The sequence below is a fragment of the Corythoichthys intestinalis genome, chromosome 2, assembly GCF_030265065.1.
Source record: "Corythoichthys intestinalis isolate RoL2023-P3 chromosome 2, ASM3026506v1, whole genome shotgun sequence".
Classification (NCBI taxonomy): Eukaryota; Metazoa; Chordata; class Actinopteri; order Syngnathiformes; family Syngnathidae; genus Corythoichthys; species Corythoichthys intestinalis.
Genome location: NC_080396.1, coordinates 59579543 through 59651631, shown reverse-complemented (window position 1 = coordinate 59651631; position 72089 = coordinate 59579543). Strand labels below are relative to the sequence as shown.

The following is a 72089-nucleotide window of genomic DNA, read 5'->3' as shown; positions in this document are numbered from 1 at the left end:
TGTTCCACCACTGCTTCTGGCTCAAGTAGAAAATGTTGTAGCTGCCCAAAGGGAAGGGGGTTTTGTGCCCTCTATGTCGACAGATCATTATAGAGCCATTCAATTGAGACTATTGATTGGATGGTGCAAAGTAAATTATAGATCGACTGTAGGGAGAAAGAAATAGAGACCTCAATGGGAAATCAGGGGTGAAAATGGGCCAGAACGGTCCGATGTGACAGGAATGGGGCAGAACAGTGCTTTGATCCTGAAAATATGACGGCAACTGGCAAAATCCCATGTTAAAAAAAACCTGCCTGGCTGCCACACACGCATTTCCAAGGAGAAAACAATCTACTAATGTCAGATTTACATACGAGTAGTCTAATCCGTTTCACCCGATAATAATTATAATTAATTTATTCCACGGAGTTCTGCTTCATTGTATCGGACTCTGACGAGTCACGTCGATGTGCTAGGTTGTCTGTTCAATTGGCTGACAGACTGACATATGATCAGCATGGAGAGATAGCTCTGATTAGTTCAAATGCATATGTGTTTTCTGGAACAACAAAAAAGAAAAAAAGGACAAACCAGAGAGATTGTAGTGACAGGTACCGAACAACTTGTTGAATTAATGCGATAAAAAAAGGACAATGCAACGGAAAATCAGTCAGATCTTAAAGAGAGTTGAGGCTCATTTTATTTTATTTCATTTCATTGACTTTATTTGCTCTGATGGGGAGGTCGAGAAAATCTTCCATGTTAATGTGCACATTTGGACTTATTTTTGCTCATTTATGTTATCTTACTAATTCATTGCCTTATAATTTAAAAAAGTGGATGTTTGCATTACCTTTGAAATACATTCAATTTTAATGTGCGTTATGTAAGAGTCATTTGTACCTATCTTTGTAAAATTATAAAAATGTAGGTAATATACACACACACACAAAAGTACATTTTTACATTATTTTCAGTAAGTTATTGTCTAAAGTAGTAAAAATTGAGGTTTTGCATTTAGATCAGAGGAAAAATAAAACATTGTTGTCACAAGGGGGATGCATGGAGGACCCAAATGCAGGCAAACAAAAGACAGGGCAAGACAGCATGTGTGGGAACTCAAAAATACTTTAATAATCAAAGACTAAAAAACAAAGTACAAACAAAAGCAGTGGGAATCAGACAAAAAAACAGGAATCAAAAAGTTACTTTGGGAATAAACACATAAGGGCTCGGACACGGAATAGACACTCTGATAAAATACTTAAATACACTCTGATAAATACTTGAATACATACATGGAGAAACGAGATAATGAGACACAGGTGGTTGATACCAGAGGCAGCGGATTGGTGAAGACACGAGGAGCAGGCCACGACAGGTGAAATCAATGGGTAATCAGGGCAAAATCTGAACAAAACTCAACTCAAGGCATGACACTTTTGTTAAGTGGTATTTTACACCAGGGGTTTTCAACCCAGTCCTCAAGGCACACTGTGGGTCCTGGTTTTTGTTCCAGCCGATCCAGCAGAGACAGTTGAACCAATGAGGCTTCTGCTAAAACAAGCCACACCTGACTGCAATCAACTGATTGCACTTGTAAAACACCAGATTGGGGAAAAAGTGTTGTCATCTTGTTTGGTAAGAATGAAATCCTGCACCCACAGTGTGCCTTAGTGGAATAGGTTGGGAACCCCTGTTTTACACATCAGTGAAAAAATATAATTTTGAATGAAAATTAGTTTTTCATGTATGCCTTGTTACATGTAGTAGCCTAATGCATGTATAAAACTTGTTTTGTTTTATTGTGTGTTATAGATATAACTGTGCCAAAAGTAGTTTTCTTTGCATTTCGCTGGTTTTAGGAGGTTTTCAAAAAATAAAATAAAATAAAAAAGTAATAAAACCTTTTTTTTCTGTCGTATAACGTAACATATGTACTGAACATAAAAAAAGTCACTTTCACCCTTGCTTCCAATACATGTTTTTATAGGAGACCCCCTCCCTAATAACTCTTTTGACTTGATAACCTACATATACTCTATATAACAAATTAAAAAACAACATAGAAGGGACTAATTAAAAAAACCATCAAATAGGAGGAAGGCTTAAATTTTCTATTATTTCACCATTTCCACTCAGCAAAACTGAGGCTGGGCTGCAAATTGTAGTGAAACCTACTCCATATTCTTTAAAAAAGTATAATGGTCAGTATGTTGTAAAAATACAAAAAATCAAAGAGGACATAAATGTGATATGCACATTCTTTCGAAAAACTGATAATGTCAAGCCCTTTGTATCTTTTGTTTCACTCCTTTCTTCCACCATGTTAAAAAGGTATGGTAACAGTGCAATAATATTTATGTGTGAAATTACGTTTACCCCGGGTTCCGGCCATCCTGTGTGGAGTTTACATGTTCTCCGCGTGCCTGTGTAGGTTTTCTCCTGGGACTCCGGTTTCCTCCCACATCCCAAAAACATGCATGGTAGGCTGATTGAACACTCTAAATTGTCCGTAGGTATGAGTGTGTGCATGAATGGTTGTATGTCAACCATTCAGGGTGTACCCCGCCTACTTACCCATAGTTAGCTGGGATAGGCTGCAGCACCTCCGCGACCCTCGTGAGGATAAGCGGCATAGAAAATAAATGAATGAATGAATATTATGTTTACTAAAAGAAATGTTCCCACAGTTACAAGAGACAGAAATGATAATAAAATACCATAAGCTAGAGGAGCACTCTGAGAGAGCAGACCCCCGCCTCAGCAGCCATGTAGTATGAAATATTAGGTAATATTGAGATACTGTAGGTATTATGATTAATATTATTGTAAAAGGGTTAAGTGCACCACCATTAATGCATTTCAAGCTACATAACTAAACTGGTACTGGTGTGTCAAGAGTCACAAAAATCATAGTAATCCATCCCAAAATTGATGTGGTTTTCATGCAGACAACATAGTGTTTGCAATCCAGTTTAATACCTTTTCTCAAACCCATGTTCACCCACCTGAGATGTTGGGAGATTAATCATTACATTGCAGCAAAAGATAAGAGGGACTATGTGGGAAGATCTTCTTCTAACAGTTCTTGCTTTGGAATAAGCTATAGAAAAAAAGTGAAGGCAAAATTAGCTTGATGCTCACTGAACGATAATCTCATGACTCACATGACAAGTGTGCAACCTTTTGTTAATTGAATGATTTATTTTTCACATATTCATGTCAGAACTGAATCATAACTCTCAATTAATTTTGTAATTAAGTATAGCCTACAGAAACCAAAATAAACAATACTATTTTCTTCCGGAATAAAGTCATTACTGTACCTCTTTTTCTGAGAGAAAATAAAGGCCATATGGCTCAGTTCTAGTTTAAACAGCTATGCACACTCATGCAGAAGCTCCATACTGAACAAACAAAATGGCCTACTAAGAAAAATCCACTTCACTTCAATTCACCCTCCAGGCATTTGTAGACGGATATGAGCAAGAACAATTGCATAAACTCAAGAACTTTGACACCAACGTTGGTGGGGACCAGAGTAGTGTTACTGGTGGTGGGCGGCAGTTGCTGTTAGTGCTACATATTCATGTTTCTTCTGCTTAATGAGCTGCCGTCACCAGCGAATTGGACATAAGATTTTTTCATCAATGAGTTGTCTCAATGTTGCCTGTGTGAATAATTATTTGATACTAATTAACATGTAATTGACTCCTAAAGAGGAAATTGCAGAGTAATTTTCATTACAGTATTATCATAATACAGTGATTACATGATAATTGAGTATAAAGTTATCAAATTAAAGATAAACAGTTCTAGATGGCATGGTGATTCTCCACTCCATTCTCTCCACTCTTGGGAAAGGCAAATTGAGCCGATTGGCAGATCACACTGCTAACAAAAGAAACATCAGTAGACATAATAAGGTAATGAACCCTGGCTTGTCCACCACTATTGTAGGCTGGGATCACTATGGCAACAGTGGAGATGTAATGTAAAATATAGCCAAGATAGTGTAGCATTAACTTGGTACACGTTTTAGAATTAGAATCTAGTAATAGCTAGTTGTCAGCGTAGTGAAAGTTGTCATAATAAGGTGTTTTTTCATTTACTTATATATATATATTTTTTGCTTATGTCTGCGCTTCGTAGACTAATCACCAAAAAACAGGACAATTGCTTTTGTCAGAGTAGCCAAGATAGTGTAGCTTTAACTTGGTACATGTTTGTTAGAATTAAAATCTAGTAAGAGCTTGTTGTCAGCGTAGTGAAAATTGTCATGTAAGGTGTTTTTTATTAGACTTATTTTTTGCTAACATCTGCGCTTCGTAGACTAATCACCAAACAACAGGACACATGCTTTTGTCAAAGTCGTGTTTTGTTTTATGCATTAGGCTACCATTTCTTTTTTGAACCAGAAGAAACTACACTATTACTTCCATATTATTTCATCAGCAACATGCACGGTTGGATGTTTGGAAGCCATACAGACGTCACGTTTAATTGATGCATGAAAGCAAAGAGCTGCTGTCCAATGCTTTTGTTTTCAAGTGTGCTTCACCGACAGTTTTTATTATTATTTTTGTTTCATTTATAGCCCTGCTCAGTTACTGCAGTTTATGAAGCCCACTGTCTCCCTCTACTGTCAGACGTTAAACCAACACTGCTCTTTAAAGAGCATATGACACCAGAAAAAAAGTCTTAAATGGCATCATTATGTGAATTAGAATCATATTTTGAGACGATTCGACTATATACAACAATTTAGCAAAGCGCAGATGACGAGAAATTAGTCTTTTAATCTGCCGGTTAGCCACGCCTACCATTATAGGGCTTTAGCGTCCCCAACAGGTGGATGACGTCAGCGGTAGACTAGGCTCATCGGTTTTACTATTCAGCCCATTGAGGGGGAATTGTTCAGAACGAGGAAAACGCGACGAAGAGAGCTGCAAAATGTCATTGTTTCAGTCTCTCTACTCCCAATATTTTTACAGGATATTCTTTTTATCCAAGTATTTTTCCCCAATAGCTATATAAATGGCTTGAGAAGGACCAGTCAGCCCGTCGAGGGGGAACTATTCACAATGAGGAAAACGCGACGAAGAGAGCGGCAAAATGTCATTGTTTCTGTCTCTTTACTTCAATATTTTTACAGGATATTCTTTTTACCCAAGTACTTTCCCCAAATGCTAAATAAATGGCATGGTCATGACAAATAACAATCTTGTGCTAAATGGAATATAAAATAATAAAAATCCATTTATTCAAGACGAAATGGCAAAATTACTCCATAATGGTCAAAACAGTCGACTTCACCTTTACTGTCACACCTCCCGAACGATATTTTATGACACCTAAATCGGACATATGTAATTTCCCTTCCCCGGCTTCGGAGAATGTAAACAGACCAGAAGGAGTGACAGCTAGCCGACATGCTAACCCAAACCAAGGGATGTTTCAAAGTCTTCGAAGTGGAAAATCACACATAACTAGCCTGGATTATTTGACATGACGACCCGGTTGTCGAGTTTCTTTGCGGATCGGCAAACCGCCCGGCGGAGAGCAATTTACAGTTCGTTCCCTGGAGGAGGGTGGCTGGAGTTGTTGTGTAGCTAACGCGCTAACAGCTAACTGCTAATGAGCATGAGGATAGCTTTTTACATGCCTATCAATGATCAAACATAAGTAGTCCTTTATTTAAAGGAATTTTATAGTGTTTACTTTGTAATCACTGTATTCGTATTTGACATAATACAAAACAAGATGTTTACTCACTTCCTTGTAAGTCCAATGGTCCCACAGTAAATATCCACGGTGAATGGGAACCTTTTGAAACTCCAAAAAGGCGCATACGCCTCTCCCGCATACAGAATGATTTTTCTGCAGCCGTTTGGCTGGCGTGATGCAAAAAATAAAAGTATTAATCCGCAAAATCAGCTGAATCCTTCGTCCTCATACACAACAGTACACTGTATAGTGAAGAGAACGTCTTCTACCGTACACGTCACAGCGCCCTCCTCCTCAATGCAAGACCGAAGCCGGAAGTCACTCATTTTCATGGCGCGGGATTCAAAAAACTAAATAAATATAGCGATCGCTTCCACACACATCCAAGCGGTCCATATCATTCAGGGGCATAAAATACCGCGTGTATTATGAAATAAACATGCTTTTTCGTGTCACAGGCACTTTAACAGCTAGCCATCTACCTGTTTTCTTGGCACATTAGCGTTTACAGGTAAACTTAATTTGAACTTCATTGAGCTTTTACAAGCACACGTTCTACGAGTAAATGTTTCATTATGTTTTCAGTCCAGGCTGTAGTTTGCCTTTGGCATGAAGCCATTTTGAGCTCCACCTCACTGTAACCTTGAAGAAGATGACGGCCAGGTTCTATGATCTTTATGACTTTTAAAATAATGAAATGTATTGGTTGACTAATTCATTTAGTAGTCCTTACACATGTGTTTTCAATGGACCAAAACTTGCATTCTTGATGTCAGCAAATACGTCATGTAATTTCAATAGCTATGAGTTACATACAGTGGGGCAAATAAGTATTTAGTCAACCACCAGTTGTGCAAGTTCTCCTACTTGAAAAGATAAGAGAGGCCTGTAATTGTCAACGTGGGTAAACCTCAACCATGAGAGACAGAATGTGAAAAAAAAAAACTGAAAATCAAATTTTTTGATTTTTAAATAATTTATTTCCAAATTAGAGTGGAAAATAAGTATTTGGTCACCTACAAACAAGCAAGATTTCTGGCTGTCAAAGAGGTCTAACTTCTTCTAACAAGGTCTAACGAGGCTCCACTCGTTACCTGTATTAATGGCACCTGTTTTAACTCATTATCGGTATAAAAGACACCTGTCCACAAATTCAGTCAGTCACACTCCAAACTCCACTATGGCAAAGACCAAAGAGCTGTCGAAGGACACCAGAGACAAAATTGTAGACCTGCACCAGGCTGGGAAGACTGAATCTGCAATAGGTAAAACGCTTGGTGTAAAGAAAACAACTGTGGGAGCAATTATCAGAAAATGGAAGACATACGAGACCACTGATAATCTCCCTAGATCTGGGGCTCCATGCAAGATCTGACCACGTGGCATCAAAATGATAACAAGAACGGTGAGCAAAAATCCCAGAACCACACGGGGGGACCTAGTGAATGACCTACAGAGAGCTGGGACCACAGTAACAAAGGCTACAATTAGTAACACAATGCGCCGCCAGGGACTCAAATCCCGCACTGCCAGACGTGTCCCCCTGCTGAAGCCAGTACACGTCCAGGACCGTCTGCGGTTTGCTAGAGAGCATTTGGATGATCCAGAAGAGGACTGGGAGAATGTGTTATGGTCAGATGAAACAAAAATAGAACTTTTTGGTAGAAACACAGGTTCTCATGTTTGGAGGAGAAAGAATACTGAATTGCATCCGAAGAACACCATACCCCCTGTGAAGCGTGGGGGTTGAAACATCATGCTTTGGGGCTGTTTTTCTGCAAGGGGACCAGGACGACTGATCAGTGTATAGGAAAGAATGAATGGGGCCATGTATTGAGAGATTTTGAAAAATCTCCTTCCATCAGCAAGGGCATTGAAGATGAGACATGGCTGGGTCTTTCAGCATGACAATGATCCCAAACAAACAGCCAGGGCAACAAAGGAGTGGCTTCGTAAGAAGCATTTTGAGGTCCTGGAGTGGCCTAGCCAGTCTCCAGATCTCAACCCCATAGAAAATCTGTGGAGGGAGTTGAAAGTCCGTGTTGCCCAATGACAGCCCCAAAACATCACTGCTCCAGAGGAGATCTGCATGGAGGAATGGGCAAGAATACCAGCAACAGTGTGTGAAAAGCTTGTGAAGAGTTACAGAAAACGTTTGGCCTCCGTTATTGCCAACAAAGGGTACATAACAAATTATCGAGATGAACTTTTGGTATTGACCGAATACTAATTTTCCACCATGGTTTGCAAATAAATTCTTTAAAAATCAAACAATGTGATTTTCTGTTTCTTTTTTTTTTCCACATTCTGTCTCTCATGGTTGAGGTTTGCCCATGTTGACAATTACAGGTCTCTCTAATATTTTCAAGTGGGAGAACTTGCACAATTAGTGGTTGACTAAATACTTATTTGCCCCACTGTAAAGTTCAAACAGTACACTCAAAAAAGTGTACATGCACTATTTTAACTTTTAAATAGGTGTTTTCCATTGTATATACACATTAGTTTTGTATTTTTGCACAATAATGAATCCATTGTTGTTTTTAATATGTAAGAGAGTCAATTAAAACACTTATGAAAAAGCATTGCTTAATATATGGCGGAAAACACTCAGGTGACTGAATGTTCTGAGACCCCCAATTTGGCCAAATTTCAAAATTGTCCTATATGCAAGTGTGATACATCATTGGAAAGGGGAAGAAATTTTTTGAAGTGGATGGCACTTTAAAAAAAAAAAAAAAATACATTTTTAAACAGCGAAACCCTAACTGGAGGTGAGAGCATGAGAGAGCATAATTAAAGACGGCATGATTTTCACGAGATATTATCGCGCACTTATCTCTTTTCGATCCACCGCCACATTTTGGGGGATTTTATGAGTGAAACATGGTAATATAGCAAGGGTCACGAAGCAGAAATCGCAGACATAAAGGAATGGTCGAGATTTTCTTTTTCATATATTTTCCCTTTTATACTTTTTTTTCTTTCAAATTTTCTTTGTTTGGATCGATTATTTATCATCTAAAATATCGGGGAAAATGCGACAGCAACAAAAAAAGAATACAATTAAGCGATATTTATGAGGTAGATATCTGCGACCGATTTACAGAAACCATTTTTTTCATTGTTAGTTTAAAAGTTTAAAATATGCGAGGGAATAATTTTTTAAAATCTTTTTTTTTTTTTTTTTTTTTAAACAAAATATTAGTTATCAATTAATGATTGTAAACTAAAAAATTCAGACATTTCGAATAATAAATATAATTACTTACCTTTATGTCTGGGTTTAAACATAAGCGGCTGCACGGTGTCTGTAAACCGGGGTATCCAGGGTAAAACGGACAAATTAAAAATAGTTTGGGGGCTTAATGCGCCATGAAACTGCTATGCCAGCATATAGACATATTGTTCAATCAAACACAGCAGTTCTTTTGGCTTAAAATACAGCAGTTTATTTTAAAGAGGGGTGCAAGAGCAGAAATTGCTTTTTCAGCCTTGTCTGTGCTTTCTATACGGTATGTAATGTGACTGCACAAATTGTATGACTTTTGTCCATAGGCGGAGTTTGACTTTTGGGCCAGGGGGGTCACAACATGTTGTTGACCCTGAATCGCTGTGTCGGCAGTAAAATTAACTTACAAAAATATTTATAATAATAAGTTAAAAATTTGTATTTTTTTGTTTCCCATCATTCTTGAGGGGAATTCTGATTCAGGCTGCTTAGGACAGCTATACTTTTCGCCAAGATTGTCATTCATTGAATATGGTACACCCGCCGGTGTCGTGCCAATATAGTTACCCCCGTCAAACATTGTATCCCCTGGGTGGAGCACTGATTTGCTTGATTTCCATGTTTTGGTGATGTAGTTATCTACGAGGTTTTAAAACATGGCCCATCCATAAAAAAATTAACCCTTTTTTTTTTTTCTGTCGTATAACGTAACATATGTACTGAACGTAAAAAAAAAGGCCATGTTTTACATTTTTACTCGTAGGATGATTTCTAACTGTTATTACTGTAATTCAAATCGTGTATGGCGTTTCTCCCGTATGATAAACGTCGATGTCCAAAATATACAGGGTGACCCAAAAAAAAGTTTACACTCAGTTGACTGCTTGTTTAAAAGCCATTGAAACATATCTAAATAGGTTGGTTGTCATGCTTAAGTGATTCATTAAGGTCACTCAATGCAGCTGGTAATCTCTCGTCTCTACAATTCCTGTGCTTCTGCTGAAAATGAAAACTTTAGCTGTACCTGAATTGCTGCGTGCCGGTCTGACACCTACTGAGATTGCAGCAAATCTGAGAATATCCAGATGTGCAGTCTACAAAGTTAAAAAGAAGCTGAAAGATACTGGAACAGCCTCACGAAAACCTGGGTCTGGAAGTGCCGATCTGTGCGGACCAAAAAGTTGATTGACAAGGTGATATGTGGCCACCCCAGAGTCCAGATCTCAATCCCCTGGATTATAGCATATGGGCAACTGTGGAGGACAGTGCCTGTAAGAAGCCACAAACTTCTGTGGCAGCCTTGGAGAGGTCCATTGTTAGATCTTGGGAAAAGATGACAGCATCCTGCATAAAGAAGCGTTCCGCTGGCGCCTGGAGGCTGTTGTGACACTTAAGGGAGGACACATTGAAAAATAGAGTACTGTACATGTTCTTTACAATAATGTATAATTTGTGATTAAATTCTAATTCTAAGCTGAATAAACATGGCATTTAAGTTGTATTATGGCAGTGTAAACTTTTTTTTGGGTCACCCTGTATAACTGTGGTTATTTTCTGGCTTCAATAATTGTTTAAGTCGACAGAACTCATCGCTGTGTTTGTGTGCGCTCCCGCGGCCAGGGGCTACAATGTTAGATGGGGATAACTACATTGGCAATTGGTAAGACACCAGTGGTGGCTCTGTTGTCCAATTAGCATATTTAGTGGGGCCAATTGAAACTCCACTCACCATTTTGGCGGTGCTCTCTGGCGTTTCATGGTCCACATTTTCAATCCTTGGTTCTTGCTGAGTAGTCTTTGTCGTGTTTGAAAGCTTAGGTTTGAAAAAAATTAAGCATATCCATCTTGCCTCTTCGTACCTCGGGTGGTTTGGGCAAAGCAAATGACAGTCTAAGGTGTTAGTCACATGATCTGTTCGAAAAAAATAATTTTGACCCATTATAAAAATATATTTTTCTGTTCCTTTCATTCATCATTGCTGTTAGTTTTATTGCTTTACAACTTTTATAGACAATATTTTACCGGAAAAATCTTAATTTTAAAATCATATATAGGAAAGTCAATTACATACAATGACACTTTTCGGCCACCAGGGGCGTGCCTGGCCCCTCTTTACACTCCGCATATGCTTTTGTCCCTCTGAGGTTGCCATACACAGCAAAATCTGTGGAGTTGTTTTTTTGGTGTAAATTATTTTTGAGTTGATCGGTGTTGATTTGGGTGTTGTTTTAACACTAGCACTGGTAAGATCGTCCGGCGTGGTGTCAATTAAGTGTGTTGAACACAGACACCCCTGGCAGAGTTAATCAGCCACACCCAGTTAAAGTGCTCGTGTCAGAAGACAAAGCAGGCGCAAAACTTGTGGGTGAAGTGACACCATGACTGTAAGTAATGTTGTCTGTAAATAGCTGGAATGTGTTCGGATGAAAAAAACACAATAGTGAGTCTGACTTTTGTGCTTACTTAAGGGATGCAAAGTGTCTTTGTTACGCCTCGTGAGCGCAACAGTAGGGTACAATTGCCATTTAGACCCATGTTCTGACTAGGATATCCCACTCATTCAGAATATTAACAAAATCACAATGAATATTCAAAATCAACACTCCTGTTGTAAGAAAACACAAGGTGGTTACAAATTTTGCAAGTAAAAAGTTTGAATAGGAATTGCTTAACTTGTTCAAGTAGTTTATTAAGTCTTACTTAAATCATTTAGGCATTTTTCATTTAGCTCCATCACTTAACCCCTTCAGACCTATGCATTCTGTGAAGGACATGATGCGTTAGCGTCTCAAAACCAATAAATACACTGACTTTAGTTGCTATTGCCACTTCTAGGAGATGATTGGATAAAACTTTACCCATTGAAATCAAATCATGAGGTTTGGAACGCCCTTATTGCTATTTTTTGGCTATTTGAAAATGGCTGACCGAACGCAACTTAAAAAATGATTACGTAAAGTGCTGTATTGTCATTAAAAGCACACTAACATTAAAAATAACCAATAAAAGCATAAAATATACCTGAGCCAAAAATTGCACTATACAGTATTGTGGTGTTTGAGTAGAGTAAAAAACAGTACAGATTTTTTTCTTTTTGCCAGGGGAAAACTGTGGGTCTGAAGGGGTAAATAGTTACTTAAAGCAGCTGTCTGAAACCACTTGAAATAAGGTTCTTGCATAAATAGCATGTTTCGTTTTTTTGAGTGTAGAAGTGGTTTCAGAGCAGAGAATGTGCTCAAGATGCATGCCTTCAACGTAGGTAGCAGCTCTCTCTTACGGAAAACCTGCACATGACTACATCACAAGAAGTAAATTTAAATCGATGACAAATTTTATACCACTAGATGTGCAATCAGAAGAGTAAAACCAGGTTTATTACTGTTCAAACTGACGTTTCGTGTGAGTTGGGATTCTGTTTTTGACAACTTTTGAAAGACAGATGAATAAAATTCCAAGCTCGTTATGTATTTCAGTCATGTGTGTTTTTGTATGAGCCCCAGAGCCAGTGAAGCATTCAAAACTGAAAGGGCATATGAGTCATGCTGCTACGCATGTGTGTGCGTGCACGAGTAGACCAGAGACAGCTCATGTATGCAGTGAGACCAACGTGCCGTCTTTTTTGGGGGGCCGACGTCAAAAGCCCAAGTCTTCCAGAACAAAAAGGTTCATTCACAAAGAAAGCACCAAACAGCCTTCTCCATGGCAACCGTTGCCCCAGAATACCCATCTGACACTCCGCCTCACCCGCCTAAGCTGTCATATGACGCAGGTATAAAAAATGTTTTTGATTTAATTTAATGATATATTCCTTCTATAGCCAAGTTAATTTAAGTAGCCATAAATCTGTGGTGTCCAAACGATGGCCCGCGGCCCAACTGCAGTCCACTGCCCAGGTGTTATTGGCCTGCAGCAAATTATAAAAATACCATGAATATGGCCGCATCACCCCAAAGTCTTACAGAGTCTATCACATCTCTGCTCCAATCCGTTACGGACCGCCTGTGTTGCCCAGTGCCCACTGTATACGTCTCTCATCCGGTCCATACACCCGCGGAAAGGCACACATGAACAAAACAGAGGTGCGCAAGTTCTATTTCCTGTTTGGTGCAGGACTTGATCCCGCCGCAGGTTGACGAACCAGAAAATAGACCTCGTCCTCTCAGGCTGAGATAACGAGGTGGACTCAGCTGCAGAGTTCTCGAAACCAAGTTTATTCAAGTAAACAAAAGTTCTTCCGCTGGCATCCGGGGATGAGGAAAGGTACAAACATAAAGCGCTCCAAACGGAGGAATAAAATCTAGACAACTATGATTGCTATGAAACAAGGCTGACTTGACCAACATGGGTAGTAAGACACTTCTGCACAAGGCAAGGGAAACTAAGGCAATACATGGCGGAAAACACAGCCAAGGCTGGAAAATCACTTTCTGTTCTTGCACCCCTCTTTAAAATAAACTGCTGTATTTTAAGCCAAAAGAACTGGTGTGTTTGATAGAACAATATATCTATATAATGCCATAGCAGATTCATGGCTCAACCCCGAACTATTTTTAATTTGTCCGTTTTACCCTGGAAACCTCGGTTTACAGAGGTCGCGCAACCGCTTTTGTTTCTACCCAGCTATAAAAAAAAGATAAGTAATTATATTTATTATTCGAAATGTCTGTCGTTTTAGCTTAGTATCATTAATTGATGTCTAATATTTACTTAAAAAAAAAAAACACTTTAAAATATTATTCACTCACATATTTTAAACTTTTGAACAAATTACGTCACAATGAAAAAAAATGGCGTCTGTAAAAAAGTCACGGATATCTACCTCATAACTGTCGATTAATTGTATTTTTTTTATTACTGTCGCATTTTCCCCAATATGTTAGATGATAAATAATTGATACAAAGAAAATTTGGGGGAAAAAAATACATTTACAAGTAAATATATAAAAAAAGAACATCTCGACCACTCCTTGATGTCTGCGATTTCTGCATCACGATTCACGACGCTTGTTATATTACCATGTTTCACCCATTAAATCCCCCCAAAATCCAGCTGTGGCCATTCACATCTGTGTCTTGACACTCAATGATACATGCTACATTGAGTTTTTGGATCGAAACACGGTAAGTAGGCAATTATATCTCATTTAAATCAGGGCGTCTTTAATTCTGCTCTCGCCTGCTCTCGCCTCCAGTTAGGGTTTTGCTGTTTAAATATATATATATTATATATCCTGTTCAAAATGTTTCTTCCCTCAGAAAATAGAGATTTTAAGCTTTCCAATGATGTATCATACATGCATATAGGACCATTTTGAAATTTGGTCAAATTGGGGGTCTCACAGCGGAACACACGAGGTAATGGGGAACAGGTGGAAACAATTGGTCTTCAAAATGCCTCAAAAAGCCTTCAAAATGGGGATGGCGTGGCTCAGTGGTAGAGTAGTTGTCCCCAACTCAGAGGCTGTGGGTTTGATTCTCTGCCCTGATGAACTTGCCTAAGTATCCTTGAGCAAGATACTGAACCCCACATTGCTCCTGGTGCTGCGTCACCACTAGGTGGATGGCGATGTAGTGTAAAGCGCCTTGAAAAGATGGAAACGCGTTATACAAGTATACCACCAAAATAAAACAGGAAATGACATGACACGTCTGTATTTTTAGTTTGATGGATCAGAGAGGACGGACTCAAGCGGATCCGGATCGGAGCTGAGCGATGATGTGGTCCACCTCGTATTGATTAAAATAGAAACTTAATTGTTGTGTCGTTCAGAACGTAGCGACACTGAGCGGAACCGGACATGGAATTTAGGTGTAAGAAGCTTGAGCCCACATTCTTATGCACTTCCCAGCTTCAGCACTTGATAGATCTAGTCACTTAAACAGTGCCTCTCCATTTCATCATTAAGTTTAGATAAATAAAAATTATATATAAATATGTATATGTCAGACCTGGATGACGAGGCGGACTCAGCTGCGGAGGTTCAGGCAAAACTTTTATTTTGAAAAACAGGTTCTTCCGCTGACATGCGGGAATGAGAAAAATGCACAAACAAAAAACTCTCCAATGGAGGAATAAGTCAAAGCAATCACGATCAGGGTTCAAACAAAAAAGCACTCCATAAGGGAGGAAAGGGCAAAAACACAAAACGCTCCTAATGGAGGAAAAAGCCAAGATAGCGAAGATGAAAAAATTCAAACACAAAGCGCTCCAATGGAGGTTAACATTCAGTAGAACTGCACTCGACTATGACGATAGGCTATGACGAGAGGCTGACGTGACTGACCTTGGATGAAAGACACTTCTGCACCAGACAAGGGGAACTAGGGCATTAAATACACACAAGGTAATGGGGAACAGGTGGAAACAATAGGTGATTAGATGACAAGAGGAAGGGCAAGTACGAGACTATGAAGAGGGTGAAGCCTTCAAAATAAAACGGGAAGCGACGAGGCATGACAGAACCCCCCCCTCTAGGACCGGCTGCCAGACGGTCCAGGCAGGTCGGGGTGGTCCCTATGAAAGTCCTTGATCAAGGAGGGGTCCAGGATGAACCGTGAGGGAACCCATTGTCTCTCCTCCGGGCCGTAACCCTCCCAGTCTACCAGGTATTGGTGGCCACGACCTCGGGGTCGCACCGCCAGCAGCCTCTTGACCTGGTAGGCAGGGCCACCGTCGAGCTCCAGAGGAGGTGGAGGCGCTGGCGTAGGTACCATGGAGCTCTCAACAACAGGCTTGACTTGGCTAACGTGGAAGGTGGGGTGGACCCTCAGGGAGCGTGGAAGACGTAGACGCACTGCTGCCGGGCCTACGACCTTCGAGATGGGATACGGACCCACGAAGCGGGGGGCCAACTTCCGGCAGGTGGCCCGGAGGGGAAGGTTTCTGGCACTTAGCCACACTCGCTGTCCCTCCTGGTAGGTGGGTGCTGGGCGTCGGTGGCGGTCTGCGGCCTTCTTCACTCGATCCCCTTGGCGGACGAGGACTTGGCGAGCTGCTTCCCAGATGCGTCTGCTACGGCGGACCAAAGCATGTGCGGACGGGACAGAGACCTCCCGCTCCTGTGCGGCAAACAAAGGCGGATCGTAGCCATGGACGCATTTGAAGGGTGACATACCTGTGGCGGAGGTGGGAAGAGTGTTGTGAGCATATTCGACCCAGACCAGGTGGTTGCTCCATGTGGATGGGTTCTGGGATACCAAACACCGGAGGCCGGTCTCCAACTGTTGATTGAGGCGCTCGGTCTGGCCGTTGGACTCCGGATGGTATCCTGACGTGAGGCTGGCCTTGGCCCCGATGAGGTTGCAGAATTCCTTCCAGAAGCGTGACACGAACTGTGGCCCCCGATCCGAGACAATGTCCCGGGGGAAGCCGTGAATGCGGAATACCTCCCGCATCATGATCCCTGCAGTGTCTTTGGCCGAGGGCAAGGCAGGCAGGGCTATGAAGTGGGCCATCTTTGAGAATCGGTCGACCACAGTCAGGATTGTGGTGTTCCCCTGGGATACAGGGAGCCCCGTGACAAAGTCCAAGGAGATATCAGCCCATGGTCTGGAGGGAATCGGGAGAGGCTGAAGAAGGCCCATGCGTGGTCTGGTGGACGTCTTGTTTCGGGCGCAGACCGAGCAAGCCTCGACGTACTCCCGGACCTCCGGCTCCATGCCTGGCCACCAGAACCTCTGGGAGATGGCGTGCATGGTGCGCCTGACTCCCGGATGACAGGAAAGCGGCGTGGAGTGGGCCCATTGGATCACCCGGGGGCGTAGGTCAGCCGGGACGAATAGTCTGTTCTCAGGGCACCCCCGAGGTGTCCGGACCCCCCCTAATGCCTGCTTAACCTCCGTTTCTATTTGCCAAGTTACCGCCCCTACCACACAATTCAGTGGCAGGATGGGTTCAGGTTCCTTGGCTACAGGCTCGGGGTCGTAGAGGCGAGAGAGGGCGTCTGCTTTGATGTTCTGGGACCCCGGCCTGTAAGAGATAGAAAAGGAGAATCTGTCAAAAAAGAGTGCCCACCTCGCTTGGCGAGAATTGAGTCGCTTAGCAGTTTTGAGATACTCAAGATTGCGATGATCAGTCCAGACTATGAAGGGTTGCTCTGCCCCCTCGAGCCAATGCCGCCACTCCTCCAGAGCGGTTTTGATGGCGAGTAGTTCTCGGTCGCCCACGCTGTAGTTCCGCTCCGCTGGCGACAGGCGGCGGGAAAGGAAGGCACAGGGATGCATCTTCCCATCATGTTCAGCTCGTTGGGACAGTATTGCCCCAATGCCCTCACAGGATGCGTCGACCTCCACCACGAACTGACGACGGGGATCAGGCATGGTCAGTATGGGGGCTGTGGTGAAGCGGGTCTTCAAGGCCAGGAACGCTGCTTCAGCCGCAGGGGTCCATTGGAACTGCACCTTGGAGGAAGTAATAGCGTGGAGGGGGCCTGCAATTTTACTAAAACCGCGGATAAACCGCCTGTAAAAGTTGGCGAAACCAAGGAACTGCTGAAGCTTCTTTCGACTGCCAGGTGTGGGCCAGTTAACCACTGTTTCCACTTTTGCAGGGCCCATCTGGATACCCCCAGGAGTTATTATAAAGCCCAAAAAGGAAATAGTCTTGACATGAAATTCACTTTTCTCAGCTTTGACAAAAAGATCGTTGGCGAGAAGGCGCTTTAAAACCGACTCAACATGGTGCTTGTGGGTAGTTCTATCCGGGGAGTAAATAAGGATGTCATCTAAATAAACAAAAACAAAACGGTCAAGAAATTCTCGGAGAACGTCATTGATCAACGCTTGGAAGAACGCGGGGGCGTTAGTGAGGCCGAAGGGCATAACTAGATACTCGTAATGGCCGTCTGGGGTGTTAAAGGCCGTCTTCCACTCATCTCCCTCCCTAATGCGGACTAAGTGGTAGGCGTTGCGTAGATCTAATTTAGTGAAGACCTTGGCCTGCTGCAATTGGTCGAATACTGAGGACATAAGGGGGAGTGGATAGCGATTCTTAATGGTGATGTCATTGAGCTGGCGGTAGTCTATGGTGGGACGGAGTGATCCATCCTTCTTTCCTACAAAAAAGAAGCCCGCCCCAGCAGCGGACGAAGAAGGACGGATGAGCCCTGCTTTCAGGGAAGCTTGAATGTATTCACGCATGGCGACCTTTTCAGGACCGGAAATCGGATAAAGGCGCCCCCTGGGGATAGTGGAGCCTGGGATAAGGTCAATAGCACAGTCATAGGGACGGTGGGGTGGCAGAGACTGGGCTCGGGTCTTGTCGAAAACCTGGCGTAAATGGTGATAGCCCTCTGGGATGGTGCTCAAGTTGATTTCTGATTCTGGAGTGACAGAGACAGAAAACTTGTTAATTGCGGTCTCACCATTAACATGACCTTTGACCCCAGGGTTCTTTTCTCCTAGACAACGTTCCTTACAGTCCGCACCCCACCCCAGTACAGAGCCAGAGTTCCAATCAATATGAGGTTGGTGTTTGCGGAGCCACGAAAGACCTAACACCAGTGTCTGGGCTTGAGCAGAAAACAAATGAAAAGACATTGTCTCAGTGTGTCCTTGAACAGTGACTTCTAAGGGCTCGCATGAGTGGGTGATAGAAAACAGTTTTTCACCATTGAGAGATCTGGCCACCAGGGGCCGATCGAGAGGGATAGCCCGAAGGCCCATGAGATGGCAAACCCCCCAAGGCATCAGACAGTCGTCCGCGCCGGAGTCTATCAGGGCGGCGAGTGCATGTGACAAGGCTCTGTGCTTTACCTGGACTGTGGTCGTTGAGCGGTGGGTGGGGCTCGCTGGTTGACTGCTATGGCTGGGCCTGGGTCTGCGAGCGGTGCAGCCTGCCACAAGGTGTCCTGAGCTCCCGCAGTAGAAGCATAGCCCCTGTAGTTGTCGGCGCTTACGTTCCTCAGGGGAGGTGCATGTGGGACCAAGCTGCATGGGTATGGGGTCGTTAGGATCCCTAGGAGGTGAGGCCGGCAGGGTGTGGGTACGGCGAGGTCCTGTCTGCTCCAGCGACTGGGGAGGTGGTCTCACAGCTTGGATAGGTCGGGTCCTGCTCAACTCCTCAAGGCGATGGTCGGTGCGTATGGCGAGGGCGATGAGGTTGTCCAACCCCTCCGGGAGGTCGAGTGGCACAAGGTGATCCCGGATAGTGGAGGAGAGCCCCTTAAAAAAGGTATCATAGAGTGCAGTGTGGCACCAGCCGCAACCGGCGGCCAGAGTACGGAATCGTATGGCATAGTCATTGACCGAGGCTTTACCCTGACGCAGGCTGCTGAGCTCTCGTGCTCGGTCTCTTTCGGAACACACTGGGTCAAAAGTGGTCTTAAGGGTATCTGTGAATGAGGACAAGTTATGGCACGAATACGAATCACGCTCCCACTCAGCCATGGCCCAGGCTCGGGCCCGTCCCGACATATGGGACACCATGAAGGCAATGCGAGAGCGGTCAGTGGTGAACTCGTGGGGAGAACAGTCAAAATGCATACTGCATTCCGTGATGAAAGCTTGGCTAGTACCTGGGTCCCCGCAGAATCGCTCTGGCGGCGCCAACCTTGGTCCTCTTCCAGGAACCAGGGAGGAAGAAACAGGAGGGGGGCAGTCAGGCTTATTGGAAACGGAACCTGGTTGTGCTGGGAGTAGCCGGGCTGTGAGTTCCATCAGCTGATTGTTCATTTGGACCAGCTGTGCCGCCATCGTGGCTTGGAAGTCCTCTTGGCGGGTGAGACGAGCAGATTGCTCTCGGAGAGTGGCAAACAATTCGGGGGCCTCCGCTGGGTCCATTTCTGGCAGAAGTGTTCTGTCAGACCTGGATGACGAGGCGGACTCAGCTGCGGAGGTTCAGGAATAACTTTTATTTTGAAAAACAGGTTCTTCCGCTGACATGCGGGAATGAGAAAAATGCACAAACAAAAAACTCTCCAATGGAGGAATAAGTCAAAGCAATCACGATCAGGGTTCAAACAAAAAAGCACTCCATAAGGGAGGAAAGGGCAAAAACACAAAACGCTCCTAATGGAGGAAAAAGCCAAGATAGCGAAGATGAAAAAATTCAAACACAAAGCGCTCCAATGGAGGTTAACATTCAGTAGAACTGCACTCAACTATGACGATAGGCTATGACGAGAGGCTGACGTGACTGACCTTGGATGAAAGAAACTTCTGCACCAGACAAGGGGAACTAGGGCATTAAATACACACAAGGTAATGGGGAACAGGTGGAAACAATAGGTGATTAGATGACAAGAGGAAGGGCAAGTACGAGACTATGAAGAGGGTGAAGCCTTCAAAATAAAACGGGAAGCGACGAGGCATGACAGTATATAAACATCAGTGTGATAAATTGAGCTATCTTGGTGGTGATTTTTTTGGTCATTTTGCTGTCGCTGGATATTTTCTCTTTATTCTGAAAGGTTTGTCTTACTTGTGTAAATATATACAATACACAGTGCCATGCGAAAGTATTCGACCCCCTTAAACTTTTTAACATTTCGCCACATTTCAGGCTTCAAACATAAAGCTATAAAATCTTTTTTTTTTTTGGTCAAAAATCAACAACAATTGGGACACAATCGTGAAGTGGAATGAAATTTATTGGATATTTGATACTGTTTAACAAATAAAACCCTGAAAAGTGGGGCGTGCAATATCATTCAGCCCCCTTGCATGAATACTTTTTAGCGTCACCTTTTGTTGCAATAACAGCTGGAAGTCGCTTAGGGTATGTCTCTATCGATGTTGCACGTCGAGAGACTGAAATCCTTGCCCGTTCTTCCTTGCAAAACAGCTCGAGCTCCGTGAGGTTGGATGGAGAGCGTTAGTGCACAGCAATCTTCAGCTCTGCCTACAGATTTTCGATTGGATTCAGGTCTGGACTTTGACTTGGCCATTCTAACACCTGGATATGTTTATTTGTGAACCATTCAATTGTAGATTGAGCTTTGTGTTTTGTAACATTGTCCTGTTTGAAGATAAATATTCGTCCCGGTCTCAGGCCTTTTCCTGACTCAGAACAGGTTTTCTTCCAGAATGGTCCTCTATTTGGTTCCATTCATCTTCCCATCAATTTTAACCATCTTCCCTGTCGCTACTGAAGAAAGGCAGGCCCAAACCATGAGGCTGCCACCATGAGGCTATGTTCAGGGTGATGAGCTATGTTGCTTTTACGCCAAACATATCGTTTTGCATTGTGGTCAAAAAGTTAGATTTTTTTCTCATCTGACCAGAACACCTTCTTCCACATGTTTGGTGTGTCTCCCAGGTGGCTTGTGGCAAACCTTTTATGGATATCTTTGAGAAATGGCTTTCTTCTTGCCACTCTTCCACGAAGGCCAGATTTGTGCAGTGTACGACTGATTGTTGTCCTATGGACAGACTTTCCATCCTCAGCTGTAGATCTCTGCAGTTCATCCAGAGTGATCATAGGCCTCTTGGCTGCATCTCTGATCAGTCTTCTCCTTGTTCGAGGTTAAAGTTTAGAGGCACGGCCGGTTCCTGGTAGATTACCAGTGGTCTGATACTACTTCCATTTCAATATGATTGTTTGCACAGTGCTCCTTGAGATGTTTAAAGCTTGCCATTTTTTTTTTTTTGTCCAAATCCGGCTTTAAACTTCTCCACAACAGCATCTCGGACCTGCCTCGTGTGTTCCTTGGTCTGATGCTCTTTGCACTTTCAATGGAACCCTTGAAATATCACAGAGCAGGTGCATTTATTGACATTTATTTATTGACTTGATTACACACAGATCAATTCTGTATATCACCATCAGTCGTTTAGGACAACCTTGGATCATTCAGAGATCCTCTCTGGACTTCTGGAGTGAGTTTGCTGTACTGAAATTAACCCTTAGATGCATAAGTGGGTCAAAAATGACCCGGTGAGGTTGTTTTCTTGAAATATCTTGGGAATGAAAAATTGTTATCAATTCATATTCCAGGTATTCCTCAAAAAACATGTTTTTGATATAATGCCATTCAAACTTTTGATGAACTTTTTATACATTTGAAGAAATTGTCATTTTTGTATTACTACCCTAAGCTTCCACAAGTGGGTAAAAAATGACCCACATGCATTTTCTATGGAATCCAATGGGAATCTTTCATTCTTATCAACTTTGGCTGTCAGGAATAAATTTACTGTGGACCACACAGACCAGTTATGTAAAAAGTGACATCCCTTAAGAAGATTATTTTACACAGCGAGAGCTGATACGTGTACTGTAAGTATTATGTCCATATAGTATTTTGTGTGTGTGTGTCTTTCATGACTCTTTATTATTATTTATTAACAAATTAACCAACTTCATAACTAGCTAGCTAACTAAGGCTAGGTTCATATCGCAGGTCATAATGCACAATTCTGATTTTTTGTCATATCTGTTTTTTTGGCGTACCCGTTCATACTGCCTTTGTCCATCACACATGCGCTCTAATGCGCAGTCCGAGATGCGCTGAGCAAACTGGCCCGCATGCGCAGGAGCATTGGAGCAGAGAGAAAAACGAGCATTGTCAGGCTTATTCTCAACCCATTTTATTTTTTTCTGACTTTTGTCAAGCCCGCTCCTTCCTCAAAAGCCGCGTTCAAGCTAGGTGCTAACTCTAATGCACAGCTGCACCGCTACAATAGCACCCTGTCTCTCTCGCTCTTTGCTGATGTTAATTGCTGCTTGAATTCCAATTTGGGGGACTTGACAGTTCGGACCGCAGCCATTGTGGCCCGGATGGGATTTTAACCACCTACGAAAGTGACCTGGATCGAATTTGAAAATGGTCCACTATTATGTGACTTTTCCCGTTCAGTCTAGTCGGAAAAACACGATCGGATTTGTGCTAGATTTACAGCTGAAATGGTCCTACAGATGTTGGATGATGGAGAGACAGTGACAGGGTTGGACTCAAGTGTCTGAAATCTCTGATGATGAGGACCCAGACTATTGTCCAGGTGGCAGTGGCGGTTGTCCACCTGAAATCAACTGAACGGGATCAATCTTACTCATAAGATTCCACTTATGTGTCCTCTGAAGAAGTAAGTGTCCAAATCATGGCCAATAGAATGAGTTGGTAGGGCTCTTAATAGAGAGAATTACCTCCCACCCAGGGCAGAACACAGAGCCACAATATCCTCAGAAATCGGTCAGTGCCTCCACAAGGGCTTAGCACCACTGTCTTACCAAAAAGATGCATTGGAACTCTTCATCATTGATGATAAAATACATGGAAGGATGAAGTCTATTGTTGTTCTGTATTATAATTTTTTTATTTTTCAAAAAATGTTAATTGAATCATAAAGATATTTCAAGCATGAAATCATTCTTGTGTGGCCCTAAATATCATACTAATTAATGTACAAGTGAGTATTCTTCACCAAAATGGCATAAAAACTAGGGCTGTCAAACGATTAAAATTTTTATCGAGTTAATTACAGCTTAAAAATTAATTAATCGTAATTAATCGCAATTCAAACCATCTATAAAATATGCCATATTTTTCTGTAAATTATACTGTATTTTTTTTTTTTTTAATTATTAAATTTATTAGGATCATGGAAGCTTCCACTTGGGGAAAATATATACATACAGTATATCCTGTATATACATAATATAATAAAAATATACAGTACTGTGCAAAAGTTTTAGGCAGGTGTCCTGCCTAAAACTTTTGCACAGTACTGTATATATATATATATATATATATATATATATATATATATATATATATATATATATATATATATATATATATATATATATATATACATTCTGTAAAATAAATTGTTGGAATGGAAAGATAAGACACAAGATGGATATATACATTCAACATACGGTACATAAGGACTGTAGTGGGCATTTCATTCTACTGTCATTTAAATCTGTTTATGCTGTCCTCACTCCGAAGCGTCTACTTTTTCCAAAGCTAGACAACTAGTGAACGACGCCTTAATAATCAGACTTCTTCCTTTTTCATCTGATTTATTAATAAAATGGCCTCAAACCATTGTCCTCTTTAGACCGTCGTAAAACTAAATAAAAAAGTACACAAGCATTGCATTAGCAACAACGTTAGCTTAGCACGCTATACAGGTTCACTAAACATAAACAAAAAGCGTCTCATACAAAAAATATAACATTTCGCTTACTAACATAATATGTACATTCTTTACAACAACCATACTTACGGACAAATCTTGTCCAAGGATCATATAAGCACAACATTACAATGTAGGCGTCAGCCCGAGACGTTGTGCAGCCATATTGAACTGGCAAGAAAACAATAAACCATGTCGCAAAGCGACCACAAGAGTTCGCTGTTAGACAGCACAAAAAGCCTTGCTGTAAAACTTACCAAAAGGCAGAATACTGTCTGAGCGGGACATGTGCGTTAATTGCGTCAAATATTTTAACGTGATTAATTTAAAAAATTAATTACCGCCCGTTAACGCGATAATTTTGACAGCCCTAATAAAAACACATTGGTTCTAATATGGGTCATTTTTGACCCACTTATGGAAGAGTGTAGGGTCCAGTAACTTGTGCATGTAAGGGTTAAAGGGGCCGAATAATATTGCCAACCCCACTTTTCAGGTTTTTATTTGTTAAAAAAGTACAAAATATCCAATAAATTTCATTCCACTTCACAATTGTGTCCCAATTTTTGATTCTTGACAAAAATTTCAATATAAAAGCTTTATGTCTGAAGGCTGAAATGTGGCGAGAGGTTAAAAAGTTAATAGGGGGGCAAACACTTCCACAGGGCACTGTAAAAATTCACATACATACGCATCCACAAACACAGTATACATATTAGTGCTGCACAATATATGAAACTACATACAGTATCGTCGTATTTAACATATGAAAGTGGAACAATGTCTATTTGGCCCTAGCGTACCATTTTTTCTGAAAAAGGTCCTCGGGGAAAAAAAAGCCCTAAATCATCAATAAATTTTCAAGGACTACACAGACAATTAATTGATGTTTGAAAAATCAAAAAATAAATAAACGAAAGTATTACCAGTATGACAAAAGGACAACTAAAGAAGCAGGGCAGATTGTGTAAGGATATAGTTTATTGCTGCTTTAGAGAATACAAAAATATTATGACTTAAAGTTTAACATACATAATATAAACCTCACTGAAAGCAAACGAATAAAATTCCAGATATTAAATGAGTCCTAAATCCCTTCAGTTTTTCCTGGTTAAAAAAAAAAAAAAAAAAAGACTGATATGGTACACGATACAGTATTAACAAAAAAGACAAGGTAGCGAGCTACACATAGATAAAATAGCACTTTTTGGTTCATTACGCACAGAAAAAGGGGCAATTACATTCAGTATAAGGCAGCTGCAATTGTGCTGTTCTGGCTCAATGGGAAAAATCACTCATACCAATGTAATATTACAAAATGAAGTATTACTCCCTATACACGAAAAGGTCTGCCTCTGATTCAATCTTACGATAGATATACTTCTGTTTTGGCGCCATCTGTAGCATTTCAAATAAGAGCATTCAACTTATCAACATATAATGGAATTCCCTTACATTTAAGTCAGGACACATCAGAAACATAATTCTTCTTTTCCAATCACAACAAATTTTATAATGATTCATGACATGTCGTGTATCCTTACAAGTGTGTACAGTACAGTATGTTAATAATGTACTGTCGGTCCAGTACTCTGTTTAAGAATCTTGTGCATAGGCAAGACTGTGGCATAAAATATATGTTCTGTCATTTTATGTCCTCTGTTTAAGAATCTTGTGCATAGGCAAGACTTTGGCATTGAATATATTTACTGTCATTTTATATATACTGTAAATAAAACATCTGCTATGTACAGGAAAAGGTTCAGGAACTACAAATAAAATGTGTTCACTTGTAATTGCCAAAGGTCACTTCAAATGGTGTCAAAGTGCAGATTGTTTCTCAGTGTAGGATTCAGAATGAAAACTACAATCAGGAATGCAGCATCACAGGACTTGTGAAGACATTTCTCATGAAAAAACATTATAGATGTCCATGAGCCAACCACGTGATTGGAAATTGGGCCCGATCCCACAATTTTCAGTTCATGTTTGGAATTAAGAGAAAAAGATTGGAGCTTTAGAAATGTAGTTATTTATTTTATATTTTTAGAAGTGGACTTAAGCACTTCAGTTTTGCTTACCCTGTGTCAAATTGATTTATTCCTCTTTTAAGATCTATGTTCTTCCCAGCTTTAAAAAAAAAAAAAAAAAAAAAAAAAAAAAAAAAAAAAAAAAGGGGGGGGGGGGGGGAGACAGAATTTCCTTTATGTAAACTGGTAAACTGACAAAAAAGTATGCTGCTTCTGTGCAAATTTTCAGCTGTCTGCAGTAAAAATAAAGCATGGTTTCTAAGAACCTTTGAAAGGCAAACGTGTCTCAGTTTTGGCTAGTTTCTCAGATTTAGAATCTTGAATTTCCTCATATTAGAAGGAGAAAAAATACGGATGTGAAATTCCAATCGGATTTCAAGTATCGTTGCAGTTTGGGAAGGCTCATCAAAAACCCAAGGACAGTGGAGAGAAACTTTTTATTTTTAACCCAAGCCTAGTTTTCAGTGGAATGGCATGATGTAATAATTGTATTCACTGAAGGCACCAGTTAATTCTTAAATCTCATTCAATGGCATTGACACCTATGTAGGTCAAATATCCATTTAACTGGAAAAGTATGAATTAAAAACTACAGTCTTGAGATGATTGACCAGTTACCGTGAGGAAAGTAAGTATTTGAACACCCTGCAATTGCAGCAGCCTTTGTTTCCAATTACAGAGATCAAACGTTTCCCTTATCTTTTCATCAGGTTTGCACAGACTGTAGCAGGGATTTTGCATCACTGCTACACACAGATCTTGATCTTCTCTAGATCAATCAGGTTTCTGGACTGTCACTGAGAAACACGGAATTTGAACTTCCTTTTAGATTTTATTGAGTTTAGGTCCTGGAGAGTGGATAAGCCCCTCCAGAACCTTGATATACTTTTTACAAAGCCACTCCTTGGTTATTTTGGCTGTCTGCTTCGGGCATTGTCATGTTGGAAGACCTAGTCACGGCCCAATTTCAATGCTCTAACTGAGGGAAGGCGGTTATTGCCCAAAATTTCACAATACATGGCCCTGGTCATCCTCTCCTTAATACAGTGCAGGCGTCCAGTCCCACGTGTAGAAAAACACCCCCAAAGCATGATGCTACCACCCCAATGCTTCACAGTAAGGATGGTGTTCTTGGGATGGGACTCATCATTCTTCTTCCTCCAAACACTATTATAGGAACTAAGACCAAAAAGTTCCATTTTGATGTCATACGACCACATGACTTCCACCCATGACTCCTCTGGACCATCCAAATGGTCATTGGCAAGCGTAACAGGCCTGGACATGTGCTGGTTTAGGCAGGGGAACCTTCCATGCCACGCATGATTTTAAACCATGACGTCCTAGTGTATTACCAACAGTAATCTTGGAAATGAGGTCCCAGCTCCTTTCAGGTCATTGACCAGCTCCTCCGGTGTAGTTCTTGGCTGATTCCTCACCATTCTTAGGACCATTGAGGCCCTACGAGGTAGATCTTGCATGGAGCCCCAGTCCGAGGGAGATTGACAGTCATGTTCAGCTTCTTCCATTTTGTAATAATTGCTCCAAAGGTGGATCTTTTATCATCAAGCTGCTTGGCAATTGCCCTGTAACTGTTTCCAGCCTTGTAGAGGTCTACAATTCTGTCTTTAGTGTCTTTGGACAGTTTTATGGGGTATATGGGGTGGACAGGTGTTTATATGCAGCTAACCGCCTCAAACAGGTCAAAAAGTTGGACTCAAAAAGTCCACCTCCACTCTACTCATTTAGGAGAACAACTTTTTAAAGGTGACTAACAGGTTTTTTAGGCTCTCAATTCTCACTAATAGACAGGAGTTAAAATTCTTATTTGCAGCAGTATAATACAAATGAATGGTTAAAAAAATCATACACAGGGATTTCTAGATTTTTTTTTTAGATTGTCTCTCACAGTGGAGAAGCACCTACCATGAAAATTCCAAACCCGCCGATCATTTCTAAGTGGGAGAACTTGCAAAACCGCAGGGTGTTCAAATACTTATTTTCCTCACTGTAGGTTTTGAGATCCCTCATTCATTCAATCACTAGTAAACAAGCAAAGGTGCTTTTCTTTATCAGCAAAATAATAAGTTACCTTTAGTTTTGTGCCGCCTGCATAAGAGGCATTTACAGAACGTACGTTTTGGGGCAATGGCATTGGCGTTCAAAACCCAGAATGTCTGTTGTTGTTGGAATCGGAGATTTTCTGCTTCGGAGCTGTCCTCTAGGACGGCCCTTGAGTGGGGCCATCAGTCAGGTCCTTGCATATGATCTCATTCACTGCAAGAGAAACATTTGAAAATGTGAGTTTGAAAAAAAGGGAAAAAAAAACACAAAACAGTTTCGTTTGGATGTTTGATTTAACAACTCCATTTACAGAAACATTTCATTGAGCATGAAACTTCATTTGTAACCCCACATGATGTGTGTTATATATACATGCATTGCTCCTACAGTTCACCATTGTTCTAGTCGGATGCGGTTTTCAAGCTAACCTTTAGAAATATGTGATGAAAAAAATTCATCAGTTGTACATCGGTGAAAAGAGCGCGAGAGAACAACTGTTGGCAGGGGTTTACAACATCGCCTTTCAGGTCAACCATAACTACTTGGGAGTCACAGCACACCTCATCGACAGTGAGCGGAAACTTGCATTAAGTGTGAGCAAACCGGGGTCTATTAATTCAATGAACAGGCTCTCAATTCTATAGGTAAGAATGTTCTATGGCTGGAGCAAGGGTAGAATTTGAATTCCTTATTTGGGGACCTTAAGAAGATAGTAGATTAAAAAAAAAATCCTGACAGTACTAGTTCTTCTCAGCATACATGTACTTGACTTGCAACTAAGTGAGGGTATACCCCACATTTCCCCCAAAGTCAGCTGGACTCAAGTAAAGCCTCCATCCTAATGAGGACAAGGACCACATGCAAATTAATGAATGGCTTTAGTGCTTCAATAGGTTGGAGTGTATTACTCAACAGCAAACAGAAGAGGGAGCTATTGATTCTACAATTAGGATATGGTCTTAAAACAAGGCAAATGATTATGAGGTGAATTAAGGTGAATGTGTGCAGTCATTTTTATCAACTAATCAAAGTAGAATACAAAGTAAATACAAATACGAGACAAAACAACTCGTCCGAACTTCACCGTTGGTCTTTGTACAAGCAAGGTGTATAATGTTGAGCTAATTGTCCAGATCATACATATTCGCATCAAGAAATGTCATAATTTAAATCAAAATTGAAAACATTGGATTGTTACTGTGTGTTCCTTTTTTTTTTTTTTTTTTTTTTTTGCCTCCAAAATTTCCTTTGAAATTGTATTGTTATTATTACTATTGTTTGGGTTTAAATGTGTCACTTAGAAATGCCTTGCTGCCTAATTTTCTTGTTTATGAAGAAATGTACATAGATTTTTAAATGACTTAAAAAATGATTAAAAAAAGAGGAACTAATTATGTTATGTCCCATAATTCAACTACCTGAAGATATGGCAGCATTTATAAAACGTCAAAAGGTGTGTTCCTGTTGGTCTGTGCTCTATAATTACTTCCTACTGTTGACATTTACCCACAAGTATGGCTGTTAAAATGAAAATGTTTGAAACACAGTACTAAAAAGACAACCATAATTCAGGGCAAATAGGTTTTGACAGGGTGCTTAAAAAATAAAATATAAATACAAGGAATATTCCTTGCGCGGTCGGTCGCGTCCTCAGAAAGTCTTTGAACAACTTGCCTGCGGTACTGAAGCAAAGAGGAAGTTCAACTAGCTGTCAGCCTGCTTTTGAACAATGACTTGCAAGCAGAAAACTGAGATCGTAGAGATACTGCAAGTCACATAGCGAGAAAGATTTTCAACAAGAGTGCGGTTAAAATACCCGACGTCATGCACTGCACAAAAAAGAACATTTTTCTGGTTTGAAGCCGCATTTATTACAATGACTTGATCAAGTTACATAAAATTAGCCCAATGTTTCTTTCCAAATATAATCAAACCAAATCAATGTTATGCACCTTGATTTTATAAACATTTTTGTATGCCCAAACATTACGACTAAAATAATAAACATATTTAAAATACCAGCAGTAAATGTACACTGCAGCAAAAGCATAGACTATTATCTATTAGGAATTAACAACACATTGTTCTAGATCGATATATCGAGTGGTTCAGCAACAATCGAATAAAACCATAGAAATGCAAAACTTGGGACTTCCAATCCAATCCATTTTTGAAGCTGACTTATTATTATTTTTGTATTAAAGCAAAGGCTTACACGGCAGGTGAAGACTTCAACTCATGAGCGTTTTACTCGGTTAAATTGTATTGAATGCATCATTCACTGTCTCAAAACTCACATTACCCCACAACTTTTTTCATCGACGGCATAGTTTTTGAGTTGCTGCCATAGTAACACCTTAGCAACGAGGGACACGCCTCGCTGCCGGCTGCTACCTGATGACGTCATTTCCCGAAGACCTTGCCAGCAATCCAATACGAAAGTATAGCACCACACTATCCTCGCCATATATTGCAAATATTTTCTGAGTTTTACTCTCGAGATTCATCATGCCATCTCGATGTGTAGCGATGAATTGCTCACACGAAGGCTCGAGACTCTATGAAAGGCCCAAAAACTTTCTTCTGCAAAGATTTGGATCAAGTCTGCTGGCTCTTATAAATACCTCTCTCAGTTCCGGGGTTGTCCCAGCTGCCTTCAAAAAGGCTGTAGTAAGACCCCTTCTTAAAAAAACCTATCTCGACCCCGTTGTTATGTCCAATTTTAGACCCGTCTGCCACTTGACTTTCCTTTCTAAAGTTTAAGAAAAAAAATGTTTTTATTCATTTGCAAACATTCTTAGAGACAAACTCCACCCTTGACAAGTTTCAATCAGGCTTCAGATCCAGACACAGCACTAAGTCAGCACTGTTAAAAGGGCACAAAGTCATTGCTCTTTCTGTGGATAATGGAAACCCAGCTATCATTGTTTTATTAGACCTCACAGCAGCATTCGATACAGTCGACCATACAGTCTTTGTATCTCGCTTAGAGCACGTCACAGGTATCCGTGGTAAAACTGTACAATGGTTTGAATCATACCTGGAACCTTCTTGGTAATGATTGGGGAATTTCACCCTCACAAACTTTTCTGTGTTGTGGGGTGCCACAAGGCTCTATTTTAGGGCCTGTTCTATTTGCACTTTATCCTCTACCTTTAGGATCAATTATAAAAAACATAATATCTCTCCTCATTTTTATGCTGACGACCTGTAGCTGTATCTGCCCTTGAGACCCAACGAACAAACTGCTCTCACTAAATGGATGGAGTGCATATCCGATGTGAAGCAGTGGCTAGCACGAAACTTCTTACATATTAACGACAGCAAAACTGAATATATTACTTTAGGCACACCTTCCATGATGAATGCCCTTGAGCCCAACACTGGCGCTCTGGCTCCGTTTTTTAAGACACACGTTAAAAATCTCGGAGTGATATTCGATAACAGGCTCAACTTTGAAAAACAGATTAGATTTGTTGTAAGAGCACGTTTTTTTCCAGCTCTGTCCTTTGGCCAAAGTGAAGCCTTTTCTTAGTCGCAACGACCATGAAAAAGCAATTCACGCTTCTATAAGCTCAAGCCTGGACTACTGCAATGCACTCCATGTTGGTCTTCCCAAATCCTCTATTTCTCGTCTTCAACTTGTTCAAAATGCCGCAGCTTGATTTTTAACCAGTACACCTACACGTGAACATATTACCCCCGTGCTATCATCGCTCTACTGGCTTCCGGTCCATTTCAGATTTGGTTTCAAACTTTTACTGTTTGTTTTTAATTCTATTAATGGCCAGGCTCCTTCTGAAAATTTAACCCTCCGTAACTCTGAGAGGGCTCTTCGTTCTACCAGCCAGCTTCTTTTGCAAGTTCTGAGGTCAAGACTTAAACAGTAGGGGGGGCCGATCTTTCGCAGTTGCTGCCCCCAGGTTGTGGAATAGCCTACCCGCTAAAATCCGGTTAATCTCGGTTAAAGACACGCTTTTTCAGACTCGTTTTTCCCCTGACTAGGATGGCCTGGTTTTGTTTCTTAAGGGTTTTAATGTTTTCGGATTTCATCAGTTTTATTGTTCTATTTGCCGTTTTGACTTTTATCGTGATGCGTTGTTTTGTTTTTCATAATGTCATAGTACTTTCCTTTGTTTTATCTATCATGAACCATGTTTGTCTTTGTTTTGAAGCACTTTGGGGGCCTTTCGGGTTTTTGTAAAGGGCTATAAAAATAAATTTTATTGATTGATTGATTAATTGATGGATTGAAAACTTTGAAGCAAGTCTGTTGATTTGAAAGGGAAAACCAACTGCCTGTTCATTGAAGTGCAACCTGTTTTTTTTTTTTTTTTTATTAGATAATTGCCTGTCATAAGACAGGCAATTAACATGTCAACATGTCAATTTGATACATTTATTACTGGATCTATATAACTAATCATCTGTATTTACAATTATTGATCATTAAATCGAAAGGTTCAGAGAGAAATCATGATGCCAGACATAGGCCTACCACTCTTCCTTTCATTTAGTGTCGAGCAGCCAACTGGCAACATCAACCAATGTCTGCTGTGCCGAGTAAATCGTTGTCATCTGATGCCTTCAAACATGTAGGGATTAATTGTAGATCATCTTTTCCTGGGGGCCTTTGCCATCGCTAGCATGATGAAAAAGCGATCCTTAATGGTAACTATCGGTGGAAATATCACTGATATCGTTGCTGCTGCTATGCTCGCTGTGGATAGTCTTTTGTTGCATTCAGGAAATTACAGTGCCTTGCAAAAGTATTCGGCCCCTTGAACCTTGCAACCTTTCGCCACATTTCAGGCTTCAAACATAAAGATATAAAATTTTAATTTTTTGTCAAGAATCAACAACAAGTGGGACACAATCGTGAAGTGGAACAAAATTTATCGGATAATTTAAACTTTTTTAACAAATAAAAAACTGAAAAGTGGGGCGTGCAATATTATTCGGCCCCCTTGCGTTAATACTTTGTAGCGCCACCTTTTGCTCCAATTACAGCTTCAAGTCGCTTGGGGTATGTTTCTATCAGTTTTCCACATCGAGAGACTGACATTCTTGCCCATTCTTCCTTGCAAAACAGCTCGAGCTCAGTGAGGTTGGATGGACAGTGTTTGTGAACAGCAGTCTTCAGCTCTTTCCACAGATTCTCGATAGGATTCAGGTCTGGACTTTGACTTGGCCATTCTAACACCTGGATACGTTTATTTTTGAACCATTCCACTGTAGATTTGGCTTTATGTTTTGGATCATTGTCCTGTTGGAAGATAAATCTCCGTCCCAATCTCAGGTCTTGTGCAGATACCAACAGGTTTTCTTCCAGAATGTTCTTGTATTTGGCTGCATCCATCTTCCCGTCAATTTTAACCATCTTCCCTGTCCCTGCTGAAGAAAAGCAGGCCCAAACCATGATGCTCCCACCACCATGTTTGACAGTGGGGATGGTGTGTTCAGGGTGATGAGCTTTGTTGCTTTTACGCCAAACATATCGTTTTGCATTGTGGCCAAAAAGTTCAATTTTGGTTTCATCTGACCAGAGCACCTTCTTCCACATGTTTGGTGTGTCTCCCAGGTGGCTTGTGGCAAACTTTAAACGAGACTTTTTATGGATATCTTTGAGAAATGGCTTTCTTCTTGTCACTCTTCCATAAAGGCCAGATTTGTGCAGTGTACGACTGATTGTTGTCCTATGGACAGACTCTCCCACCTCAGCTGTAGATCTCTGCAGTTCATCCAGAGTGATCATGGGCCTCTTGGCTGCATCTCTGATCAGTTTTCTCCTTGTTTGAGAAGAAAGTTTGGAAGGACGGCCGGGTCTTGGTAGATTTGCAGTGGTCTGATGCTCCTTCCATTTCAATATGATGGCTTGCACAGTGCTCCTTGAGATGTTTAAAGCTTGGGAAATCTTTTTGTATCCAAATCCGGCTTTAAACTTCTCCACAACAGTATCTCGGACCTGCCTGGTGTGTTCCTTGGTTTTCATAATGCTCTCTGCACTTTAAACAGAACCCTGAGACTATCACAGAGCAGGTGCATTTATACGGAGACTTGATTACACACAGGTGGATTCTATTTATCATCGTCGGTCATTTAGGACAACATTGGATCATTCAGAGATCCTCACTGAACTTCTGGAGTGAGTTTGCTGCACTGAAAGTAAAGGGGCCGAATAATATTACACGCCCCACTTTGCAGGTTTCTATTTGTTAAAAAAGTTTAAATTATCCAATAAATGTTGTTCCACTTCACGATTGTGTCCCACTTGTTGTTGATTCTTGACAAAAAAATTGAATTTCATATCTTTATGTTTGAAGCCTGAAATGTGGCGAAAGGTTGCAAGATTCAAGGGGGCCGAATACTTTTGCAGGACACTGTACGTCACGCTTCCGGGTTTGGGAATACAGTATTGACGGACTGCTAAAAACTTAAAAAATGTTAATTATCTTCGCAGTTACATGTTAGAAATGACATGGTTGGTTCGACGAACTAACACCAAAATCCAAAAAGCTCTTCACCTGCCCTTTAATTCCAAGTGAGTTTCCATTCAATGCAGGTCGTCAGTTCAAGGTCATGTTAAAAATATTCTAGGGCTGTCAAACGATTAAAAACTTTAATCGAGTTAATTACAGCTTAAAAATTAATTAATCGTAATTAATCGCAATTAATCGCAATTCAAACCATCTCTAATCTCTAAGACACACGGCGGATATATACATACAACATACTGTACATAATTACTGTATTTGTTTATTGTAACAATAAATCCACAAATGCCATTATTAACATTCTTTCTGTTAAAGTGATCCACGGATAGAAAGACTTGTTCTTAAAAGATAATTGTTGTAGTTATAAGTTATAGTAATTTTATATTAAAACCCCTCTTCATGTTTTTGTTTTAATAAAATTTGTAAAATTTTCAATCAAAAGTAGAGTTAATATAATAATAAGAAGAATAAAAATAACAATAATAAAATAGAGTGACCAAAGTCTAAGTTTTACGTGTATTTTGCATAGCTATTTTGATATGGAATGCCAGTTCATTTTGCATTGTTGTTTAACTGTGTGTCAGAATAGGGCCTCATTACTATAGACTGAAGTGCTTTTCTTTTTGTGAACATTTTTTTTTTTTTGGAGAGATAGGAATATTATTTTTGTTGTGCTTTCACTAAACGATACTTATGTTTGTTGTGAAGGAGAAGTGGCGCAATAAACGGCGCGGTCCAAAGAACGCCTGTGTCCACTCGCCTTTACTGTGTAATATATATCTGTACATATCTTACCCACAATACAGCAAGAGACACATAATTGCCACTAAAAGAAAGAAAACTTACCGAAATATGTGTGGAGCACAAATAGCAATTTGCATTGCATTGTGAATACAGCATAAACGTCTCACAACTACTAATTCTCCCATGTTTAGAAGAAATAACATGAGTATGGAACGGCGCTGCCCCCAAGCGGCCGGTGGCATTCTCTTCACTCTTAATGTCCATAAACAGCCTCATTGTAATCTGTTTAAGGCATTGTGCGAGTGGGTCATTTAGTGCATGCGTTAATTGCGTCAAATGTTTTAACGTGATTAATTTTAAAAAATTAATTAACGCCCGTTAACGCGATAATTTTGACAGCCCTAAAATATTCTCAATTCCCGTGTGGCTTAATGGTTCAATGTGCAAGAAATTTAGACACTTATACAGTCTATTTTTGCTCCGCGCATCATTTTAATTGTTTCGAGAACCTACCCTCGCCCACCTGTGTCCCCTTTACTGGCCCCCTTGAGGCTCAGGCCTAGGGGTGGCCACACCGTCAGTCCCCTCCTAAGTTCCGCTCCCGGTCGGAAATGAAGGAGACTACCAGCCAAACTTGCCGTCAAAATAAATAGACAAAGTAATCACTGGTCTAGCATGTGTGTGCGTGCATGTGTGTGTACATTGGCGCTTAGCGATGTTCCGGACCGCCACTGCTTCCACTGTGTCACTGGCGACTCATTAGGTCCAATGACTAATGCGAGCATTTCAAAATGGGCCAAAAACGCTCTTTGCTTGCTACTAGGACCATTACGTTGCATGTTGTGTCTGTGCCTTTTGTAGCCATGGCAACCCACAGCCCCGCTGTTATCAAAAATAACTGAAGTACGTTGCACGTACTTCTGGTACTCTTGAGCAGTGTTTCCCTACTTTCATTGAGCCAAATAATCACACACCAACAAACACGTCAGTATAAATATTGAAAAAATAGGATGACTCTATAATGACAAATTCCAGCTTTAAAATTAATAAATGAATATTAGCATTAAATGTGGGAGTATTTAACAAACATGTTGTCAAGGACATTGGAAAAAGATGTTGCATAATATGAAGGGGAATGGAATATTATTGATAAGATGAAGTCCCACTGCAAGAAAACTGCCTTTTTGAACAAAGCACTGTCATTCAACTCTGTGCTCCACTCCAAGCCTTCAGCAACACGGTGGTGAGTCAAAGGGTGTAACTAAAAAAAAAACAAACAAACACCTCCATAACAGCTCTTTATATAAATAGCAATCGTTTCATAAAGAAAATAAGCAAGAGCTTGGACCTTTTTTAGAAATTTGACTTTTTAACGGCACGCATACAAATTGCCGGGCCTTCTACAGTACCTGCCCACCCATCAAGTGCAACATTAAACAACCAAGTGAACTTTCTGTCGGATGCTTATTTCTGAAAGTGTGTCTGTGGGCGAGCTGTTCTGAGCTTCCCTTGTCTACAGTTTTGTTACAATGGGGCTCATACAGCATAGAATAACCTCCCCCCCACACAGAGGTTTTCCACTCTCCTTGACATGACCAGATAGGTGGGAGCAAGACACAACACAACTTAAAAGCGACAGTTATACACAATTCTTGTCACAAAAATGAATGTAGTCTGTTGCTTTACAAAAGGCCGACTAAGGAAAATCTAAGCACATTTTCTAACATCGCTAGTAAACAAACTTGATTCTGTGCTGTAATCACCACGTCTGTTTAACTCTAATGTGGAATTTGCTTGAACACCGAATGTCTCCAGGCCACTTTAATCTTCCCACCATAACCACAAGACCTCTCCTCCTCTACTCCGCCCCCTGAATGTGAAAAATGTTTGAAGACAGCGCAACACAGAGTAGCGTTCAACTTGATCTAATGAAGGCTTGGCACTCTTCAATAGGAGAGTGTCTGGCACCTGACACCGGTGCCAGTGGGCAGAGAGTCGGAGACAGCTCTGACCTGCACAGTCGCCGAGTCAAGTCGAAGCAGACGCCTGCTGAGAGATGGAATTAACTTGCTTGTGTACTTTCATGCTTGCACGGCAGAGGTGTAAAGCACATTGGAAGAGGTGTATGTGAGTGAAGAATGAATGACAGCATATTGGATGTGTGTCATAAATTCCACCAATTTTCTTTACTGCTTGCTCTGACTAGGGTTGTGGCTAAGCAAAAATCAACCACAGCTGATTTTGGACAGCAGGCGGGGTACATGCCAGACCGGTCGCATGTAGATAACTTTTTACTAAGGTACATGTAAAAAAATGGGACTATACTATATTGTAACGATACTATAGTATGCTGTCAACAAGAGGTGGGTAGTCAAGCGTTACATTTACTCCATTAAAGACCAAATGTGAAGTAAGGTTGGCCAACCATGTTTTTGAATAATTAAACAATTATAACTATATTTATATTTTATAATTATAACTAAACAATTATAAGCATATTTTCGTTTTTTTTTTTTTTTTAACGCAACCCTTCCAGATTCAGATTGTTTAACCCATAGCAACGCCCTTGACAGCGAAAATGCTTTTCTTCGACAATCTTCGGAAATTACGTCACACAGAGAACTGTGAGGGAAGTCTGCCATAGAACAGTATTGTTGCATTGCTTCTCGGTAAGATGCCACGGCAGTGTGTGGCGATGTATTGTTCTCAATCTAAAGAAAAGTTGTATGAGTGTCCAAAGGACAGCAGGGCACGTAAATGGACATCTTTCGTTCGAATAAAGCGAATTAATTTCACGCCATCATCGAGTAGTGTTCTCTGCTACAAACACTTCGAAGATGCCTGCTTCCTCAACCGGTCTGCTTATGATCAAGGATTTGCAAAAAAGTAAGTGTGATTTTTGGATAGATGATGGATGACTTTGTCAAAGCAGAGCTGCCACCTGTTGTGGAATGAACAGTAGAAGGTAGCGACGTTAGCCGAAAGGTAACTCGAGGCAAAACCCCGATCGTGTTGTTGAATGAACAGCAAAAGCTAGCGACGTTAGCCGAAAGCTAACTCGTGGCAATCCCCTATCATAGTTGTATTGAGTTCATTTTGCCTACACTTATAAATTCGTCAAAACTTTCAGCATGTTTCAGCAAACACTTCCGCCTTCGTCAGAGGGTCCAAAGGCGGAGGTGCTCGCCGAAACACGTCAGGTAAATAAAAGCTAACGTCGCTAGCTTCAACTGTTCATTTCACAACATGATCGGGGATTCGTCAAAACTTTTCTTTTATCCCAGGCACTAGTAGGTGGTTTATTTACCTGACATGCTTCAAATCATAAAAATAATAACAGCCTATAGCTTACCAATCTTGTAATCTCGATGAATCTTGTCTACATTCCATGTCAGGTAGTCTGGGCACATTCTTTGCATCCTGATTAGCGTCTGGCTAATACATGTACGGTCCAACATAAAATTCCAACCTCCTCCTCTTCCTCCAACTCTTCAAAAACTTGGATCTCCTCACTTGCGCTTGATCTATCACTTATATCGCTGTTTGAATTATTGTTGCAAGGGCTTTGTATGGCAGCCGTATGGAGCGCTGCCATCGCTGTTCTCGGTGTGACGTATCACTTCCGGGTTCGTCCCCTTTCAGGCTCGAACTTCGGAAACGCGATTATTTTGTCAAATATACAACATATAAATTATTTTTTCATGCTTTATTTGTTGGACAATGTTTAATTACATTAATTGTGACCCTATTTGGCATTTTATGAAATTACTTCACATTTGGTCTTTAAATTTACTTGAGTAACTTTTTGAGGAAAAACGTACTTCTAAGAGTTGTTTTACTAAGCCATACTTTTTACTTTTACGTCAGCAGATAGTGAAGAAGAAACGCTACTCTTACTCCGCTACTTTAGGCTGCACTAGTTGTTACATTTTTCCCGATTTTTTCTACATATTTGATTTTACTAATTTTTTTTTTTACCAGACACGCCAACAGTGGCTCAACCTGTTTCACCAATGAGAAGCTGCAACAATAATTACATGACTCCATTATACCAATCAGACTCAAGCTTGCTGTTCTATGATCATTCTGGCCTGTTCAATCATGTGGAGTCTTTAAAGCACCGTAAAAAATTAAAGTATCTGACATTGCCGTCAACACAACTCGAAAGCGTGGATTCAAATCCGCGCTTTTGAGTCATGTTGACGGCAATCTCTTTCTCAGTTTTTATTTGCCAGCAATTAACCATGGAAAAGCAGAGATATGATCCTTTTAGTTCAGGGGTGGGCAAACTATTCCACAAAGGGCCGCAGTGGGTGCGGGTTTTTGTTCAAACCCATTAAGAGGACACCTTTTCACCAATCTGGTGCTTTACAAGTCCAATCAGTTGATTGCAGTCAGGTGCTTCTTGTTTCTGCTGAAACCTCATTGTTTAAACTGCCTGTGCTGAGTTGGTTTTAACAAAGACCAGGACCCACTGCGGCCCTCGAGGACCAGTTTGCCCACCCCTGTTTTAGTTTCATAAAAGGAAACGTTTTCTCCTCTAGAGGGAACTCATGGTCTTTGGATAAATAATGCTTAATTTCTGTACAAGTTTTTTCTCTTGCCGGAATTCACTGTTGTTGTTTTTTTTGGAGGGGGGCTTAATGTGGTTTTGCAATATGTTAAGGTACAGTATAATAATAACAGTTTATACAGATAACTCAAACATCGTAAACACTTACAATGTTACTCATTACTTGAGTATTCTGTTCACCAAATACTTTTTTACGTGAACTTGAGTACATTTTTTGGAATACTACATTTACTTTAACTTAAGTAATATTATTTTGATGTAAAGCAACTCTTACTTGAGGAAACCTTTTGGCTACTCTACCCACCTCTGCTGTCAATCAACATATGCTACATTGAAGTCTAAGCCTGTCTTGGGTTAAACAACAGACACAATATATGTATGTTAACTGTGTACCAAACTGAAGCTTTTTACAGTATTCTAATTTTCTGAGTTCGTGGGTTTGTGGTTTTAATAAGCTGAAAAATCTTCAGCTTTAGCAAAGTTACAACAAGGAACTGCTTAAGATATGTAAATTTGTGTGTATAAAAGCTCAGCACCCTTTTGAATTACCCATGTGTTAACTATGTACCAAACTGAAGCTTTTTACAGTATTCTAAATTTCTGAGTTTGTGGGTTTGTGGTTTTGATAAGCTGAAAAATCTTCACCTTTAGCAAAGTTACAACAAGGAAATGCTTAAGATATGTAAATTTGTGTGTAATAACTCATTAAAATTGGTTGTTGGTTTTTTTGTTTGTTGTTAAATTGCCAAAACTTTTACTTGCTATTCTAATTTTTCAGGTGGTACTAAATAAAAAATACTGTATATGCAAGCTACAGTAAGGCCATTTCTACACCCAGCAGGGTTTATTAAAATCCTGCCCCAATGCGTCAGAAAAAATTATTACGTCCACGGCAGCACGTTTGTAGAAAAAAAAAAAAGCTTCCACGGCCAACCGCATTCATTCATTTTTAAGTACATTCATAACAAAGCGCGAAAAATAACTGTCCATAATACCACAATCCTTCGCATGTGTTCTTCAAAACGAAGCATTGCAAGATTGTGTAAATCAATGTGAGCAAAAAAGCACCTGTCTAATTTACTACAAATGTAAACATTGGTCTCATGTGAGACGTAGGGACAAAGTTTGTCGCAGTCAGTGACATTTCCACAGTTAAATCTTCAGTTATCTGTGTCCACATGATGGAGCCACAAAAACAGAATTCGCACATCTTTTTTTGGAAGGCGTTTTTAAGAACCCTTGTTTAAATGTGCGTGTGGATGAGAGGCCAAATCGTAGAAAAAGTTATTTTTGCCATACACCCTGCTACATGGAGACATGGCCTAAGTTACATAGGCAGTGGTGATAACAATGGATGAAAAACAGATGGTGCACTGCAATTGCTGTGAATAGCAAACATATTATATTAAACCTATTTATTGTGGGCTACCTACAATATCGCAAAGGAAAAATTATATCGGGCTAAATTCAAGTCTATATAATCCTTCCCAAGAACATGGCTTGAACACAAACATTCTTATTTGTGAACATGTAAAACCACGTTGAATGTGATGTCAAGAATTTGAGCTTCACTACTGTGCTGGTGCACACAAGAAAATGAGTAGACGCATGATCTCAAAAAATATAATCTGGAGCCCACCATTGAAGGGACAGGAAGAGATCTGAGAGGACCACATTAAGGAATACTTTAACTCACCATCATTGACAGAAGTAAAAATGTAAACAATCCCTTAAAGACCCTACACGTGCAGTGTGGCCTTACAACACTCTTGCATGTGCTGAGATTAATGTGCATCCAAGCCGTCACTGTGTGCTTTATCTCCCACGACCGCTCCAATCTTCACCTGATTGAAGCATTTCATCTGCTTCACTGCCTCTGACCATTTTGTTCCATAGCCCCACTTTCCTGCTTCTTTTCAACTAACACACATGAAGAAACTCAAACTAGACAACAATTTGTCTAGTTTGAACAAGCGCATGCAGCATGCGAACACGTGTGTGGGCTGGAAACAGTAGGAGTGAGAGACATACCAGGTTTACGTACTGCACCAAAGAGGAAAAACCTGACTTTCATCTAACACTGACAGTTGTGATACCTCAGACAAATGACAGTTGACACTACGCAAATTGAATAAACACCAGAATGTGGATTCCCACATGTAAAAAAAAAAATGACAGAAAGCCCCCAAATGTTTCATAGTTTGTCAAAAGCTAAATACGAAAAGAGCAAAATGGTAGATTCAAACAATATTTATGCTACTATCACACGTCACATCGCCCTAACGATTTTTAAGTGTGGTCCATATATACATACACACGCACATGGATTATGTATATAGATAGTCTCTTTTGATAGGATTCTGCGTTGAGGAGTGGGGAAAACTTTCTTCAGACCGATGTCAAAGACTTGTAGATGGCTACAAAAACGTCTCACTGAAGTTATATCAGTGAAAGGGGGTAACACAAGCTATTAGGTGGTAGCTTATCCTAACTTTTTCCTCAGTTAGAATATGCATTTTTGTTGATAAATTTGGTTTAATTATGAGTAAACAATGTTAATTTTTTGGGTTATCTGCAATTAATTCATTTTCTTTTCCAGAAGATCAAGCTCAGACATTGATATGTGAACATTTCTTGATAAAGAACTGAATATTTAATGGAGTGTCCTAATTTTTTGACATGACTCTATAGGTATATACATCGATTCGACTTGTCTAAGTATCCTTGAGAAAGATACTAAACCCCACGTTGCTCCTGGTGCTGTGGCACCACTTGATAGATGAGGATATAGTGTGAAGCGCTTTGAGGGCCTTAAAAAGGTGGAAAGGCGCAATACAAGTGTAACTCAATTTACCATTACCATTTAACCAATCAGAGGATGGGATGAATACTAGTGCAAGAGACAGCAGGCAGAAGAGAAAAGAGGCTGCATCTGAGCTGAAAAAAAAAAACAGTCTTAAATGGATTTTCCCATATCGGCCTGTACCAATACACGTCAAATTTCCAAATATTGGCGTCGATAATCGGTCCAGCCGATAATCGGTCTATCTCTAGTATTGACACAAAGAAAAAAATTGACAAGCACTGCCAATTATATTAAAATGTGTATTGCAATACGTCTTTGCCATATTGGTTCATATCAAAATACATTTTAAGCCGCAATATCTAGCCCTATTGATATAAACTAGGAGTGGGAACAATACGATTTGCAATACAAAGCTAACGATAACGATGATCTGACGATATGGCGATACAACGATAATCGATACATTGGTCAGGAAATCATTCTAGGATATTCTGCAAGCAACTAATAAACAGAAAAACACAATTTTCCTCCTTTGGCTGTGTGTTGGCAGCGAACGGCCTCCCACTACAAACAGATTGAACGTCTATGGCCGTCAGTGACAGCCCACGCCAGGCAATGAGGAAATTTTGAGCCATTTAAGGTCATCTTCCTGTCGATTTTCAGTTACTTCCTGTTGATTTTGGGGTACTTTATGGGTCACTTCCTGTTCTGTAACTCAAAATAAACAGGAATCACTCAAATAAATAGGCAGTGACAAAAACTCAACAGGAAATGACCTGTAAATGCCCTAAAATGAACAGCAAGTGACCTGTAAATGCCCCGAAAATCGGACCGAATGACTGTGAATGCTCTGGTTTTGAATGAACCAACGTTCGCAGTCTAAATGGATTGGGCGTCGAGTGCCATCACTTGCATTTTTTTTTTTTTTAACATTGACACCTTCATAAAACGGTATCTCGATTCTTGACAGGAGCATATCGATAACGTTTTGGGATACAAAATATCACGATATATCACTATTTCCATGCTTTGTCACACCAGTAATATAAACTGTACGGTTCGTTTATCATTGATGGTGTTAATATTACCAATCATGATCATTTTATTCGAGATAACCGTTATGCAAAAATTAAGTCCGATTTATATATAATTTTGGGTTTGTTAAAATCATGAAATAATCACTGAGTATAAATATAAAATGTCCAAGTAGTTCGGACACATGGGATGAACATGAAATATTGCAGAAACTTGTCACACACAGCACTGCCATAAGCATACAGCTTCCCTCATTTTGGAGGCAAATTGAAATTAGCTATGATACTCTTTTCAACGCAAAAACTACTGCCACAACAGTAACACCAGAAAATATGTAAAAACTAAAGCTGAACAAACACCCGTAGACACACTTGGCTTTTACCCACTTGAAGGCAGGAATCAAACAGAGTAAGTGTTCTCTCAAGTGTTAATTTAACAAGTCACAAGCCTGTTGCTGTTTACTGTGGAGGGATACCCAGAAATCACCATCCAAAAAACACAAATTCCATTGCTAGCTTAATATTTTCCACTGACTACACACATAAACTCACCCACCCCCACACACAACCCTTTCCTTTCCCCAAAAAATGACCCTCCACCCTCGACTCTATCTTACACGCATCGTGCTGAATTTTTGGAGTACAGCAGCTGCAAACAGGAATTTCTGGAGCCAGATTGGCAGAATTCTGCGGTCAGGAAAAAAGCTAATGCTCTGGTGGGTTCCCCCGCAGGATCTGGGAGGGGGGGTGTAGGGGGATATGAGGCCAAGGAGAAGCCCGGCCAAATACAACAAACAAAGAGGCTTTCCCCGGCTCTCCCACGCAGTCCGTTCCGCGCTTTGACAATGGTTGCCATGGAAGTTGTTTTTACATCATAACAGTATCAATGTGTCGGTGGTCCAGAGCAACACTTTTATTCCCCTGCTTTTAAACGAAAACGAAGAAGTCATTCACATGCTAACATCTCACCTGACTTAATAGGAAGAATCTCCAACAAATTTTAGAGAACCCTTTAACCTAAAATAGGAAGTAGCACATCCCGCCAGCTGCTGGATGTGGCCCAACATTAATTCTGTTGGGGGTAATAGGGTGGACAGGCCGAAGCACAAACATATGAGTCATAATCTGTGGTATTTCCACCTCGGGTGGTGTATCATTACACCTCATGTTCGAAAAGAATGAGTTGTTTGATCACACCGTCTCCTTGTAGGAGACGACGATGATTTTGTAAATATCCTTCGATTGTTTGGGATGGAGCAAAGAAAGCCATCTGTATCTTGGTTGATAAAAGCTACCACACGCATTCAGAGTATGTAAAAATACTGACTTACACTCACCATCATCTAGGTAGGCCTGATCCAGGTTCTCCTCCTTCACCGTCACCCTCCTGGCTCTGTCTGTTGGTGTCCCACCAGGAGGTGCTCTGTCTTTTTGCTGCTCCTTGTCAACATATGTTTGCTGCTGAATCACGGTTGGGTATTGCTGAGGGGCATTCCCGGGTGTGGGCGGAGACCGGTGGGTCCCCTGTGGAGAGTAGTCATCGCAAAAAACGATGGGACTGTTGTCAAGCTGCGCTTGGTCGCCTGCACGAAGCAGGTGTTGGTTGGTGGGGGAGAACTGGATGATAGAAGTGTGCTTGCCAGCACTCATTGTGTCAGCAGGTGGTGCCTGAGAGCCTGTGTGAACCAGGACGGAACGTTGGGGTTCGGGGGTCAACGGCACAGTGTGCTGATAGGCCGCCGGGCTGCTGCTCAGGCTTTTCCCTGCACGAGAGAAGACAATGGCCGGGCTCTGGTTCGGGAAGTGGGATTCTTGGCCTGGGAGGCTGGAGCCGAGGCGCTGGCACGAGGCCATGTTGGAAACAAGGCTGTGATCGGGGTGGAGTATGTGTGTGTTGTGGTAGTGGGAATGAGGGAGGATGCCCATGATTGGGGGCATGGCAAAGCTCAAGCGGTTGTAGTCATACTCATCTAGGGGCTCGGTCTTGATGGATGGCGCTAAACAAAGACACGAATGGTTATCTTGTGAGAGAGTGCTTTTGACCAAAAGCGAATGTTATCGCTTTCTTTTTGTATGCATTGCATTCACAAAAATCTACAGAAAGCGCACTTCGTCACAGTTTGTTGCATTTTGATCACAGTTTATTGCATCATTTTGGAGAAAAATAATAATAAACATTATGACATAGAACTCATGTGATTGAATAAGTCACCAGTAATTCAAATTTATGATCTGTTTTTTTCCCATCATTGAAGGGTAATTAATTCGAAAAACAAATAAGTCGTTGTTGGACCGGTGTTCGGCCATTCCTTACTACGCAGCGAAATGTCCTACACAATGCTCAACGCGCTTGCTCATGCATCCACACGCATGCGCACATCGGTTAGAAGCGGCGAGTGCTCACTATTTTTGTTTTTATTTAGTTATTTAGAACCTTTTCACTGCCTCAAAGATACTTTTTGCGTGTATTACCCTCTCATACTTTTAACCATTGTGCTTTTTTGTGTTAGCTTTGAAGCAGTTGACCACATTAGTCACCTAGCGTATTTAAACTGTCCTTATTTGATATAACTACATTTAAGTATTTTCTGCAGGCATTTTTTTATTACGTTATTCCTGTATGCATCTAAACGAAACAAGTTTAGAGCGCACGGTAGTACTTTGGGTGTCAAATTCGACTAATGTAGATGTTTCGCCGATGTAGCAGATTTTGGCAGAACACCGGCCCTCGATCATAGCGAAATAATTGAATGTGGCCCGCTGTTAAAAAAGGTCTGGCATGGTTAGTAAAAACTTGATGTTTATACAAAAATACAGAATGGAAGTTAAGCAATCAACATACAAGTGCAAGCATTACATTTCATATACTGTACTCAATGCTGCAGTGAGGGATGCTGAGTATATGTGTGTGTATGCATGTATACAGTGGTATGAAAAAGTATCTGCACCTTTTGGAATTTCTCACATTTCTGCATAAAATCACCCTCAAATGTGATCTGATCTTTTTCAAAATCACACAGATGTAAAAACAGTGTCTGCTTTATCTAAAACCACCAAAACATGTGTAGATTTTCATATTTTAATGAGGATAGCATGCAAATAATGACAGAAGGGGGTAAAATAAGTAAGTGAACCCTCTGCCTAAGGAGACTTAAAGAGCAATTGGAACCCATTTTTACCAAACAATTGAAGTCACGTGTGTGCCCAATCACTGATGAGTAGTTTAAAGCTGCCCTGCCCACTATAAAACATGCGCCTGGTAAGAACTGTCTTAATGAGAAGCATTGTCTGTTGTGCATCATGGCTAGGTCAAAAGAGCTGTCTGAAGACCTGCGATCAAAGATTGTTGATTTGAATAAAGCTGGGAAAGGATACAATACCATCTCTAAAAGTCTGCATGTTCATCAATCGACAGTCAGAGAAGTTGTCTACAAATGTAGAGTTTGGCACTGTTGCTTCTCTCCCAAGGAGTGGCCGTCCACCAAAGATGACCCCAAGAGTTCACCGCAGAATATTCAGAGTGGTAAAAAAGAACCTTAGCGTATCTGCTAAAGACTTACAGAAATCACTGGCATAGTCCAATATCTCTGTGCACACATCAACTACTGTATATGTAAAACTATGGCCAAGAATGGTGTTCATGGGAGGATTCCACAGAGTAAGCCACTGCTGTCTAAAAAACATTGTTGCTCGTTTAATGTTTGAAAAAAGGCACTTGGACACTCCACACAAGTTTTGGCAAGATATTTTTGGACTGCTGAAACCAAAGTTGAATTGTTTGGGAGTAACACACAGCCTCATGTGTGAAGAAAAAATGGAACAGCTCACCAACATCAACTTCTCATATGCACCGTGAAGCATGGTGGCGGGAGCATCATGATTTGGGGCTGTTTTGCTTCCTCAGGGCCTGGACAACTTGCAATCATTAATGGAAGAATTAATTCAAAGGTTTATCAGGATGTTTTGCAGGAAAACCTGAGGCCATCTGTGAGACAGTTGAAGCTAAAAACAGGATGGGTGCAACAAGACAATGATCCACAGAAGTAAATCAACTTCAGAATGGTTTCAGAATAACAAAATACACGTTCTGGAGTGGCCAAGTCAATGTCCAGACTTGAACCCCATTGAGATGCTGTGGCATGACCTAAATACAGCGATTCATGCCAGACATCCCACGAATCTGACTGAACTACAGCAGTTTTGTAGGGAAGACTGGGCCAAGATTAGTCCTGATTGATGTGCCAGACTTATCTGCAGCTACAAGAACTCGTTTGGTTGAAGTTATTGTTGCCAAAGGGGGGGGGGGGGGGCACAAAATATTAAATGTGATGGTTCCCTTACTTATTTTCCCCCTTCTGTCATTGTTTGCATACTATCCTCATTAAAATACGAAAACCTATAAATGTTTGGGTGGTTTTAGATAAAGCACTGTTTTTTCATCTGTGTGATTTTGACAAAGATCAGATCACATTTGATAGTGATTTTATGCAGAAATGTAAAAAATTCCAAAAGGGTCAGATACTTTTTCATACGACTGTATCATATTTATTTACACACACGCAAACACACAGCCTCACTCTAAATAATTTTCATAAATTCAGAAAGCTGAGATTGTCATATGTTACTGAGCTTACATGCCAGCGGTGTGTAGGTGAAATGACGAGGCTGACTACGTTTTCGCTTCCCGTTGACCACACAGAAGGTCACTTTGACAGGATGGCAAAGGGACGAGTCACGGTAGGCCGGTACCTCCACAAACAGCATGCTCTATAAGACAACAGCAACTATTAAAAAACTTCAGACTTTGTGTGTGTCTCGTACTGTGATGTCATCCACTTACAGGTTGGCTTTTGTCTTTGTCCACAGTCGCCTCCATTTCCCAAATTTGCATCCCATCTGAAAGGTAAAATAGCAGGTTATTATTGGTCTTTTCAATGTAACGGTTACATTTTAACTTTGGTAATTGTATGTGTTTTTAAGACACTTTCACTGGAGTGCTCACCACTCACAAGGCCAAATTGTTAGCAAAGGTGTCCTGTACATAAGATAGCCACACACAAAGTGGAAAAAAGTGAAATACACCAAAGCAGGTTCATTTGTTACTACAGATTGGTATTTTTCAAGGTAAATAATGAATGAATGAATGTATTGTTGGGTTACATGAGTGTCTATTTATCTATCAAGTGTGCAATTACATGTAATCAAAACTGCTCAGTGTGCTGCCTGATCATAAAAACGGGCAGCATCCATGGACCAATACTAAACCGCTCCTACCCTGCCCAGTCCCCAACTAGTTTTTCCTCACAGCCGTTCAGCTAGCAGAAAATCCATAAACCTTTTCAAGTGCTACATAATACATTACATCACATTTTGGCTGCCACTGTGCCACATCACGGTCATCCGATGAAAATAGAGAGCATAAACATGCCAGCACGTGAATTGACATCTGATGCTTCTACAATAATTTATAATGTTCCCGTAGCTGGGAAACCCTTTTGTCAGTGTGCTAATTAAAAACACACGGCTTGATTGAGTCAGAAGGGGGAAAACTCATTGGGGGTGCGAGAGATTCCACACACGTTGCCAAACTTCTACCATCATCTTCACTCCACTCCTCAATGATTGCTCTCTTGGCACTTGTGTTTGTTTACACTGTGTTTCAAATCCACTCTAAGGGAGACCCTGACATTAGTTCACCCCTCTGGACATGATTATGAGAGGAAGTGGAAATCAGAAGGGTGGGCAGTGACATCGCACAAGCGGCAGGAGCTCTAGACAAACGCAGCTGTCTCCTATTCTGAGGGATTTCACAGTTATACCCGTCCACAATGTTGAAATTCTCCAAAACACTAACAATCCTTTTCCGAAAGATTTCCTTTTCCATGTCGGCCTTACTCCCCGTGACGTGACTGCCACATTTCGTAACAGCAGCAGGGAAACCCGATGGGTGGGTGACTAGGGACAGCCTGGAATAGGATTCATTGGGCTGTTGTAGTCTTAGGAGGGAATGATTTTTGCAGTGCACTGATTTAACCCAAAGATTAAAACTTTAAGGGTGAGGAGACAGTATGTTTTAAAACCAATACAACACGAGAGTGAAAACGGGAGCTCAGAACATTCAGCGAAAGCATTTCCTCTCCCATTTAAAAATATTATTTTGACTTTTGTGGTTTTTACAGCTCCATGTAGCCAATGAAATGCAAGTTTTATATTTCTTTACCTCTATAAAAACCTTCTCGCTGACATGAATTAGTTTCCGCTCGACTCCACCTCATCATTTCTGCAATTTTCAACCAATCTTCTATAAACTTCATCATTTAATGACCTCTTTTGATTTGATGGATTGACTTCTGTGCCATAATAAAACTACCCTTTTTATACTTATATTGGGATGTCCCGATCACGTATTTTTAAACCCAAGTCACCTGATTTTGAGAATCTGCCGATACCGAGTTCCGAGCCAATACCGAACAAAATGGTTTTGTTTTTATTTGAACAAAAGTTCAAAAAATTGTTAGAGTACTGTATGTTTTACAGTACTTCATCTTCTACTGTTTCCCGGAATATTGCTGAGAATAAAACGTATATACAGTATCTTTTGGCAATGCCATTGTATTTCTGGATTATTTGGTTATTTTTTAGCCTTTAATAAGCAAAAAAATATATATATAAATTAGGGCTGAATGGTGGTGTAAAAAATTAACATTGCAATATATAGTGCCAAGGTTCCATACTTACTTTTTGCATTGGTTGCACCACTTTTTTTTTTTCAGGGGCACCAACACAAAATGTAGGCGCACAGAACTATGAGGTGGACATGCTAACCAATGTCTCACCGTGAGCCTTCATATGTGAATCATTTTTTAACAAGACTAACTCAGAAAATGCTTGTCTTTATTAAATGCTTCATTGAGTGAGTCCACTCAAATTCGCTCACACTGCAGAAAACAGCCTGTCACTTGAATGAGTTGCCACAGACTGGTGTGTAACAAACTAAACGATGATTGACACATTCGCGCCTTTGATAGTAGAGCTACTGAGCCTTCTCTTGTTAGATCAAAACTACAAACCTGTCAATCTTCCTAACTTAAGTACCAAACACTGCTGGTGACCAAGAAAAAAACAAGTTTGGATGCACTGGTTAGCTAGCAGGAGGGAAGTGAGAGGCTGTATGAGCATGAAGCAGAAAAACATATTTTTCGAATTAAAAACCCGATCTTTTTCACCCGATTCCGATCCAATGAAAAATGGCACGATCGGCACGATTTCCGATCACGTGATCAGATTGGGACATCCCTGGTTTAATGCCCAATTGGCAATACTAGAGATTCCAAACTAATGGTAAAAACAGACCAACAGACAAAAAAAAAAAAAAAAAAAAAAACCACAAGTTCAGAATTTTTGACTTTGGGCTTAATCTTCGAGTTAGCGGAGGTTTAATTAGTTGCTGGAGTTGATTTCCAAAAATTCCATGCAGTTTGTAAGTTATTTGGTAGTTGTAGGGCTCCCGAGTGGCGAAGCTAGCGCGAGTCAATTGGGCCAATTTAGCATGCCAATAAAAAAACGATACAGATTTACCAACACATCCAACAAAGTCAAATAAAATTCAAAGTGCAGATCATTGCTCCAAAACACCGATGAGGCCAAAACAATGTCACAAAAGACTGCCGTAATTCATTTCATTCTGCAGGACTATTTTTTATAAGATGCGTAATACGACCACAACAGAAAAGAGTGCTTCGGCTTCTCGTGCTCGTTCTGCATTCGAGGCAGGTGGGAAGTCGGACTTATCCCGCTCAGAGGATACCAGTTGTGACCTCGAAGCGTTCAAAGCGAATGTAAACAGAAAAGATGCCTGATCGTGACAATTTTTTTTTTTTTCATTTTCTCCATCAGAAGACAGCAAACCTGCCTTCTCGTAAGAGATCAAATAGTGGAGGCATTCCAATAATATTTTTTCAGATTGGAGGTTGGAAACTCTTAACTTCCCACCTTCCTCGAATTCACCATCATTCTGCTGAGTTAAATGACGGCCCGTATCATGACGAAATGTGCATTTGGAGGCTGTGGAAACAGAAGAAACGGGAAAATGAAAGTTTCCACAAATTCTTTATGAAGAACGGGGAACAATATAAACTGGTTATTTGCTGCCGGTTACGACATAAAGAATCAGCAATGAAAAAAAAAAAAAAACGATGTAATAACCATACCTGTCAACCCGAGGTCATTGGCAATCTTACAAATAGTGACGTTACAAATTGGTGGCTAATCTCACAACGTTTTATATAGCGTTAGCGTTATACTGTTTTATATTATATATACAGTATATTGCAATATGAAACAAAAAAAAACTCAATTTTTAAAATAATATAAATTTATTGGTAATATTGTCATTTATAACCTGGTGCAATCAAAGAACAATCAATATCTTCTTCATGAGTACTAAAATTTGACAGTGACTTTTGTTATAATTGGATGTAGCACTTTTGGCAATTTCTACCATGTCTTTTGATTGCTGCACTTCATGGCACTTCAGCTTGCAATTCAGTTTGACTTGAAGGTAGTTCGTTAGCGTGTCCAATTATAAATGAAAAAGGTCAATTGATAAAATGAACTTACCGATGCAATCTTTGAGTCAGGGAACATTTCTTTTGCTAATTCCGAGAAGTGATCAGTAATAGTTGCAGGCAAAATGTTTTTGGCAACAAATTGGCAGAATAAAATCTCCGCTTTCAACACAGCATAGCTTTTCATTCTGCAGACTGCATCTTTATGACCAGTGTTGTGTTGTTGATCTTACTTAAAAAAAAAGTAATGAATTACAGTTACAAATTCTGTCTGCTTTCAGCATGTAAAAGTTTTAAAACTGTTTCATTATTTAAAGATTGATTCAAGTCAAGATTTTGCCAAGTATTTTAGTCAAGTGTTTTAGATAAAAAGTTACTTAGGTTCGCTAGGAAGCTTCACTACAACAGTGCCTTTCTGAGAAGTCTACTGCATTAAGATGGCAGCTGCTTACTAACGCCGCCCAGTATGTCATTTCGCATCTAGGTCTATATGGATGTGATTTCTAGCGTGGCATCAAATCGGCGTAGGCTGTCGGCTACAGTCAGGAAATACTGGAGCCACCTAGGCTAGCATCGCGTTTGCAACAGCGTCACAACACTCTTCCCTCCTTCCAACTCCTGCTCTTCTCTCTCCGTGTCTCTGACTTTTCTTGCGTCATTTAACCAACGTAGAAACTCATAGTAGCACACACCTTTTCGGTGCATTGTCTCGTTGCCGAAATGGTGACAAAATACGAACGGAGAAAAAAAAGCGTAATGCACGAAAAACGTACAGATATTGAATGTACGGCGTACACATTTAAAAATCAGTGCTCACTTGTACAAATTACTTCGAAATCGTACAACTTGACAGGTATGAATACCACTCCGTCCTGCTCCTCTGCAGAGCTTCTGGATTACAAAGCTCTGTTGCTGTTGATACAGCAATTATTGACATGCAATGGTGAGTTTTAAAAACTTTACCCTGAAAACATAGCCAACACTATTGATTGCATTGGTCATCGATGTTTTTCATGTGTGCTTGGAACAATGATCTACATTTTGAATTTATTTGACTTTGTTGGATGTGTTTGTAGATCTGTATCATTTTTTTATTGGCATGCTAGGACGGGCCCATTGACTCGCGCTAGTCTAGCCACTCCGAAACACTGAAAAAAACAAAAAACTAATAAACTACATGGAATTTGTTGAAATAAACTCCATCGACTAATTAAACCCTCGCTAACTCAAACTCGCGACTAAAATTCTGAACTTCCCCTTTAAGAAAGTTGCACAGATAAAAAAAACAAAAACTTTGAAGGATAAAAAAAAAAATACAGAATTGTAAATTTCCAAAATTCACTTTTTATCTTCTACCCTTGCCATAATGCAAACAAAAATGTAAATAATATTAATAATAATACTAATTAATAAGTAACTAATAAAATAATATATCCACACCTTTATCAAGACTCACAACAATTGAATGGCTTCTTGCTTGGCTTATAGACCATCGGATTACAAAATGTATTTTTTGTGTAATCCTGTAAAACCTACACATCCTGCTATTTATTGTTTTACATGCTGGTACGCCCACTGTGAAAAGCTCATTAAAACAACAAAGCAAAAGCTCAACTAATGGCTTTCATACAGCATTAAAAACTGGAAACAAAGGAACATTATGCCATTTAAACAACAGCAAAAAAAGATACAATAAAAGCATGTCAAAATAAAGACCAATAGATTCTGAAAACCACATTGACAACTAATGGATAAAAGGTCAAAGGAAGTGATGGGTTCAGTGTAATACAGATAAATGATATGGTCAAAATGTGAGCTTAATAGTGGCTTTCTGAGTCAGCAGTCACTTTCTTATTGCGGTTTCAGCAGAACTTGCCAGCGAATGTGGGAAATCACTCAAGAAAGTAAAATGGTGCCACTCACCCTGCGTTTTCTCCATGAAAACCACTTTGGAATCTGCGCTGAAGTTGTGTCCGCTCAGTATCATCTGTTGGCCTCCCAGAACAGAGCAGCTGTCTGAGTCCTGCTTCTCTACAATTGGAAGTTCATGTGCTGAACGCTGAGCTGTAAGGGAACCATGTTTGAGCATATTAGACATCAGATATCCTAATAATGAGGAGTTTTCAACCCTTGAAGGAAATAATGCCCATCAGGTTACTGCAATAATTGCATAAAACATTAATGAGTATACTAACAGCGTGTAGCGAACTAGCATATGCAAGATACACTAATGCAAAACTTAATGTAATAATTGTTTTTGATAGTTTTATATTGGATATATCTATAGTATTTAAAAACCCAATATTTAGGTAAATGATGATATCAGAAAATTCTTCTTGATCGATATTTTTGCTTCCGAGCCACCTGATTTTGAGAAAATGCAGATACAGAGTCCCGATCCAATACCGGGAAAAAAAGTTTTGTTTTTCTTTGAACAAAAGTTCCAAACATGTTACAGTACTTTTTGCAGTACAGTGCTTCCACTTCCGCTTTTTCCAGGAGTGTTGCGGAGTATAAAATGTATATATGCGCCTAATTTCTTTCTTAAAGTGATCCACAGATAGAAAGACTTGTACTTCTTAAAAGATAAACGTTATTATGAGTTAATTTGATATTGAAACTCCTATTGATGTTTTTTTTTTTTTTTTTGCTTTTTTTTTTTTCTATACAATTTGTAAACTACATTTAACCAGTAGGTCGCCACTGTTGTTGACGTTGCAGGGCGGTGACGTCACATGGTTATGCTGCCGGGATTCCAGAGTATGACTCTAGCGGCATAAACATGTCATCTGTTCAACCCTTTCAATTTGAACGTGAGAGGAACATTAATGAGCATGACAGCACTGTCGATATTTCACAAAACTGGCAGCAAAAGCAAAATGAACAGGAAAGACAGGAAGAGACGAGATTAGCAAAATAAATAAATAAATAAAATAAAATTTAAAAAATGGTGTTTGCCAAAATGCGCTACACCGGCGAAACACCTACAAGAGGTGAATCTGACACCCAATGTACTACAGTGCGCTTTCAGCTTGTTTTGTTTATACGCATACAGACAGAACATACTAAAGATGCCTTAAGAAAATACTTAAATGTAGTAATATCAAATAAGGGTGGTTTAAATACGCTACATGACTAATGTGGTCAACAGATCAACAATCTGCTTTAAAGCTACCACAAAAAAACACAATGCTTAAAAACATTAGAGGGAAACACATGCAAAAAGTATTTAGAGGCAATCAAAGGTAATAAAAGACTCAATAAAAACACAAATAGTAAGTACTCGCCGCTTTTAACAGATGAGCGTATGTTATGGACGTCTTGCCACATAGAACTAATTGCAGTAACCCAGTAGTATTCGTCGAGAGACAGTGACAATCTATGTCATCACCCCCAGCGTCCATTGCGCACTTAAAACATGGGCCCTCTGTAGGACAAAACATGTACTAAATATTATAGATTTTTAAATAAATGGCAATATTTTATGTGTTTCTAATAAAATATTTTAGTAAAAGAGAACAATTGTGGCTTTTTAGAGTCTACAAGTCTTTAAATCCGATGTTCCCTTTAATGACCCTCAGGCTGCCTAGAACAGCCTCTAGACGACGGAGATTGACTAAACGATAACACATTTGTGCCTTTGATCTTAGAGCTACAGAACCTTCACTCGCCAGATCAAAGCTACAAACCTCTCAATCATCATTAACTTTAAGTAGCAAACTCCAGTGTACTGCTGACGATTAAATGCATAAGGAGGAAGAGTGAGAGGCTATACAGGCATGAAGCAGAAAAATATCAATATATTTTTTAATTAACAACCCGATCCTTTACACCCGATTCCGATCCTCTGAAAAATGGTGCGATCGGCCCAATTTCCGATCACGTGATAGGATCAGGACATCCCTACTTTTTTCATTATCATATCATTCCATACAATGGTGCCATATCAATGCTAAAAAAATGTCACATCTAATCCTGTATTACTTGTAACTTCCTGTTCATCAATTGCAAGTCTTGCAAGGAACCTTGTGACCTTTGCACCCTCACGCACCCAGGAGGACGCCTACTACGACGCCTCGCGTGCAGACAGGTAGCGACGACAGGAAATTGACACGAAACGACGCCTAGTTAAGGGGAATTTTTGCTGTCATGATTTGCATAAACAGGAATGTTGCGTTCCGAGCAAAGCGGTATAAAAAAGACGCTCTTGTTTGAGCTTTGATTACACCCGAGGCTTTAATAAGGCTGTGTACACATACTTGGATGCAGCCAAGCTGCACTCACACAGTCAGGTACACACATAGTAAATCACGCAGCCATGTGAGCATAAAGACATCTTTGAGTATCGAGCGGCGCACTGAACTCATTTCAATGTCAGTGGAAGATCAAAAAAGTATTGCAGAGCAAAGAGTGTTATTGTATTTTGCTTACAACACTCAACGGGATGCGAGGCCACTTGCAGGGAGACGTGCTGTCCTCCGGGCTGAGGTATGTGCACGCGGAACACGAGGCGGACGCGTGTGTTTTTTCGCCCAACGTCCGTCTCGCCCTTCCTGAGCTCGATGTCGGCATTTCGCAGTTTCAAGATCCCGGCGCAGTCGATTCTGCGAAACAAAATGTTTTGTATGCACTGTTTGTTAAATGTTGGCGTCTCAGGGTGCTAAAGCATAGACTTCACTATCAGTTGACGGGACACAGGGTCGATCCGTAGGGGGCCTATTTAAAAAAAAAAACTTAAAATTCAAAACCAAAGCCGCTAGCGACCTATAACCAAAACAGGCACCTCCGTTAGGCATATATGAGTCACCATGAGCAGCGGCATAAAAAATTCAAAGTCATTCCATAATAAAATCCTGATTATTTATTTTTTATAATACAGTAAGTATAACAAAACTTAAAATGGCTATAAAATTCTCAGATTTTACACTAGATACACAAAAATCACCAAATACAGCGATAATCACATATATTTTCAGGATCAATAGCAATATTTAACTGATCATAAAAGTTTTTTCCAGAAATACAACTTTTTTTTTCTTTTATTTAGTGCAATTTTGACGCAAGTATTTAACAGCTAATAAATCACTCAATTTTCTCATCACAAACTTAATACTTGAGGAAAGCATGCCGAATCATTATATTTTATTCAACAAAAGATAAATTAACATTTTTCTAAATACACGGCATATATATATACAGTATATATATATATATATATGTATATACACCGTGGGGAGAACAAGTATTTGATACACTGCCAATGGGTTTTCCCATTGTGAGTGTATCAAATACTTGTTCTCCCCACTGTATATATACACACACTAGTATGTAGACCATATATACAGTATATATATATAAAACAATGTGTAATCCAACATGGCGGCCATCACAAAGCAAAGAGCTTTTTAAGTTGAAAATTCTTGAAAATGCGTAAATCGCGGGATTTCTATAGATATGAACATAAAACCGTCTAGATTCTTGGTTAAAAGCAAAAAACGGGCAGTTATCATTCATTTTACGTAAATATTTCAAGCCAAAGTTACGCTATAGTTAAATCCAACATGGCGGCCGTCACAAAAGGAGCTTTTTAAGTTGAAAATTCTTGTATATAAATGCGTAAATCGCAGAATTTCTATAAATATGAACGTAAAACAATCTAAATTCTTGGTTAAAGGCAAAAAACGGGCAGTTATCATTCATTTTACGTAAATATTTCAAGCCAAAGTTACACTAATTTTGTCATTTGATTTTTTTCCACAGCATTTCAAAGTTCATGCATGGTGCTATTTAAGATATTAATTACCTTAAATCTTTGACCAAATCACTCTTGAGACACTCCCGCCTGCTTGTATGCAGTAAAACATTCGTCCTGTTTCTACCTAAATCTGACGTTAAAATGCACCTTGAAATTTATTACAGTTAAAGGCAACTCAACGTTCTGTCTGGGTCGGCCCCCTACGGGAAGGCCTGGGGCAATATCTGTAGGAGCTGTCTTGTCAACTGATGGTGACGTCTATGGCTAAAGTTAGCTAACATTAAAATAGCAGAACTGAATAATGCCGGCCAAAACTTGAAAACCACTCGTTTTTGTTTAGAGTCTGGATTCTTTGACTTTATTCAGTCTCTAGCTTGAGAAACATTGAACCTGAAATTTAAGAGTCTTATTTTATTCTCACATTGCTCTCATGTTGTTCTTTGGTTCCAGGGGCATCTCCAGGACCTTGGTGCCACTGACCATCTTCTCAAAACTGTTTGTTGTCACGGTCTTGCCGGTGATGCGGTGCACCTGGTAAAATGCATGCGGCTTGAGAATGCGCTCGTCTGCTGTGCCGATAAAGATTTGCAGACCCAGCGCCTCTTTGCCTTTGTAACCGCGCAACTGCGGAGAAGACAAAAGGGATTTTTAGTGACGCAAAGGTTAACGACAACATGCCACATGAAAGCAAGTGGATGTGACACGTTTTACCAGTTGTGTGTTTGCCAACAGCAACTGTGTTCACATGCTGCAATCTGCGCTGACAGTGCAATGGCCCATAACTAGAAATCTAGTAAATTCTGCAACTATGTGCTTTTTTTAATGCATTAATCCCTAAAAAGTTTTTTTCTTCTCTCATTTTTATATGTCACAAATGTTCCACAAGAGAGAACATAGTGAAATGCTGATAAACAATTTCGCTATAGTGTTTTAGAATATTTGTGCAAAATGAAACTGAAGAAGCACACCACTTCTTAAAAAAGGTTATCATTTTGTACAATTCTGAGGGTTTTTGAGATGCTTGTTTAAAAGACAAGGTAATTCACATTTTAGTCCTCTGAATGGCATTAATTCATCTTTGTAACATCTTTCAGGACAACCCGTAGCGATGGCAACTGCAGGGAGTGGACAGAGGAGAAACTGAGTGCAAACATGAGCAGTGGGACGGTTGTCACAGCAACATGCAGGAGCAGTGAGTCATGACTGAGAGCAAAGTAGGAAAAGTAAAGCATGGAGGTAGTCACATGGAGAGAAGGGTGCATGGACGACAGGGGGAAGGAGTGCAGCTGTGTCCAGCCAGGCAGAACCCACCTGAGGCCTTCCAAGAGTGTGGAAAAGATGCAAGAGCAACACAAACAGTCTCCACTGTGAAAACCACTATATGACTTGATGGATGTAGCACGAGCTAAGAATCAGTGGCTGAAAAGGTAGCTAAATGGGCAAAGCTGGTCGCTAGCCAATTGCATGGTACATATAAACAAAACTACCATTCACACTCAAATTCACACCTCACGACAATTCAGAGATTTCAGTGAAAAGTATTTTGCTGTGTTATATATTTTTTCCTGTCTGCCCGACTCAGTAGCTTGTGAATAGTGCCACTGAAGGGAACAAGCGGGTGGGGGGAAAAAAACCTCAAACCCAACCCTATTTCTCATGCAACGATTATTTGATTAACTCGAGTCATTCGATTAGAAAAAAAGCTTTGAATCAAATTTTACTGCTTTGAGGATTCGTTAATTAGAGTGACGTTGTAATGGTTTGTTTTGAAAGTGTTGCATTTAGTCTTATTAATTTGGGTGCAACAGTGAATATGCCATAACTCGTCTAACATGGCTAAATCCCGTTGCTCCCTGTTAAGACCAACATAAGTTTATGTTTAAGCTAATATGTTTGTTTAAGCAATCGTTATGTAGTTTAAAAGTATACTAGTATGTAGTCGTTTTTTGTGGGAATATCTGTACTGTTTGTTCAGAGCTTTGTAAAAAAAAAAAAAAAAAAAAAAAAAAACTTTACCATTTTATAGCTAGCGGACTTTTGCTCTGCAAGTTAGACAATTATTCTTTTGTACTTAGATCCACATTTATTTATTTATTTTTAACACCGTTTGAGGCTAAACTCAGGTAATTAATTTGATTTTAAATGCATTTATTGCTCTTGTGAAATGAAAATGCATTTAATGCTCTTTTGCAAGTGCAGTCTTACTAAGTCAAAATAAATGTTATTGCAGGCATATACACGTGTTTCTTTGTTTTACATCCCTTAAAATTATCTTGCAATGCATTAAATGATCGTCCTATTACTTGATTATTTGAACTTATCGATAGTTTAATCGATTACTTAAATAATCAATAGCTACAGCCTTATAATAATCATTGTAACCGTGTTTAAAATAAATCGATATTCAGTGGTTTTCACCAAGTTGCAGCTTTAACTTGAAGTCTCCCTATCACGTCGGGGAGAACTTTATTAATTTGATGGATTGGATGTCACTGAGCCACAACCTGTAGTCTTTTGTTTGTAAAATGAACCAAAAAAAGCACAAAACACAGTTTAAATCCAATTTTGCTGTTGGCCAAAAAGCCAGCAAAAGGCTATTTCACGCACAGCTTTTGTGGCGCTGAAAAAGTCCTCTTTTACATTCTGGTGAACGCTCAGTGTTATCCAAAGGTGCTAACTAAACTAGATACATCATAAACATACATGTGCAACACGAAAATGGCGTCAGTTAATACTTAACGACACAGCGAAGTAGTTAACAGTGAGACAGCAGGGTGCAGTTGTTGTGTGCCGCTAACATGGTAGGATGTGTCTGAGGAAAAAAATTTTTCTACACGTCTTTCCATGATCAAACTTAAGTAAATCATCAAATCAAATCAAAGTTTAAATCATACCTGGAACATAGGACCTTCTCAGTAATGATTGGGGACTTTTCCTCCTCACAAACCTCCCTGTCTTGTGGGGTGCCACAAGGCTCCATTTTAGGGCCTGTTCTCTTTGCACTCTATCTCCTACCTTTAGGATCAGTTATAAAAAAACATAATATCTCTTTTCATTTTTATGCTGATGACCTGCAGCTGTATCTCCCCCTGAGACCCAACGAACAAACTGCTCTCACTAAATTAATGGAGTGCATATCTGATGTGAAGCAGTGGCTAGCGCAAAACTTTTTACATCTTAACGAAAGCAAAACTGAATATATTACTTTTGGCACACCTTCTATGTTAAATGCCCTTGAGCCCAACCCTGGCACTCTGGCTCCCTTTTTTAAAACACATGTTAAAAATCTCGGAGTGATATTCGATTGCAGGCTCAACTTTGAAAAACAGATTAGTTCTGTTGTAAGAGCAAGTTTTTTCCAGCTCCGTCTCTTGGCCAAAGTGAAGCCTTTTCTTACTCGCCACGACCTGGAAAAAGCAATTCACGCTTTTATAAGCTCAAGGCTGGATTACTGCAACGCACTTTATGTTGGTCTTCCCAAATCCTCGGTTTCTCGTCTCCAACTTGTTCAAAATGCTGCTGCTCGATTTTTAACAGATACACCTAGACGTGAACATATTACCCCCGTGCTATCATCGCTCCACTGGCTTCCAGTCCATTTTAGAATTGATTTTAAACTTTTACTGTTTGTTTTCTATCTATTCTATCAATGGCCAGGCTCCTTCTTACTTATCAGAAATTTTAACCATCCGTAACTCTGGCAGGAGTCTTCGCTCTACCGGCCAACTTTATTTGCAAGTCCCAAGGTCCAAACTCAAACAGTGGGGAGACCGATCTTTTGCGGTTGCTGCACCCAGGTTATGGAATAGTCTTCCCCCTGAAATCCGCACCACTACAAATTTGGGCCTTTTTAAATCTCGTTTAAAGACACACCTTTTTAGACTCGCCTTTCCCCAAGATTAGTTTAGCCTGGTTTTATTTCTTAGGGTTTTTAATGTTTTCGGATTTTATCTGTTTTATTGTTTTGTTTGCTGTCTGACTAATCGTGATGCGTTGTTTCGTTTCTTTTTTCTTTTCTTTTCTTCCTAATGTCATTGTATAATACTTTCCTGCCTTTTATTTACTGTGTGCCATGTTTGTCTTTGTTGTAAAGCACTTTGGGGACCTTTCGGGTTTTGTAAAGGGCTATATAAATAAATTTGATTGATTGATTGATTAAATATTCCTTTCTTTATAGAAAGTTTGAAGTGTTTACTTTGGAATCGCTGCATTCACGGCCATTTTTAACGTTACGCATGCGCAGAACCGCAAAGTAGCAATTTTTGATGGGTTGCAAAATTTGTCAGGACACCAGTAAGTATTCTGTTGTCTGCTCTGACCAAGTGACAAATGACGTGTTGCTAAAACAATGACACTGGAATCGAAACGATAAGGCTTTAGCCAGCGTTGTTGGCCCCGGCGTCGTCAAAAGAGCACCTGAAAAAAAATGCCAGTTTCAATATTTTCGGATGAATTATTAGTTTTTCAATTGCTATCCATGCGCTTGTGTGGAGTCGTGAGGCGTAAATATAATATATTTACAATGCAGGCGAATGAGGTCCGCTGTTAACGGCAGTCCTAGTTGCTTCCATGTCGCTCTCCGCCTACGGTTTTGACCTGTATGATAAATCATGTTCTTCGGGACTTACTTCCTCCTCTGATAAACTTTCAATTTCGTATACTATCCCGTTGCACGATAAAGTCAACGAGTCTCGACTGCTCTTTTCCATGGAGTTATACGCACTCTGCCAGAATCCTTGCCTTTGACTACGTCCTCGGTTTCTACTACGCTGAGGCAAATACTTACCCCAAAAATTTTTTGCACAATTTTTCAGTTATGGATATGTGTGAGTAGCAGCTCGGGTGAATACTCTCCAGTCTGTTTGCGACATGCGATCGTCTTGCGAGTCCAGCCTCGAAAACAGTTTTGCACTGAGTTGTAAAAGAGTGTAAACATACAGGAAATAAAATTGTGTGCACGTCACCTTGAAACCGGCTGAACACTGAGCGATGTAGCGGAACTACTTGAGGACTGAACTGGAGAATCGTGACCAAATCATCTACTTACTGAAAAAGTTCCACCTTAACTATATTATTGAGCCACAATCAACATGGCTCAAGCATCTTGCTTCTCATTGACAATTTGACACAGAAGAAATTTGAGTCACAAGCTCAGTCACAGAAAGAATACTTACTTACTGTGCTGGGTATTACCTAGAACCCTGAAACATAATTTTAGTTTCGAAATATCATGTGACATAACGTTTGGTTTGGCTGCGCTCAATCTATTTAAACTTCAAACGAGCTCCTCCCATTTCTATGGCCATCAGTGGCAGCCAATGCCAGGCAACGAGGTAATATTAGGCCATTTCAGGTCATTACGTGTTGATTTTCAGTCACTTCCTGTGAATTTTTTGGCATTATATGTGTCCCTTTCTGTTGATTTTGGGTTACAGAACAGAAAGTAACAAGGCATGTGCCGATAAGTGGTTTCAAGGTATACCGTGGTATGAAAATGTCACAGTTACAAAACCACAAAAAAATTCCGCCTTACCATCCCTAAGGTATTAGCTATTTTTTATGTACCATAAATGCAGTGAGAAATCCCTGCTTGCAGCTGCAAGGCTCAACCCTCCCCCACTGGTTGTTGCTCGGTGTCAGTGAGTTAGCTGTGCTACACGATGGCTGGAGGAGGTGAAACTCCTGAACTTTTTCCCACCCATCGAAGAAAACAAAATAGTCGCTATGTGAATACTTTGGCTACAGAAAGTTACAGATGGCCGTGGCATAGAGGAGGAGGGCCAACCGACATGTTAAATATGTTTGCGGAGGGTGGCTGCTGAGGAGGCAATACCTCCAATATGATTTTGCATTTATACAAAATGAAAGGTTAGTAAACACTATCATGAACTTTTCCCACCAGCTACGAGAGTTAACTCCAGTGTGTTTAGTATGTCTAGCAGTGGAAAATGTGTGTTTTTTTTCTCTCTGGCAACTGTCTGTGTTGAGAGATTATGTGTATAATGTAAACATGATACAAGTCATACACAGGTGCTTTTTATGGAAAATAATTTAATTATTTTTGTTCTAATGGTAAAAATGTTAAGCTGTGACTGTGGGTTTACGCTCACCTAAAGGACAGCAATTATTTTAATTTTATTTTGAATGTTTCTTGTTTTTTTAATTTAGTTTACCTTAACATTATAGTTATGCTCCAATTTGCTAATACGTTTTGAAAAATAAAAATCCTGTTCAATGGAAAAAAGTTTTTTTTAAAAACCCAGATATTTCAAAGTAACGCCTTTTAGAGCTGTATTTGCAAGACCGTGAAAACGTCATATTCTTACTTAAGGTTATCAAACCGTCAGAATCTCATACCGGCACATGCCTAAAAGTGACCCGGGAATGATTAGGCAGTGACTCAAACTCAACAGGAAGTGACCTGTAAATGCCCTAAAATGAACAGAAAGTGACTTGTAAATGCCCCGAAAATTGGAAAGAGTGACTGCGAATGCTCTGGTTTCGAATGAATGAAGGTTCATTCGCCCTACCCAGTCTTAATGGATTGGACGTTCGGCGCCGTCAATGGCAGCCATAGAGTTAACGAAGACACTATTATGGTGGAAGATTTTGGTAGCAACTTGTTGGTTGACACCTTTTTATAACGATATCTCAAACCTTGGCATTAGCATTATCAATAACCTTTTGGGATGCAAAGTATCACGGTATATCACCATATCGATATTTTGCTACACCCCTAGTAGATTTGCAACATTATCCCTCGCGCCGCTAGCTTCAAAGTTAATTAACTTCAGCGGCCGTACCTGCACCACAGGGTGTCCTCCTGTGTGAGCCTTGACGGCGCCTCTGCTTCCTTCCGTCTCATAGTGAGCTCTGTGGTGCGCTTTAGGCTGTACCTCAATGTGGAGCTCATAGTGGTCTGTGCGGCTAGGCATGGGCCATTCCAGAGGTGGGAGTGATGCCAACGGGATGCTACAGGACACAAAGGATACAGATGAGATAACTGAATTGACACATGCCGAGTGTCGCATCTTCACCAAAACTGACCTGCAAATGCTGGAAACCAGTGGCTTTGACCAGATGGGAGGGATGACAAAGAAAGGTTCCGGAGCAGGTTTACTCTTTGACTCCTGTTCACAGGACACCAAGTAGTTCGCCTCGCCATGATGCTCTGGGTACAGAGTGTATACCTGGTTGGAAGTCTTGACTAGTTTAGAAGGCAAGTTAAAACCGTTCATGGTATCGGGCAAGGTGCCGTGCGGATAGTGGGGCCCCATGTTGTGATCTTCGTGCCCGCCGTGCGGGGAGGGGCTGCGAGAGCGGATGGCGGGGACCAAATTGGGATTCCTGTACATGTCGTAGGTGCGTTTGCCCTGTGGAGAGGTGGAGCGGGAGCCCGGTCGCGGGGAAGGCGAGCACGTTCTCAGGTATCCGTCCTCAGTTACGCCGGTGCTCGGCGATGTACCCGGAGAGGTGCGCGGGGAGCCAGTGTGGATGTTCTGTAACCGAGGGCACAGGTCTCCAGGGTTGTGGCCGCTACTGGGGGACACGCAGGGGGATGCCCAAGGGGAGTAGCTCTCTGAATGCCAGCTGGTGGATGAGTTGCTGCTGGCTGGGCTCAGGCACTGAGGCTCACGGTAGGAGAGGTTCTCATGGCCGGGAACGGTCAAGGTGGGTCGGGGGCTGTTGACGCTCGTCTGGTGGTTCTGCAGGGAGTCGCGAGATTGGCTGTAGTGCTCTCGCGATGGCGTGATTTCGATGCGAGGGCTCAAGGATAAACCTGCGGGTCGGGTACTGTCCAGGTAGTTCCGTGCTTGCTGATTGTCATATCCTGCCAGAACCTCTGTCTGCTGCTCAATGTAGCTACGACTACAGGACTTGATAGCGTAAGGGGAGACCTCCTCCAGGGGGAAGGCTTGCTCCGACTCAGGACTGAGGACCTTGTGAGATGTAAGATTGGGGTCATCTGCAGAGGAAGAGTAAACATTTTCAACGTTACAATCCTGAGCCACCAACATATATTGAAGACTGTAGAGGACATCACGTTCATAAAACCTTACCATTAAGCGTTGCTCATTCTCTGATTGACTGGTGAGCAACCGGTGTCAGGTTTTATTTGAATAGTTAAAAAGAATACAATAATTTATTCATTTAAGTGCGCCTTTATTGACTGGCAGCCAATCCATTATAAGGCTATTTGAACCCTGTCATTGTCTGGTGACAAGTCCATTCTCAACCTAACTGGTGCCCAACCCTTCGTCTGCATGTATGTGCTCTGTAACTTACTGGCGACTAATCCACTCTGTCTGGTGTTAGGCAATTCCTTTCTACGCGCCGAAACGTCTACACAATGCTCAGCGCACTTGCACAAGCGTGCGCACATCATTTCGAAGCAGCGAGTACTCACTATTTTTGTTTTTTTTTAGATTTGTTAGTACCTTTTCATTGCCTCAAAAATACGTTTTTGCATGTATTACCCTCTCATACTACTGTGTTTTTTTTTGTGGTAGCTTTGAAGCAGTTGACCACATTAGTCAAGTAGCGTATTTTAACCGTCCTTATTTGATACAACTAGATTTAGGTATTTTCTTAAGGCATTTTTTTAGTACGTTCTGCCTGTATGCATCTAAACAAAACAAGTTGAGTGCGCACGGTAGTACTTTGGATGTCAAATTCGTTTCACTGATGTAGTAGATTTTGGCAGAACACCGGCCCACTTCGTATTCTCAAACGGACATGACAGTTTGAAGAATCCTTAAATATATTAAAAAGCTGTGACAAAATTCTTTTTTTTTCACAATGTTAAGAATGTCGCTGAAGTATATAAGTGGCATTTAAAGTAAATAGGGGTTTTTACACATACTGTATACATTTGTATTGAAACTTTAAGTAATGTTTTGATTTTTTTTTTAGCTCAATTCTTTCCTTGTTAAATTTTGTGCAATGCCTTGCATTTGTTTTTCTGTACTGTTGTCAGGTTATATTCAGTTATGTGAAAAAGTATAGCAACCACACTGCGGTGAGTTGAGGAGTAAATTTATTGTGTAGAAGCAACATTCGAACAAAACCGCTTATCCTCACGAGTAGGAGTGGGAACCTCTTGGTACCTCACGATACGATTTGCGATACAAAGCTCAAGATAACGATGATCTGACGATATGGCGATACAACGATTATTAAGGGTGTCAACAATAATCGATGCGGCGATGCATCCGATGCGGGGCAGGGACGATTCGATTCGATGCGGGCAACACGCTGAATCGATTCAGCGCATTTTAAAATATATAAGTACGTTCAAAAATCTTTCCTGCGCAATTCCGGCGATGCAATGGATTTGGTTTCCCCATTTGTATTGTTATTCTCATGTTTACCTGTAGAGAGAGCAGCTTTACATTCAAAGCAAGCCCGTAGAGGTTAGATCGGGCCTAAAAAATTCCAGCCCAACCTGACACGGCCCACTGGTATTGAAGCCCGACCGGCCAGATCAATTAACTAGATTTGCATGCCCGAGCCGAGTGATGCGGAAAAAAAAAACCAGCAGCAGCAGCAGCAATTTATTTTCATTTCTTCACGTTTTCTTACTGTTTAAATAGTCTACATATTTCTATAAGAGTTATAAAAGCATTTACACAACGAAATAACGCTGGGAAAGTTTAATATAAACACACAGACACACAGAGGAGAAGATTCGAAAGGATCACATTTGCCTTAGAGAAAGCCCTGGTCTCATTCAAAGCACTAATTAAATGCTGTGATCTGATTTTTTTAGAAAATATATATGAAAGTATACTATTTTCATTTGACTTCAACCAGGAGTGACACAAGAGCCAATAAAAAGTTGTTTAATGTCTGTCCGCTTGTGTTGGCTCAGGATTCACGAAAAATATGCTTTGCTTTAGAATTTTAATGCAACCCAGGCTTTAATGCATCGCAATGCATTGTCGAATCGAACCGAATCAAATCGTGACCCTCTGAATCGAATCAAATCGAATCAAATCGAGGCCCTCCAATCGTAATCGAATCGAATCGTGAGGGCAGTGCCGATGCAGACCTCTAACGATTATCGTTACATTTGTAGAATATCCTAGAATGATTTTCTTACCAACAACCAATAAACAGAAAAACAAGCTTCTGCTGTGAATTGGAATGAGTTTATGACTAGTAGACGTCCAATCCATTTGAAATGGGACGGTGGCAGCGAATGAACATTCGTTCATTACTTTGGCAAGTAACTAATTACTCTTACCTTCAGGTAAGAGTAAGGTTCTGAGTTACCAACTCAATTACTTTTTGGGAGAAGTAATTTGTAACTAATTAATTACTTTTTAAAAGTAAGATTAACAACACTGGTCATAAAGATGAAGTCTGCAGAAGAAAAGTGACGAAAGCGGAGATTTCAATTTGCCAGTTTGTTGCTGAGCACAATTTGCCTGCAACTATTGCTGATCACTTCTCAGAATGAGCAAAAGAAAAGTTCTCTGACTCAAAGAATGCAACGGTAAGGTAATTTTATCAATTGACCTTTTTAATTTATAATTGGAGCCACTAACGAACTACTTTCAAGTCAAACTGAATTGCGAGCTGAAGGGCCAAGAAGTGCAACCATCAAGACATGATAGAAATTGCCAAAAGTGCTACATACATAAGAAAAGTCACTGTTAAATTTTAGTAATCATGATGTAGATAGATATTGTTCTATGATTGCACCAGTTATATGTTACAATATTACCAATAAATTTATACTAGTTTAATAATTGAGTTTTATTTTTGTTACATATTGCACACTATATAGAACGTTGTAAGATTAGTCACCAATTTGTAAGGGCATACGTCACTATTTGTAAGATTGCCAACGACCTCGGGTTGACAGTGATGAATCGAGGACCCTAAAACTTTTGGGATTCTTAAAAAAAAAAAAAAAAAAGGACAGGGAGGGGCGCCAAAATCTGCTTACAAACCTTGAGGTCCTCCCTCAGTCTCGCTGTTGCAAGGTGCTTCATATTCAAACAAGTACTCAAAGGGCAGGTCCTCGTCGCTACAGTTGACCCGGTTCAGCTCCTCCTCCAAGCGGTTCTGGTCGTACAAGGAGCTCATCTGTGTTATGTCAAATCCGGACTCCAGTCGAGGAGGGGGCGCAGACATGAAGAGCGCGCACCCACGAGTCAATATAATAAAAACACAAATCGCCCTTTCACTCAGGAGGAGGAGCGCGCATGTTTCCTTTCTCGCTTGTTTGCGTGTGAAGGCGGAACTATTGTAGCTCGCATCATATGCACAGCACGCCCTCCCCCGCCTTTCTCGAATTTTGGAACCGACGCCAAGGTTTACATAATATACGCCAAACAGACATGCTATTATAATACTTTATTATAATTGTTATTATTGATGATGGTTTTGCATGTAATGCAAAAGCTACCATCTTTATAATTCTGCAATTTTATTATTTTAATTATTATGATTATGAACATGTTATTGTCATTTTAAGTAAATTAAACCCAGGCAAATATTTCTGATTACCGTATTTTTCGGACTATAAGTCGCACCTGAGTATAGTCGTACCAGCCCAAAAATGTGCAATGAAGAGGAAAAAAAAACAAAACATTCTTGTTGCACTGGAGTATGAGTCGCATTTTTGGGGGAAATTTACTTGATAAAATCCAACACATAGAACAGATATGTCATCTTGAAAGGCAATTTAAAATAAAAATACCAATAGAGAACAGCATGCTGAATAAGTGTCCAGTATGATGATGTTACATGATGCATCAACAACGAAATGTGAACGTAGCCAGTATGTTAACATAACATAGCTATTAAGAGTTATTCAGATAACTATAGCATAAAGAACATACTAACAAGTTTACCAAACCATCAGTATCACTCCAAAACACCAAAATAACATGTGAAATAATATAATAATGTGTTATTAATTTCACACTTGTCGTTCTAGAGTATAAGTCGCACCCCCAGCCAAACTATGAAAAAAACTGCGATTGATAGTCCGGCATATGGTCTGAGCACTAACAGGCTGACCCCCCACTTCTTCAATTTCTGCAGCAATGCTGACAGCACTCCTGTAACGAGTCACATGACATTTTGGAGGGAAAATGACAAACATTACTCAGTTTGGACATTTAGGGATGTGCATTTTTTCATAGCGGTGTACTCACTTTTGTTGCAAAGGGTTTAAAACTGCGACTTATAGTCCGAAAAATACGGTATGATTAACATTCAAATATTATTCCAATCTATTATATTTGATTATATTCATTAATTTACCAAGGGACGTTGTCATTCATTTAATTTAATTATTTCATCAATAATTTGACATTTTAGTTTGAAATTTTAAAAACAAGAACAAACCCTGTAGCCAGTGGGCGGAAAAAATCGGATGAAAACGGATGGATTTCAACGTGATAACCCTTGGCTGTTGTTAACAGAGTACATTGTACTGCTGCACCCTGGTGTCTGACACGCTCCTCTGACACTTTGCAACATGGCAACGTACGGTGCAGCATACATTTATGTAAGTTCTTCATCATTGAATAAAATTGCATTTAGGATGAAATAGTCAAACAGACACTTTGGTGTCATGTTTAGATAGACCAAAAAACTATCTTCAAAACCATGTCCACCTTTGCTGTGCATTGAATGAGAAACAAATAGTAGATATTTTGTTTGACAACCAAACACATTATATTTGATAAGGTTTAATGACAAAAATTAAAAAAGAAATTGAATTTATTCTAAAACACTCTTACGTGGCACTGTTCCTGAAGCATTGGATATGGCCCAAAACATGGACACGTATAGGAAAGACTTGACAAATAATGTCACTCGTCATTAAAAATGAAATTACAGGCTTGCATTTATTTAGCAACATGAAATAAATAATTAAAATCTGTTGATTACCATAGAATCACAACACTTGAGCAGTACCTTGATCCATGGACCTCATGGTATGGTACTGGGCCAGCCTCCAAGTTCCTCTAAACATCAGGACACCCACAGCAGTGCACGAATCAAGGACCGAAATAAAAAAGAAAAATTGGGGAAAAAATGTAAAATTAAGATCACTCTGGTCTAAAAAGCATAGCAGTTGTTTTTAAGTTTCTCAGTTTGAAAATGCTGATGAAGAATGTTAAAAAAGGCCAACAAAAGTCCAAAGTTGTGAAAAGTCTTGTCCGAGTTCTGTGGAAGGAGCAACGGTGGAGGTCCGGCCAGCCAGTGGTTCTTTGGAGTAGTGAGAGCGGCTTCCCTGCCCTGCTCTGAGTGTTTATAATGGTGCAATGCTGTAAAATAACGGGATTCCCTCAGTGTTTCCTCCTGTTTGGGCGCCCTCGCCATGGAAACCTGGAGCCGCTCCATGTTGGGAGACTCAGGGCTTTTCCTGCAAAGACCCACACTCAGGAATCTATGACGTCTCCTGCTTCCGAGCCAAAGCATTTCTGTGGCTTTCTCTCAGACAGTAGCGCACAAGAACCTCATTGTGGGACCCCAGAACTCTCTGCGGGAACATGACCAGTGAGTGACAACACAGGGATGCTCTTGGTTCTGCTTTTTTATTACATGATACGACTAGTATTTGGATGCTACAAACTGTGGCTGAGAGTTGCTGAAACCACTTCCTGTCAAACAGAAAACATACATGGCATAGTACTGAAGTTGATTACAAATATCCATTAAAAACCTGTGGACTCTTGAATTCAATAGTGCTAATCCAAATAGATTTTTCTCATGTTGGAATGTATTTTACTTTTAGTTAGTCCTAAACATCCCTATCTAGACAGTAGCAGTCAGCTCTAGTCTGTACAAATTAGACTTCACTTGTGTTAGTCCATCATTATTATTCCCACAGTTCATACTCGGGCACAGTTCATTCAATGCTTATTCAGTAGTTCATCCTAATATGTGACAGAAAGACCCATTTAGTTCAAAACTAACCTTGTTCCAGCAGAATCAATGGAACTATTTTGTTTGTACGAATATGTGATAGT

The 72089-nt window shown here is 40.3% G+C and overlaps 1 protein-coding gene across 4 annotated transcripts; it reads right to left on the bottom strand.

The window, feature by feature from the left end:
- Positions 1–26222: 26222 nt before the first annotated feature.
- nfatc2a (nuclear factor of activated T cells 2a) lies at positions 26223–71324 on the bottom strand. 4 transcript variants are annotated; one of them, XM_057830538.1, is made up of 11 exons: positions 69051–69315; positions 65283–66058; positions 65140–65222; positions 64896–65064; positions 58514–58716; positions 56769–56941; positions 54261–54401; positions 48611–48666; positions 48405–48537; positions 45102–45767; positions 26223–28332 (listed from the first exon to the last, which is right to left on the bottom strand). In XM_057830538.1, exons 1-11 carry the CDS (start codon positions 69232–69234, stop codon positions 28277–28279), a joined length of 2640 nt encoding a protein of 879 aa, XP_057686521.1. In that variant the 5' UTR covers positions 69235–69315; the 3' UTR covers positions 26223–28276. The 4 variants fall into 4 exon arrangements, with proteins under 4 accessions (XP_057686521.1, XP_057686522.1, XP_057686519.1 ...); XM_057830539.1 differs by lacking the exon at positions 69051–69315 and adding an exon at positions 71032–71324 and having other exon boundaries at positions 65140–66058; XM_057830536.1 differs by having other exon boundaries at positions 65140–66058.
- Between the last annotated feature and the right edge of the window lie 765 nt (positions 71325–72089).

Excerpts from the sequence above, each read along its gene's own strand:
- nfatc2a (XM_057830536.1), bottom strand. The coding sequence starts at position 69,234 with ATGTCTGCGCCCCCTCCTCGACTGGAGTCCGGATTTGACATAACACAG. Across the intron at positions 65,065-65,139 it reads CTGGTTTCCAGCATTTGCAG|CATCCCGTTGGCATCACTCC; the intron begins GTCAGTTTTGGT and ends TGTGTCCTGTAG. Across the intron at positions 58,717-64,895 it reads GAGGACACCCTGTGGTGCAG|TTGCGCGGTTACAAAGGCAA; the intron begins GTACGGCCGCTG and ends TCTTCTCCGCAG.